Source organism: Pinus tabuliformis, chromosome 4_2 (genome assembly GCF_031772625.1).
Source record: "Pinus tabuliformis cultivar Carrire ecotype Pingquan chromosome 4_2, CPIR1, whole genome shotgun sequence".
NCBI classification, from domain to species: Eukaryota; Viridiplantae; Streptophyta; class Pinopsida; order Pinales; family Pinaceae; genus Pinus; species Pinus tabuliformis.
The window spans coordinates 630902537-630974625 of NC_142304.1; positions in this window are offsets into that span (position 1 = coordinate 630902537).

Sequence of the window (72089 nt, forward strand, 5' to 3'; positions counted from 1 at the left end):
TTTTCCTAAATCAAACCATACAAACTATCAATATGCAAATGCACATATGCATGTATTTGTTTTCACTTTCTTAATATTGATGCCTAAAAGGAAAGTTGATGTACAAATCTAAATTTGCTTTCAAGTGAAAAACACAAACAAGCTTCTTTTCGAAATCAAAAAGGTAGAGAAAATTACGACACTCTATGATTTTGAAATAAACACTCGTTTCGACACTAGAAAGTGACAAATTCAAACCAAAGGTAAAAGTAAAAGTATAATCAACTGTCAACAGCAAACAAAGTTTCTCCTAAGATCAAAATCGACACTTACGACAGATCTAAATCCAAGGACGACAATATGACTATTTTACTCTTTCAATGGAAAAACTGTAAATGATGTAACAAACACATAAAGAACATCTACATTCTTTTTGTACAAAGGAGCCGGAATTAAGGCAAAGAAAAGGGGTTTTCAGACAGGTACACACACTGATAACAGGCTGCAAAAATCAAAGATAAAACTGGACAAAATGAAACAAAGAACCTCAGCTACACAGGGCAAGGCTGATCAGCGCACCTGTTGCACAAAGAAACTGAATTGCAACACAGGTAGCCCTCTCGGGACCTGCATTGAAAAGCAGAACCTCTTCACAAAGCCTGCGCTGGGGCAAAAACGAGACTTTTATCCAGGTTCTGGGTCACGGTTTGTAGTTTAATCTATGGTTTTTGGCCGAGTAAAAGCAATCAGTAAGGTACAATCAGAGGGATGATTTAAAGGAGGACTAAGAGCTATCACAAAGGGTAATCAGATCATTTTTGAATCAGCTGTTCAAATCATAAACAAATCCAGTGAGTGGATTGAAGTAGCAGGTGTCTACTTTGCATTTGATAAATGGCAAATGCAGTTCGATTGCTACTTCTGTGTTTATGAAACAAACAACAAGAGAGACACAAACAAAACTAACTAGACACGATCCCCAACGGAGTCGCCATTTTGTTGTTGGGAAAAGTGTCCACTCAGAATGCCCCTATCCCACTAAGGTGTGATAGTGCCTTAGCAACAAACAAGGAAAACTACTTTCGTATTCTTCTTTATGAACTGTAAACGAAGAGGAATAGGATGAACCAACCTGTGTCTTTCGCTAGTCTTTTGATCCAATCTCTCTTCTCTTTGACATCCTCCCGCTACATGCTCCCTTACTTGCCCAGCTTCACCAAGTTCCTGCAAGATCACAGAAGAGGAAAACTACACAAAGACATAGATTTACAATCATAAATAGCTTAGGATCAGATTTAAGCTAAACATGCAAATATAACAAAACATCATTGATACACAAGCATGTAGGAGAAACTCAAATAGTTTTATTGATATAACAAGAAGATCCAGGAGGAGATACAACCAAGTGAGTCCCGATCCAGCATCAACCTCCCAGCAAAGGAATCCCTTCTTCACCTCCACAAAGCATAAATCACCCAATGCACTGATCTCAATCTCAAAACCAACAGCAATTCTCTGCAAAGTACAAAATTCCAGCCTCTTGGATCTCTGGGATGAGGGATCCATATACAGATGTATGCAGAGAGGATGAGTCAGCTTATGATTTGACTTGTGGCCTCTCTCTGTCAGTTCTTGCTTCCACTTGGAGACTGAGAGCCTCTTACTCATCCTTGGTTGAACTCAATGAGGCAAGTGTCATTGAGGAAGATTCTAGAAGCTTCCATTGTCTGTCCACCTCGCGGAATGACACTGCCATTTGTCATTTCCCACTCAGTGCACCCTGGTAGTGCATTTAGGTGCATTGCAACGCACCTAGCTAGTTTACTGGGGTGCTATGCAACGCAGCTGGCTAGTGGAGTAGCTGAAATGATCCTGATTTGACTGATTCTGAGCAGTTTCTGGTGGAGAACTTCTGGGAGAAGCTGTAATTGGTTGACCTTGTTCCTCTAGGGGTAGGAATAACACTTTTAGGGACTTAGGATCCCTTGGTTTATGGACATTTCATGCTTAGAGCTGTAAGGCACAAAAAAGTCTATGACAATGGTGCCAAACTGTCGAGCAATAAAAGGTGTCTTTTTCACCTCTATTTACCCTACATTAACTTGTCAACCCATGAATGATTTGTTATCTCAAAGAGTGTACTCAGTTTGAGGTTGTCATTTGTCAGATTAATGCTAGTAGTATAGTGCTCTAAATACAAGAGTAAACAGATGCTTGAAATAAGATCTACTTACAGAAAAGAAACTTAAAACTCAAATCATGCACTCAAAAAGCTATAGTAATTTATTAGTCAAGGGTACAGTAATGGTAACTCTTCCCTCTATAAACTGATGTAATAAAAAGACAATCAAGGAAAAAATCATCAATCTGGGAACTAGACAACATATGTCAATGCTCACTACAGTATTAGATCATTCTGCACACCAAAGCAATGATAATTCAAATAACAAGAAATGGAACAACAACTATTCTTATGAACGGGATTGAACAACAAAACCTCAATCTACGGAAATGAATGCAACAGTAATTATATCCTATAGGAATTAAGTAAAAATCCTTACTCTAAAGATAAATCGGATAGCAAACGGAAATGAAATATAGAACAATAACTCGAATAAAATATAAATGTACAAAAAACTAGGTTGAATATCACACACGACATGCTTAATATTGAAAGGAATAGTAATATGGCTTCGATACAACAAGTATAAATCACAGTTATAAAGAGTAGAAATTGTGATTCGTAATGGAACATCAATCCCAATTGAACAACAATCACGTTTAAGTGTAAACCATAGATAAATACAGTAATACCGATTTATGATGTACAACACGGTTACTTTGTAATCAAACAACAATGGTAATCTCTAAGGAACAACAATGTTATATCAATGGTTAAAGGAACAACAATGTGTTATAAAGTCATAATTAACAACACAACATTCCTGTTACAGAGAACAACATTACTTAGTCAAGCATAAACAAAATATAACAGAACCGTTATGTAAAACAACAAGACACATTAGATTAATGAGCATAGCTAATGAAGAAAATCAAACCACACACGAATTGGAAATAATGGTACAGGAGCAAGTGTTCTACCATGGTCGGGCCCTTAGCATCCAGGGACACACTGCTTGAGATTACTCTAGAACCAAACATGGAACAACAACCAGATTTATATATTAAAGCATCAAAATAGAGTTACAGTGAATCACTCTTCAACAAGAGTCAATGATCAAGGTTTCAAATACAAAGGACAATTTCATAAAAACAACAACAGTTCGTCCCCCGGGCTAGTAGCTCTTCCCTTCTTATAACAGCTGAGTGGAGATATCAACGATACAAAAAATCGTTAAGATAGCGATCCCTCAGGATCAAAGGATCCTGAGGGATTTGCCAAACTATTAATTCTCAGTTATCCTCTTGTTCTCTTGCACTGATTTTGTATCTCCTTTTCCCTTTCTTGGCTGATACTCTCCAATTTGGATCACCTTGTTTGCATGCAGTTCCCTGTCAAAGGGACAACAGTTAACTTTGTCTTGTCTTTTCCTTTGGGATGGCAATCTTCTGTTTTCTCCTTTTCCTACATAAGAAAAGGGTAATTATTAGTTATTTCACGTTACATACAAATCCTCTAGATTTCATCATAATTTCTTATTATCTACCAAGTTCATGATGTAAAGAGGTTATGAGTTTTAAAGAAAAGATGACAAAATAAACGATAATAACATACCTTCTCTAGTGCTCAACACCTGTTGGGCTTGGAATCCCCCCAAGGCATGTTTTGGGGGTTAAAGCCCTAGTTTTGTCTGAAGTTTGTTGTAAAGATCTGTGAATTGCCAGCGTGGGGTGCAAAATTATGATAGAGTCTTAGGGTTGCCCGCCCTAGTCTTGTAATGTAATCTCGGCCTACCCATGGTCCGCAGACGATGGGATTGTATAAATAGAGCTAGGCTCTAAGTTGTAAAGAGATCAATAAGAGAGAGATAAGATGAAGGCATAAGATTCAGTCTAAGTGTATAAGTGCGTCTTTGGGTTGTAGAATAGGAGAAGGCTCTACAACTGAGTGCACAAAGGCCTAGTATTCCGTAGCGGAGTGCGCAGGCCCCTGCATCTGAGTGCTCTAGGTGGAGTCGAGTATGCAACCAAGAAAGGAATTAATAATTAGAAATTTGGTTTTAATTTTATGTATCTGTTCTTCGGTTAATACTTGATTGATATAATCTGCAATTATACAATTTATTTACTACGCGCATCTGTATGAATGGTTTATGCTATTAAATGTAACTTGAATCACTCAACTAACTAATATTGGAAAATACAAGTAAGATCTTGGGTAATAACACAAAGCACGATGTTCAGCCCTAAGTAGGGACTGCGCGAAGGCAAAACATCAATTGGGAAGGTACGAGAAAGTGCACGAGGTGAGCTACATGCAAGGTCGAACCTCAAACTAGTTAACCTCATCAAACATTTCCAGGGTGTAGAAACCTGGCTCTAGCACCTTCCCATACTACTTTGGATGAGACCCCAGTTTGTGCTAGGCAGCATGTTACCAAAAGGGCCAGTAGTATCAGGATTTGTTTGGCTAATTAACTATGAACCTGGATCAGGCCTCAACAAGCCAACACCATCTCCGTGTTTGTACATCCAAATCACCCTTATATTATTTTGGAAAGTATACAAATAATTTTTAGAAAAAAGCTTTTGACACAAATTTTTTCATGTATTTTACCCGGAAGTAGTTTCTAGTCACTGTTGGTCAGAGTTATCACATCACCCATAGTCATGTACCATCCTAACACCAGTCAGAACACACTAACACCCACCTTGGAAATCCTATCGACTCTAGGGCCATCCCTATCAGCAAACATGTTTCTAACTATTGTCATTTGCACAAAAGCTCTGACCTCGAGTGATTTGGCCATATCCTCTCATATCGTGAGCTCTCACTATCATGCCTTATCTAACCCACACTATTGAAGTTTGTTTACAACTCATATTTTTTCCCTAACAGAGCATGTCAGGTAGTTAACACTCCTTTCCTATTGACTTCAACATTTGTATTCCAAGATGGAGGTAGTACTTTTAATAATCCCCCCTTGAAGGGATATCCTTAGGTGGCATAATGGGAATCACTATTGAAAATTGACTTCATTGGTTCCCTTGACATTCAATACCATCAAAAGTTTTCATATCAAGGAGGTGTCACGCTTAAATACCATTGCAATGATCTCACTTAGTCAAAGACTCCTGCATCACTAAGTACCTCATTCAAAATTCTTACACCATGATACGGGGGACATACCCTAAGTCAAAGACCCATGCATACCGAAACAACTCATTCAATAGTGCTTCACCTCTGTTACGCATGGTGGAATCAAATTTAGTCTATTTTACCAAAAGGTGCCCTTAAGGGCATCATCTGTTATCATCATCATCCATTTGCATGTCAACCACCATAATGTTTCTTAGACCAGACCATTCTTTGTCTGATTGTAATGATTTTAGATTAGTCATCATAAAGATCATGGGACATGCCCACCTCGTATAGACACAATTTTCACTCTTTAGGTGTTTACCATAGCATGGTTACCATTTATACTCAGTCAAGGGGTTTCTCTACTCATTCCTGTGAAAATTTATCCTCTCTCTCGAAAAGTTGATCAGACTGTCTGTCAGAAAAGAAAATATCATGTATTTTGGGTATACGTTTTTTCCTAACATCATACATCAGGGGGAAATTGTTAACACCAGAAAATCATACACATGTTTGCACAATCCATAAGATGCTAAAATCCTTCTAGTAGAATGCACAGTTGAATATTTTCCAGCTAAATACATCATGAAGTTTAAAAAAATTAACTTTCTCCTATGGTCCAAAGTGTACAAAGATAAAAAAACTGATGTTCGTGCGGATATTTCTTCGATAGCTACGTGCACACAGAAAATCCTTCAAAACTTGTGTGGTCATACAAATGGATCACTCAACGATTTAGGACCACTCCACACACTTGGAACCGATTCTTTGACATGATCTCAGTCTAGGACAACTGAATTTGAGTCACCTTAAATATATGCAACCCTCAATGGAATCATCTTGTCCTATTGATTTGTCATTATCATATATGAACCAAAAGGGGGAAGATGGATTCAAAAAATTATATATAAATAGGCCATGGGAGAGCCAAAATATGAGACATTGTCATGCTAACCAAATTGCTATCAGAGCAAGCCATCATTCCGTTTTTGAAACCAAAGAAGGGAAGAGCACTAGCATGTTGGCCATATTTCTTCTAAGAAATCCATCATCCTAGTGAGCAAAAAGGAATCCACATTTGGAGAGTCTTCATATTTCTTTCAAAGAGAGGAGAAATTTGCAAAGAGATTGAGGAAAAAAAAAACCCTTATTGAGGATTGTTTAGCACCATACCTTAGAGAATTCTCTTCAAGCATCTAAGATTCATCTATTGTATTCAACCACTACTACCAATAGTCAATAAAGGGAGGTTTTTCAATTGTTTTGTTGACTTGTTTGCTCCATTGAGGATTGTTTATTTATTTACCTCTTTGTTTAGTTTATGTTTATGTATGCAATGTTTCCACTATTTTCAAGGTTGTGTTTATTAAGTCTCTTTACTAGCAAAACCAATTCTATTCTTGATCCTCTGTAGGGAACAATCAATTATTAAAGAGGCACATTTTGGTACACCATTGCCACAAAAAGGATTACCACATCCACCAAATATGAAGCATGTGAAAATGATTGTTGAGTGGTCGATAAACTATAACATTTACTAAGTGACTCAACAAAAAAAAAATGATAATTAGAGGAATGAATTGGGTCTACTTGGTTAGTTATTTTTGGAGAGTGATTGAGTATGCCATTGTGAGGGAATTGGGAGTGAGTATAGATTCTAGTAGCTGGTCACATAGTTTTGAAAAGTTATATCAAAGCAGTGTGAGCAGAAATCAAAATAGAGTTGAGAAGAAGATTCAGAATTTGTGTGTATTTTGTGGAAGGATATTGGCACCATGTGGTGTGTTTTAGAGTGGTTTCTTGGTGTGTGAAGTAGTCAATAATTTCCCTCCTTTCGTGTTAGTTTTGATTCATATTTGATGTGCATAAAAATGGTTTTTATGGGTTGCTCGTGTCGAGTGAATTGAGAACCCACTATGAAACATTTATGAAACTTGGCTTGCATGAAGGAAGTAACGCATGGAGGCTTCATAGTAGATAGTGAATTGGTGGATTCAATAGAAGGAAGAGATTCCTCCATCCAATAGGATTTGGATATTCCAATGTTATTCGGGAGAAGATAATTCGTCATGGGCTCTTCCAGTCGATTGTAGTCTATATATTAAGGAGAGAAACATATTTCGTGTTTGATAGGTACCATCATACTATGAAGTAATTTAATTCGTTCGGATTATGGGTGTAAGCTAATCCATGTAATATTTTTCCAGAAAATTAATAAGATAATTGACCAATGTAGTAGTAAGAGGGTCGTTTCTCCCAAAAGAATTTCCACCAGAAGTACTTATGTTCTTATGTGTGCATGATTTTGTTGATATTTGTCATGGTTATTATGTTTTAAGTTTGTTTCTCCTTACATGTTTTGATGATCTAATGTTGTGAATGTGCACTAATATTTCAGGTCAAGGAAAAATATTTAAAATTTGTACAAAGACCATCACTACTTGTTAACCCCCCCTGCTTTCAACAGTGATCCAATTTCCAACACTTGGTACTTGGAGTTGTTACAGTGTCCAAAACATCATACATGATGAGGACACCATAACTGAAAGAGTTAGAAATTCATTTGAAAGAACTCTTAAGGAAAGGGTACTTACGTCAAAGTGTACGAGAGTGGAGTGCCCTATTATTTTTTCTAAAAGGAATGATGGTACACTAAGACTGTAGATTGACTTTCATAAGTTGAAAAATGTCAAAATTAAGAGTAAGTACTCATTAGATGATTTGTTTGATGATTTTAGTGGAGCTAAGATATTTCCTAAAATTGATCTAAGGTCATGATATTATCATGTAAGGATTAAGGAAGAGAACACCTGCAAAACAAAAATTTGGAATTCATATAAACATTATGAAATCATAGTGGTGTCATTCAAATTATCTATTGCACAAGTGTTTTTATGTGTCTCGTGCATGGGATCATCCGAAATTATTTGGAGAATTTTGTTATTTTTGGGATGATATTCTCATATATTCTAATTATGGGGAAGATCATGAAAATCATCTAATGATGGTGGTAAATGTACTTAGAGAGCACTAGTTATATGCTAAGCTAAGTATGTGCTCATTTCACTAGAGAAATATTCACTATTTGGGTCATATAACTTTATAAGAAGCCATAACATTAGAGTATGAGAATATTAAAATAATTAAAGACTTGAAATCACCGAAAAGTGTGACAAAGGTAGCGTATTTCATGGGATTAGAAGGTCATTATAGAAGTTGTATTAGAGAGAACTGAAGGTTTTATCCCATCCCATTACTTCCTTACAAAGGAAAGGTACAAATTTTGGATTATCTCATCAATGTGAAGGGGTATTTGATAGTTATAGTGATTGTTAACAAGTGAACCTTGCTAAAGATATTAGATCTTCAGGAATACAAGGTGAAAAAATGCATGTAAAGTAGGACTTGGACGAGTTCTCATGCAAAATGAGCATCTAATATGTTATGAATATAATAATCTCAAGAACCATGAAAATAATTATGTTGCTGATGATTTGAAGGTGCAAACCATTATTCATTCCTTGGACATGTTGAGGAATTACCTCGTGAGAAAGAGATTTGAGTTAAGAACTGATCATAATAGGTCAAAACATTTGTTTGTACAACCATATTCAAATGCTAGAAAAATCAAATGGCTAGAATTTTTGGCCAATTATGAATTTCAAATTCAAGGCAAAAAGGGAAAGGAAAATAGAGTGATTGATGCATTCAAAATAAGTGTGCATGCAAAGCATGGTAAAACCACAAAATCATGTAAATCTAACTCAAATATTGAAAAGTTAGATCCCAAGAATTCAGAACAACAATACACGGAAATAAAAGAATCCTAGAACAAGGTGAAGTGCAACCCAAATAAATGGATTATTGTGATATTCCATAACATAATGCTTTTAATTGTGAATTGTATATATGGTTAAGTGTTATTTTATTTTTACTTTGAAGACTAATTTGAAAATGGTTTATCTGTGTGGTAAACTGGTATAGGTTGAATGTAAATCTTGTATTTATAATCTTGTTAATAAAATAAATATTTTGAAATTGATGCTGTAATTAGACCCAACTAAAAGAGTTATGAGTGTAAGTTAATTATTTATATGGATTACCACTTATTAAGTCCTAGGAATTTAATCTAAATTTTTAAATTATAAACTATCATGGAAGAAATTCATCATTAACTTCCCTAAAAGATAGAAATCTATATTGGAAAGTGGGAAATTGGAGCTCATCAATGAGCTAGTAACTACCTTCCACCTATTGGGTGTGGTGGAGGTAGTTACAAAATACCAACTAAATGGTAGATAGGGTAATTTTATTTGTTAATATTTCTAAGAAAGAACAAAATGATGTAGAGCTAATCTAGTGAAAAAACACAATGAAAAGAGAAGGTGAACTGATATATTACCTAAGTGCTTGGATGGATATTGTTGAAGAAAGTATCAAATGTTGGGAAGAGAAAATGAATTATTGTATCAATTTTGGAATTAAAATTTTCAATTTTATACCCTAAACTTCACATTTGTGCATAGTTTCTTAATTATTTAAAACAATATAATCTATGTTATTTACTGACAAGTTTTATCCTATATGAAATTATGTATGTTTTGAATGTTTGTATGAAAGGAAAGTTCTGTAGTGGTTAACTTTATGAAATTTATTTTTCGTCCTGTATATTTAATGCATACTTGTACAAAGCCTTGTATATAAGAGTAGATATGAAATTACATGATATTTATCTACTTTAGAATCTAAACTGCATTTATACATGGAAAGTATGTGTGTGTGTATGTTACAGGGAAAAGTGTCTATATCGAACTGCTCTATCCCACTAAGGTGTGACAGCTGCCTTAGAAACAAACAGAGAAAAGCTACTTTCATTTTTCCTTTATGAATTATAGATAGAGAGGAACAGAGAAACCAACCTCTGTCTTTCGCTAATCTCCTGATTTGATTCCTCTCTTCTTTGATAGTCTTCAGCTACCTGCTCCCTTGCACACCCGGCTTCACAAAGTACCTGTAAGATCACAGAAGCATAGCACTATACAAAGACATGGATCTATAATCATAAACAATCTAGGATCAGATGTAAATTGACCATACAAATGTAGCAAGAATCAATGACACAAAAGCATGGAGGAAAACTTGAATAGCTTTTATTGATAAACAAGAAAAGAGCCAAGAGGAGTTACAACCAGTTGTTTTGACCCAGCATCAACCTCCCAGCAAAGAAGCCCCTCTTCACCTCAAAAAAAGCTTAGATCACCCAACAATCAGATGTTTTCCTCAAGAAACCAACAACAATTCCTTACAATATGCAAAATTCCAGCCTCTGGATCTCTGGGATGAGGGATCCATATATAGATATTTGTAAGGGGGATGAGTCAGCTTGTGATTTGATTGGTGTCCTCCCTCTGATATTTCTTGCTTCCACTTGGAGATTGATGGTCTCTTACTCATCCTTGGTCGAATTCAGTGAGGCAAGTGTCACGGGAGAAGTTTTTGGAAGCTTCCATTGCCTCTCCACCTCGCGGAATGACACTGCCATTTGTCATTTCTTGCCCATTGCACCCCATAGAAGGGATTTTTGAAATGCAACGCACCCACACAGTGTATTTAGGTGAGATGCAACGCACTTAGCCAGTGGAGCAGCTGAAATGATCCTTTTTTGACCAATTCTGAGCAGTTTTTCATGGAGAACTTCTGGGAGAAGCTGTAATCTGTTGACCTTGTTCCTTTAGGGGTTGGAACAACACTTTTAGGTACTTAGGAGTCCTTGATTTATGGAAATTTCATTCTTGGGGTTGTAGGGCCTAAAAATTTCTATAACAGTTGCCCCCTAAAGCATGAGGTCGTTAATCTTTTGGTGTCGGGTGAAATGCTTTATTATGAGGATCCGAAGTTCTTTCAATGCTGGGAGGAGACCTGTAATAAGATACAATACAATACATTATCTTCATAATATTTTCATGATCTAGCTGAGGTGGGCATTCCCATTCTCAACTTTATAAATTCATTTTCATGTACATAGGACAGACAATCGTCTGAGTGTAGACTGATGATCCTGATAGAGCCATCATCCTTTTGATTGGATGATTATATGTGCAGCAATGATGTACATTTGATGTCTTTGTTTTCCCTGAATATATATCGCAGCCCGGATGGATGAAACTAGATCCAGGGTCTTCAATCTCGTTCGATATTCACTCGAAGTACAAGTTGATCCATGTGAGAAATGTTCTGAAGTCGAACATGGAAATACCTCGCTTGATTACCAGTCAATGATGTAAACTGTTAACAAGCGCGAGAGGAATCACTGATAATGATAATGACCCTCAAGGTACTGAAGTACAATTCACGTGGTGTGAATAAAGGACTTGGCGTCAAACACCACGCAAAATATTTCGATCGAAGGCCATTGATGTAAACCTGTCGCCGAAAGTGAGAAACTTGCCATTGAGGCATGCAAGCTTCATAGTACTGAATGGGGTATTCCTAGATCAACTTCTTCGATAATGAGCTGATGTCGACAAGAAGTGATCCGTCATAGGAGGGCCTTAATGAACCCCACATCAATGACACGGAATGGAGCAAATGATTTTAATGGAGGTGAAAACGATCTGGTGATATAAGGTTCAGGGTGGCGGTCATGAAAGAATGGAGTATAAACGTATTGTAGTGGGTGAGACACAGGTGAACTCTCTGAATGACTTCTCTTGAACATATAAGCAACACTGATGTGATGGATTGGTAGCATTAACCCCAAATGTGGATGGTATGATGGGACCATGGCGATATGACCGGTGAATGAAACAACCCAACCCGACTCGGACACGGAGTGGAAGTGTCATGTTCAAGAGCGACTTGCTACCAACAAAGTTTCTTAAAGTTTTCTTCCCAATTTTCCCCAGTCATTGCTGACCAGTACCTCTTTATTTTTGTCAAGCTTGAGGAGGATAACATATGCTTGTTCTATAATTTTCCCTTCAGGCAAACCCATCGCTATGTTTTAACGAGCCTAGCGATAGTGAAACTCGTTCTCATCTATAGACAAGTTTGTCGCTATTATACTTTTAACGAGTTTAACGACAAAGATAGACCGGTCCTTTTCAATTTTTGAGAGTCTGAAAAGGAACGTAAAGGTAACTCCAAAATTCCTTTTTCGTCATCTAATCCCTTAAGTCCGAAAAATTATAAAACAATACAGAAGGGATGAATTTTCGATACTTTTAACGAGCCGAACAGAACAAGCGCTCGATCTTTTTGTGTAATAATCCCTCAGGTCCAAAAAGATTAAAATCTAGAGGAGGGATAGCACTTCCTGTCCCTTTAACGAGCTGGAGAGGCCAATGGCTCGGCAACCTTTTCATATTTTACGAGTCAGTTGAAAAGAGCTTAAAGGAGACCCGTCTTTTGAGGAACGAGTGATAAAATGGGTAGCAGCTGATTCCAAGTAAGGTTTGGAATTTTCCAATCACGGCAATGTTACAAGGATGGCTAGTGAAATCACTCTTCGCAGTTGTTCCTCAAAATGGGTAAACAATCAAATGGGGGTGAATGATCGGCCAATGCAAAAGTGGAGGTGACAGTGCAAACACGACCAAGGCTTTAATGGCTGAAGTATTACATTCACGATAGTTATTTACTGGGGAATAGTTCATTTTTTAACGAGCTTAAACGCGGGGAGAAACATTTGCTCATGGCTTATGTTTATTTTTAACGAGCTTGAACTATGTGCTAAGACTGCTCGATGCGGGTTTATTTTTTAACAATCTTGAACCTTGCGGTAACATTACTCGATTAATCCAGTCGTGTGATAAGAATGTCTCATATAAAAACGACAAATTTTAGATTTTTGCCCCACATCCTTTCTTTATGCAAGTTAGGAAACGACCAATCCGAAAAACAGATAAATGATCACTCTTTGCTTGCACTCCAAAAGGTTTGCATGCCCCCAGGTATAAAACAGAGTTTCAAGGTTACCCCTTCTTTAATTTGTTAAAACATTTGTTTTTCCAAGAGAGGCCTACCTCTTACAGGTTACCCAAATATTTTTCTATTCACAGCGCAAACAAAACACTTCTTCGGCGATGTCTACCGAAATAGACAAAGGTGAGCGGCGATGCCTGCCAACTCACACAACTTTGACAAGAGGATCTTATCCCAGTCCAACTCCCTCTTCCAGTCATGGACGGGAGTACGGAGGTCATATACTCTCGCAGAAACCTACCCTATACCCGAAGTTTTCCTGCCAAAGCAGGCCAGGGTGCATGCCCCCTGGGTTTCAGTCATGTCCCCCCGAATCACTCGCGCTCATCGGGTGGACGGACTGGAGATTGATAAATTTCTTGCGTGAAAAGACCATTCAGGGATGGTATATGACTATTTGCTATGCGTGATCCGGGAAATGAAAGCTGGTCTACGAGCTTGACCACTCTTCCTTCGTGCGGAAAACACATTACTCTAAAGAGTGAGGAGACAATTGCTCCCATGCAATAAATTTAGTCTCGTCCAAGGAGTAGATTGTAATCCAGGGGTCCTTAAACTACCATTATGTTCATGTGAACAGTTTTCCCTCTCAATGTTATGGGCACATTGGGGAGGATCCTTAACGGTCGACTGGTTCCTTTATCAAAGCCTGTTAGATTTCTCATCTCAGGCAAAAGCGATGGCGAACCAAGCGCTTTCCAAGAAGTTGAGGAAAGGATACTCACAGAAGCCCCCTCATCTATGATGGTACCAGCCATAACCATTCTATATATTTGAACAATAATTTGGAATGGTATACTAGCTGGTAAACGGGGTCCGCCTAGTTGATTCCAGTCGAAGGAGACAACTAGGTTGCTTGGAGGTGGGACCAAATAAATGGCCGGGTACGACTCTGATGAACTTCCTTCCTGAGGTAAAGGAACGGGTAAATTGCCCCCATGTTTGTTGGAGTCTGTGCTTATGAAAAGAATTTGGACGGTGTCATCCTTGTTCTCTTCAGTGACAATGTCATCTGAAGACGGAACCTCTGAAGGCAAGACCCGGTCAACTGCTACCTTGACCTTTTGACTTTCATCTGGTATGGGTTCAGATGGTTTATATTCAATGATAGATGCTTCGGCAAACCACCTGAGCGGGCCAACCGGATTTTCAACTAGTGATGGACTCGGCAAGAGTTTTTTATATCCAGGAGGAAGTCGTAACGGTGAAACCGGACGATCATCCAAAACTCTTTTAGCTTCGTCTAAGAAGCGACAACGGTGGATGCCATGATTGCCTTCGCACAGTTTACAAGGAAATCTATATTTTCCTTTTTGTCCTGGGGCTTCACTTTCACTAGTTGACAGTGTGTTTTCAACATGACCATCAGAGGTTGACAACACTGGGTTGTCCAAACGAGGAGACCAGTCCCTTAAGATCTGAGGCATGCAAGGACAATCTTTGTGATAGTGGTCTCCTTTGCAAATGACACATGGCGATTTAGGCCTGGTCGGTGCAGTGTGTGGATTTTCGCTAGACGATACTCGTTTGCCCCCATTCGTTTTTGGTTCCTTCTTCTTTTTCTCTTTCTTCTTCTTTTCCTTCTTCTCCTTAGGTACTTGACTTTTGGCTTTACCAGCCCCATCAAGCGAAGAGGAAGGAGGAGAGGAAGAATTAGAGGAAGTAGAAGGTTGGTGGGTAACTCTAGACTCGTCTAGTTGCTAATTCGATTGTTCAGGAATTGTGGTATTCTGACGACAGAGGTTGAGAAGAGCCATACAGGCAAACCAATTGTCAGTCCTAGAACCGACAATGTGGCCATATGGGGTGCACCAACATCTCCCCAAGAGGAGAAGGGACTAGGATTTCCTCCAAGGGGAATTCCTTGGTTGGTGGATTCCATTTTCTCAACCCAAGATCAACATAGGAAAGGGTAATGAATATTTCGTTTAAAATAAATTTTAGACGCCTTGACACAACTTGTTTTTTCAGTTTTTAAGAGTCGAGAAAAAAGAAAAGATGACTCTAGTCTCCTACGATTTTTAATGAGCCTGAAGTGACAAGTGCTCAGATGGACCTTTTCCGTTAAGGAGTCTGAAAAGGAACGAAAGGGACTGCTCTGGAAATCTAGGTAGAGGGATTACCAAACCAATCACAAAACTGCAGAACACTTTTTACGGTATGGCAGTCAATCTTCCCGAATGCTGTGTTCAGTGCATTGCGATTGATAGGGCGGCAGACACGGCTTCCTATGGATAAAGGATTAAGCCTATTGGGGTCTCCCAAAATATACTCGACGGTACGTGGGAGCACAAGTCCGTACTGGCACTTATCGTCTCAAAGTGGAGGAATCACCCAACCATCAGTGAGAACAACAGTTACCAGGATTTACGACGCCAGAATACGTCTCTAGCCTAGACTTCTAAATGTTGTGCGTTAAGTTCCAAAGCATTGTTAGATTCATTGAATTTATTTTAAGTTGATCTTGTTTATGAAGTTTGTCATTTAGGTTCACCACGAGATGTAGATGTAATTCCTAAAATGTAATCTAAGATGATAAACAAAATTTTTATCTTCTTTGTGCAATGAAAATCCTAGCTACTAGGGAAAAGAAAGACAGAATATTTTCACAAAGAGCAAAGAGCACACTCTAAATGCACTTTCCTAAATCAAGCCAATGAGACTGTCTATATGAAAATGCACATGCATGTATTTGTTTTCGACTTTATTAGTATATGAATGCTAAAAAGAAAGTTGATGCACAAATCTGAATTTATTTTCAAGCGGCAAATATCAACAAGTTTCTTTTCGAAATCAAAAAATGGAGACAATCACAACATTTACGATTTTGAACTGAATACTTGTTCTCGACACTAGAAAATTACAAATTCAGACCAAAAGCAATAGTAACAGGATAATCAACCATCAACAGCAATCAAATTCTTTCCTACAATTGAAATCGACACTTGCGACAGTTTCAAACCAAAGGACGATAGTATGATTATGCTACTTTTGCAAAGGAGAACTGTAAATGACTCAACAAACACACAAAAACATCTGCAGTTCTTTTGTACAAAGGAGGTAGAATAACAGCAAGGAAAAGGGGTTTCAAACAGACATATACTGATCATAGGTAGCAAAATTCAGGAATAGAACTGGAAAGAATGAATCACAGAAGCCACAATTGCACAGAGCTAGTCTGATCAGCGCACCTGTAACACAGGGAATTTGAAATGCAGCGCAGCTTGTCCACTCAGGAAGTGTACTGAAATTCAGAATCTCTGAACAGTACCTGCGCTGGGCCAGAAACGAGACTTTGTTCGGGTTTTGGGTCACAGTTTGCAGTTCAGTTCTTGGGTTTTGGCCGAGCAAAAAGTAATCAGTAATGCAACAATCAGGGGTAGATCTAAGGAGGATCTAAAAGCTATCACAAGGGCAATCAGATAGTTTATGAATCAGTTGTTTAAATCATAAACAGATCCAGTAGATGGATTGAAGTAGCAGCTATCTACTTTGCATTTGTTATGGCAAATGCAGTTCGAATGCCACTTGTAAGTTTATGAAACAAACAACAAAAAATGATAAACAAACAAACTAATTATCTCCCCAGTGGAGTCGCCGTTTTGTTACAGGGAAAAGTGTCTATATAGAACTACTCTATCCCACTAAGGTGTGACAGCTGCCTTAGAAACAAACAGAGAAAAGCTACTTTCATTTTTCCTTTATGAATTATAGATAGAGAGGAACAGAGAGACCAACCTCTGTCTTTCGCTAATTCCTGATTTGATTCCTCTCTTCTTTGATAGTCTTCAGCTACCTGCTCCCTTGCACGCCCGGCTTCACAAAGTACCTGTAAGATCACAGAAGCATAGCACTATACAAATACATGGATCTATAATCATAAACAATCTAGGATCAGATGTAAATTGACCATACAAATGTAGCAAGCATCAATGACACAAAAGCATGGAGGAAAACTTGAATAGCTTTTATTGATAAACAAGAAAAGAGCCAAGAGGAGTTACAACCAGTTGTTCTGACCCAGCATCAACCTCCCAGCAAAGAAGCCCCTCTTCATCTCAAACAAAGCTTATATCACCCAACAATCTGATGTTTGCCTCAAGAAACCAACAACAATTCCTTACAATATGCAAAATTCCAGCCTCTGGATCTCTGGGATGAGGGATCCATATATAGATATCTGTAAGGGGGATGAGTCAGCTTGTGATTTGATTAATATCCTCCCTCTGATATTTCTTGCTTCCACTTGGAGATTGATGGTCTCTTACTCATCCTTGTTCGAATTCAGTGAGGCAAGTGTCATAGGAGAAGATTCTGGAAGCTTCCATTGCCTCTCCACCTCGCAGAATGACACTGCCATTTGTCATTTCTCACCCATCGCACCCCACAGAAGGGGTTTTTGAAATGCAACACACCCACACATTGTATTTAGGTGAGATGCAACACACTTAGCCAGTGGAGCAGCTGAAGTGATCCTATTTTGACCAATTCTGAGCAGTTTTTCATGGAGAACTTCTGGGAGAAGCTGTAATCTGTTGACCTTGTTCCTTTAGGGGTTGGAACAACACTTTTAGGGACTTAGGAGCCCTTGATTTATGGACATTTCATGCTTGGGTTTGTAGGGCCCAAAAATGTCTATAACAGTGTATATATATATATATATATATAGATATATATAGATATAGATATATATATGTATGTAGATATATATACACATATATGGTTTTGTTGGTAATTGTATACACTAAGAAAAAATAAGTCGAAGTGTTGTCTAAAGACAGGTGAGAAAATGAGCTCACACGTTGATGAAGGTGGTAATCAATTAGAGTTATTAAACCCTAAAAAAAAAATCATCGTTGATCAGTCACAAAAAAACAACCATCTATTGTAGGGTTTGGTACAAATCCTTGTGCCATAACAACAAGGAATAATGTGGATCTTTATTAATCAGCCCAAGTCTCTAAACCTTCCCTAAGGTATTTATAACAATATACCACATTTACAACTAGTGTAAAATATTATCAATGAATAGTGTGGCCAACCCGGAGGGTAGTCCTATATATGGCTATGGTAATGGTCTATTAATGAATAAATGTATGTGATGGGAGTAAACTTATGCACAATGTAATTTATATAATATGTTTACAGTAGAGGTCACTGGGTTAACCAAATTAAAGGTTGAAGAGTTGATCCCAAAGGTTTACAAATATATTTTATGAGAATAAACAAATACTAACATAATGGAAAGGAAAAATCCCTAATAATGATTAGGTCGATAAACATTCTTTTGAACCAGTCCACCATCTACATTTTTAATATCTGTCTAACATCTAAGCACAAATTTTTAGGGCCACCTTTCTACTCTCCACTAACGTCTGTGCCCCTTTTCTAGATATTCATCATGATCTTCATTCGTCAGTTACTTTTCATGGCCTTCATCCTTCAGTTACCGACAAAACTCATCATGGTCTTCATTTACAGGTGGAATGGTGGAAATTTTAGCTATGGGCGACAACAACCAATGGATTCCTTCTGCTCGATGCCCTCCTCTCAATACAGAGATCTACATTTCTCCTCTCCACTAACATTTGTGCCCCTTTTCCAGATATTCATCATGATCTTCATTCGCCAGTTAGTCATAATGGTCTTCATCCTTCAGTTCTTGGCGAAACTCCTCATGGTCTTCATTTACCGGTGGAATAGTGGGAATTTCTGTTACGGGTGCCAACAGCCAATGAATGTCTTCCACTTGATGCCCTCCTCTCAATGCAAAGATCGTAAATTGCCATTTTCTCTCAAAAGCCAAGCACTTTAGCTGCAGAGATTGTCAAGCACGCACAATCTTATAGTGCTCTAGTATAACCCCTAACATAGAAGCCTAATTCGGTGTATTTGAGCAGTCAGCAGGAGTCTTATTATAGTGAGGAAGAGCCGAGCGTATACATACAACGCGTGTAGATAACAGGTATAGGTATGATTTTTTGAAAAATAAGAGAGAACTTCTTCTAATCGGGCAGAGGACACCGCCAATTTCACCAGACGAGCAATTGGAGGTGTGAAACATGTATTTCCTTCTGCCACAACAATTTTTCCATTCTAAGTCAAGGCTCATATTACTAGATTCATTAATAATGGCATTGTCCCTAAAATTCTAAAACATGAAATTACTCCCGACGCTCACATGTCATCTTCTATGTGTTGTATCAAATGCGCGTCCTCTTTGTGCCAACCATTTGAGATATAGGACAGCAATGCGGGAGGCCTTGGGATCAGAGTGTCGGAGGAGTTTATTATGAAGGTTTTGGAAGACAAGAGGCCTAGAGTTGATAAATGCATAGACACAGGGGGTAGCGATTCTGCAGATGACAAGCATAGGTTGTCCATTACTCCCCAATTGTAGAGAGATTATGAGTGGTTTCTCACACCCAGAAGCAAACGGTAGACGACGCCATGTTTGTACTCTACAACATTGGCATCAACACTCTCAGATATCTATATCCAAAAACAGAATCACAGTTGTTGTCCAGACCCCTCGATCACTGGAATTGTGTAGGCTCAACATTTTTTCCCAATTAATTGGATTGTGGGTAAAATGATCCGAAAATTGTCCCTAAAAACGCTGGAAATACTGTTATCAGTTTTTTATTATGTGTACTTCTTCTCCACATGCTTGAATAAGAAACCTATGATTAAGTACATTCTCATCTAGGGATCCCGCTACAAATAATCAAATAAGTCCTTCACAGATATGGTAGATAGAGGCCAAACTAAATTTGGTAACTCTAGATTTCTCTCTTGTAGCTTTCTTCTACTTTAGTCACTACATTTTCCAAAAATAATTCTTTAGTTTTACACATGTCTACAACATCTTTGTTGTTTCAGCTGTCACGATTTTCTTTCATGTTTGACACTTTTGATAAATTAAAGTCATCGATCATGATGTTAGATTCATTTTATGGGCTTTGGCTCATACTTTTGTCACCATCCCCTCTAATGTTGGTTGGTGCAACCACATTTTTTCTGACCACCCCGATACCAGTAGGGTATCTATTGTGTTTTATCAACCCAGTAATCATGTCAAGAAAATGTTCAACCTGGTAATCATGTTAAGCAAATGATTCTCTAAACTCCTCTAGAGATCGATATCTACACCTTCTCTCACATTTTTAATTCCTAATTTTCTCACTATAATGCTGAATGCCATGTGGGTCGATGTGTTTTTGTTTGTTTGTTGAAGTTGTGGGTATTTTGTCTTTATTATTACTTAGTAAAGTTAAGTTAGAGAAAGAAAAAACAATCTACTAATTTGTGGGATGGTGGTTAATTTTATGATAGGGAGGTTTTTATTTTTTACATGCGATTCCCATGTCGACCTCTCGTAAAATTTAAACCAATAATCTATGAAACATTGTAAATATATTTTATTATAATGCATATAGCCCAATATATTAGAATCACAGTGACCATATTCTCTCTCATAATGGCCGCAATTTTTCCCTTTATCCGGTTGATGTTCTTATTTAAATATTTTTCCCATGCTTCATGGTGGGCTCCAGTATTGCAGCAATAATGCTCCAACTCCTGGGACTCCCCTATTTACTCTTATCAACCTAGTAGTTCATAACAAACATGGAAGCGACTGTGCTATTTGCACAAGTACTAGCTCTTGCCGCGACTATCACTTGGTCAGCTGGAACAAGTCCGCTAGGAGATTAAGCCAACTTCTATGATCTCTTAGAAGAATATTTTTAACTGATGGATGAAATCGAACTCCAATAAGGCTAATCTACTTGTAGAAAGAAACTGGAAAGCTGAAAGGAAACGCAAACCCTAGCAAACCCTAATTTTACCAGCTATCCCTACTGGTGCAACAAAGAGGATGCAAGCTACTGAAAGTGATGCCATTGACTTCTAGGAAGGTAAAATACATGTGTCGAATCTACTTCTACAGCGACATCTGAAAAAAACATCTTTTTGTATTTTTGAATAAGTTGTCAGAGTTATCATGCATGCGAGTTAACTGTTTTTGACTGTGCAGAGGTGGATTGGCAAGAGGAAATACTTGGAGGAGGTCGGGAAGGTTTAGAGAGTTCCACAGAGTTTGGATATCAAGAAACCTCATTCATCAGCTTCTACAGGAAGTCTGCAGGGGTTCTACAGGATGTTATGGAATTCCTATAGGATGTCTGTACTTTTCTACAGGATGTTCAGAAATGGGATTTTGGAGGATGGATGGAGGAGGAAAGGTGAAGGAGTGAGTATGGAGGTAGGATAAGGGTGTGAGGATGTCCAGGAATTGGTGGATGGAGCTAAGTAGAGAAGAACATGACTGGATTTGTTCAAGGAGGAGTGAAGCAATGTTGCACAAAAATTAGGGTTATGTGAGAAAATGTGGCAAACGTGAGGCAAGAATCCACGTTAGGGGATGGAGCAGATGGGATTGATGGAGTATGGGCAGATAGATAAGTGGTATGGGTGCTCTGCATGTTTCTCCAACTAAACCAATGAAGACTTGGAGAATCAAAGACCAAGTTACATTAACCTAATCTGATCTAGATAACAGTAAAGAGAATGAACAGAGGTTTATTTGCAATTAAACCATGTATACTAACTATACAGTGAAGCAATCAAGAATATAAACATGTAACCAACTTCTGCAAATAAAAATCGAACACTAATGATTGAATGGCGAAGCAAAGACAGTGCTTTTGTTGGCAGCAAGGTCACCTTGATCCCAGCTCCTAATCCCACCGAGGGAGAGGTGAAATGAGAGGTGCTTGATGGCCTTTTTCTGAAGCTTTTCCCTGTTAATAACCTATCAACTTAATCTGAACATCAAAACCCTTTCTAATCATCAACAGTGACCTAGATAATTAGCAAGATTTTAATCTACTTAACAGAAATTATTTTGCAAAGACATAGAAAACAAATAACAATACATAACGAAGCCTTGGCACTTGGGTTGGGCCCAACCACAAGAGCGACAGGCTCCTATAAAGAACTCAGATCTGATGCCAAATAGAGTTTCTTTTCATTACCCAAAAATAATCATGTCACAAGAAAGTTATACAACAATAGCTACATAAAACGAGCTGAGACAATGAGAGCACTATAGTGCAAAACCCAACAGTTCCAAAAGTAAACTACGAAGGCTGGAGCCCTCCTATTTATGCACTATGAGGGTCCTAGCAGCCCTCCTCAACTCAAGGGACTCGGCTGTTCAAACTGCCAGTGAACAGTCACTCTTCACCAAGCTGCTCGACTGCCTTTAGGATTCGTTTTGGTGGCCTGCTGAGCTCCCAGTTGAGGGTGGAGATTTCGAGGAAGGGCCATTTAATGCAAGGGATAACGTACCTATGAATCCTCGCCCATGTTCCTTCATGCTTGGCTATCATCTGGCTCACAATTGCCTGGATTTGTTCCAAAATTTGTCCAAAAAACCTGAAATAACCACGTATTGGCCTCCTTGGTAAAGTGACCACCCTTATTCATTCAAATAACATAAACATTCTCAAAAAACATGGATAATCTATGAAAAATGGTGGATTGATGAAGAACAGTAGGCAAAATGAGCCCAATAAGTTACCCATTTTTGGGGTTCATCATAACCCTCCTGCTAAATGGGTTGCTCATCCTTTGAGCAACTAATCTAGCTCATCATCCTTTTTAGCTTTGACCACCTCCCTCGCGTCCCAAGCTTCCGTGGTGATATCTTCTTCCTAGTCGTGGAATCCTGCTTTCCTTTCCACTTCCTCCCACTGTCTGTTTCCCTCCTCTTCCTTAAGTCCTTCTAGCAATCCCAAAATCAACGGAAGACTGAATTTCAGGCCGATCAAATTGACTTGTAGATTTTTCATCAACTGTTTTTAGAGAGGTACCCTTGCCAAGGCCTCCCTCATCCTTGTGGGAGAGTTGTATTCTCTTATCTTCAAGCTGTGAGGCAGGGTGTTCCACCACCTTGTGCAGGCATGAAGGTAATTATCCCCCAATAGTCTCTCCATGTCCTCAAAGTGGGCAATAGCTTGAGCCTGTTGCTCAATGTATTCTGGTAAATCCTGAGGGCTGTTGGCCAAGTGCTGTTGGGCGCTTAGCACTTCTGAGGGGTCATCCGGCTTTGATTTGATCATTAGTGGCTCATTGAGTTCTCTGCTCATAATACTGCAGACCTCTGCTACTCTCTTTTCCTCATGATCCATCCAAGAGGCCATGGCCATAAGTTGGACATCTCCTACCACAGTGTTGGGATCCCATGAATTCATGTTTGGAAGGGCTAAGTTGTGCAAATAAAACTCTGCTAATTTAGCCTTTTCCTCTGAGGAGCTACTGTCACATAAAGTTGCAAATTGATGATAATTTTGAAATGGAGTGATGCCCCTTTGGGCCAAGGTGTTAATTTGAGACTACAACCACTAATCCTAAAGGTATAGGGCATATGATTTGGCAGGCTACCTACACTGCAGAGCTTCCATCACCCAGCTGGCCATGCAGGCCAATTGGGCCTCCTTTTCTTGTACCTGTTGTTTCAGAGACTGTATCTCATGGCCTGCTTACAAGTCCTTCTCCTGTAGCTGTCTAGTTAGTGTTTCGATTTTAGCCTGCATCCCTTCTCTTCTCTGTTATTCATTAAGGGTTTATTTTTCTGTTGTGGGCTCCTCCTGTTGCTGTTGTTCTTCCAAGATGTGAGGCATGTCTTCCTTCTTCTATCCTTGTAGCTGTCGCTGCTATTTAAGCAGCTCATTTTCTTCCTGTAGCTTGGCCCACTGGCTGCTCTCCACATGCCGTACCATCTCCAATTCCTTTCTCACCTCTTTGAGTTGTTCCACCAGGGGACCTATATATGCCACACCCTTGGACTTAGCAATATTCTTCCAAGTGTGGGTCCTCACTCTCTCTTCTTCTAGTGCAAGGAAAAGTGACAATGTGAATTTTTGGGGAATGATATTTCCGGCCTCTAAGAAGTTATAGTAGGAGCCCAAGCTGGGCTGGGGGCTAGGTTCCACAATGTTCTCCACCTTTTCTTCCTCCTGTGGTGATTTAGCTACCTCTCCTTCCATTTCTTTGGTCTCCTTTAGCCTAGCAAGTGTTTCCTGTAGAACAGTCTCAACGTCCTGTAGAGAGGCCTTTGTGTCCAACATTTTCATTCTTTCTCTCTAGGTGGATTTCTTCGGGCTTCCCCATTCATAGGTGATGGATTCCTTTGAGTGTGTAGCTGGGGTGTCTACAATCGTGATTGGCTCTTTTGACGGTGGCTGGGGTCTGCTAGTTTTTAGCCGCATGCTCCTTCTTGCCTTAAAATACATGGAAGGCTCCTTCTTTTGCTTCCCTTTTTGCTTTGGAGATGTGCTTAGGGTAGCCAACACAACTACTGCCTCCCTGGCTAAAATATCAAGCGATTTTTCCTTTGGTTGCCCTGTCCCCATGCTTCCTGTAGAAAGTCCTATGTCGATTGTTTTCTGGCTTACTGTAAAATCTATTTTCTGGCTTCTTGTAGAAACTGTTTCCTCGCTTCCTGTAGAAACGTTTTTCACTATTTTTGTCTGCTTCGATGGGGGTGTCTTTCCTTTTAATTTCAGTGTGGTTGCCCTAGTTGTGCCCTCACTTGTTTGGACTTTTAAGTCCTCTCTACCATGCTCTGCAATCTCTCCTCCCTGGGCGTTTGTGCCATTCTTTCTCCCACAGTTTTAGGCTTTGCAACTTGGCCTTTTCCTCGTTTCCCTTCTTGTTCTCTCTGTGGTGGTTTGTCCTGTGTTTCTTTTCCACTAGCTTTCTCTTCTGCCTCAATGTGTTCCCTTTATTCACTGCTGGATGAAGTAAGTTACTCGGACAAAATTTGAATATCATCATCCTTGGACATGTTGCGGAAAATCTCCCAGGAGAGAGGGACAGTGTAGGTATGGAGGGCATCTTCCACTAGAAGCTTGATAAGACCATGATGGGCTAGCTGATCCGGTGTCCCTTCCTTCGATTTTGTGCCACACTTAATTAATTATTGTAGGAGGAAATAGGGGATGCTTAACTTTTGTTCTGGAGGTAAATCCATCCCATGTCTGAGTTCGCTCAACAACAGGACGTGATAGCCGTAAACAATACTGAACCGCCCCTCACAGGTAATGTATTTCATGATCTGAAGACTGACCTCGCTCCAAAAAGGATGTAAGCTAGCTCTCTAGACCCCGTTCTTATCTTCTGAAAACTCTTCCTCTGGTAGGAAGAATTCTTTCTTGGCTTTTTGGCCTAATGCCCTCTCCTCTTTGCTCCAGAGTATCCCCAATGGTAGATCAATAACTCGACTAATGAGTTGTGGGGTAAGCTTTAAAGGTCAATCCTCTGAAATTCACAGTGGACAGTATCTTTGATTTAGGCTGCAGGGACATTAAGAACTCCTCTGTCATCTCATCATCATGACCTTGAATTCTGTCACAAAAGGTCATCCAATTGGCACGGGTGAAGAGTTTCACCACCTCGGGAGTTTCACGCAATTTTCTGGAATCCGAGGGTTCCTTCCTGATAAACCCTCCTGGCATGGTGAGAGTGCTCTATTTTGGCTTGTGCTCTAATCAAAAAGGGGAATTTTTTTTATGGTTTCCTCCCCTGAACTTTGAAGACAGTATCCCTAAGGTGTTTATGTTTTAACCTTGCACCAATTCCCTATTTTTTTTTTTTTAAATCGACTGTCCGTGTACAAAAGGAAGACTTGGGTTTCCCCAAACAGAGTGCAGAGATCAATTTCCACCCCTAGCATACATATAACCATGTAAAAATTCCCATTTTTCCTACACAGGCTAGCCCTGACAGTGCTTTAACTATTCTAGAGGAGGAATTTTCTTCAGGAACTGTGGAGAAAAACTTGGACGCAAAACCAACGAAGAAATTTCATGCAACCACAAGTAAACTGCTATTTTGACTCATAAGCAGACTTGTCTCTAACCCTCCAATTCAAGACAGCTCAATTCACCATGTTTTCGACATATACCATGCATTGGAAGGGTGTTTTCGAGCCTACCTCTCTTCGAAACTTCAATTTTGACGAAGGACAATCCAGACTTTTCCGCTCCGGAAGGCTACGCTGTGTTTCTTGTAGAGCTTCTTCCTATAGAACGCTTTGCTGGCTTCTGGAGGATGTTACGGTGCTTCTGAATGAGCCTGGGACGTGAGAGAATTTTGAAACAGGTCGAAAAGCTCAGGCTAACAGACTGCAGAGGAGGAGGACACGTATTTCGTTGAGAACGTTTGCAAATGTAAATGAACAGTGTTTAACGTGAGTTCTTCGGCTAAGCATTTTTGAATTACGGCGCAATTCATGGCGAGGGGGTGAGGTGACCAGGCCAATATGTTAGCCAACGTCACGGCCATCATTCCTCTGCGTGTCTCTAACTGCCATTACCTTTCCTCTGCCATTAATCGTTGCCACCACTTCCAATCCCACCGATTCTCCCCGACTGGACACTACCCACGTGTCGGCTGCACGTCTCGTTGGTGAATTCAAATGCAGCCGAGCTTGTGCGGATCCCATGAAGCCATGCGACTAATTGTGGGTGGCCAGTTGACTGACCACCGAATTCGTTCAATCCGAACCATTTCACAGACATGCAGTTTTCGGAATATAGTCTATGCAATTTGACAAATATGGTTATACACTTACCTGTGTGGCCGTGGACGTGTTCTGCAGGCTTTGGGACTTGGAACGACTACTTCGCTCGCTATTCCTTCATGCACAGGTGCTAGAACTCCTTCTTTCATTGGTTGATGTTGTATGCATGGCTTTGGAACCTGATCCTTTGGTTGTAAACACTGCATGCACAGGTTCTGTTTGGTTTCAGTTGGCGAGGATGTGTTCATATCCAAGCGGAGCTTTTCTTACATGTCCCCCGTGTCGATTTCAGCTGCCGTTGACTCCAGAGTATGTGATCCAGACGGATCAGCTGCTACAGGGTTCCTGTAGGATATCCTGTAGCTGCTTCTCCTCCTAGGATGCAGGCTAAACGAGTAAGGTGCTATTCGCTGATGAAGAGTCATGATGGATCTTTGACAAGTAGACTGTGCAAGCCTTTCTGTGCTTGATTTTTCACTGGAAAATTTTCTGTCCATCTGAAGAAAACAATATTTCTTGTATGACTACAGGAACACATAAGTAGATGGTTGCAATGGCAGTGGAAAGAGATGAAACAGGTGATGGGTGGAAGAGAGGGGTAGCTGTAGGACTAACCAACAGAATCCAAGCTTCAAATCCCCTTCCAAAATTGAATTTGGCCCGCCCAAAGGCCGTACAGGATGTTTCCTGTAGAAATACAGATCTTCCTGTAGAAACCCAAAACTTCCTATAGAAAGCCCAGAACTTCCTGTAGGAGGTGGAATCACGACCCGAATGGGATCAAATCCTGGAAAAAGAGAGTGGCCATGGAGGGAGTGTCCATAGGGATGTCCTGTAGCCTGGTATGTACCCGTGTCCTTATTTTACGTGCCCCTCTTTACCTGCAATGTATTCCCTACAACCTGCAATATTTTTACAGAGATTAGACTTGTTTCTTTTCTTTTTTCTTTCTCTTTTTCTCTTTTTTATTTTTTCTTGAGAGACAGCTGGGGCGCCTCCACGAGGTTTTCACCCCCACTATCTTCCCGGGCGCCTCAGAGAGGTTTTCAACCAGGTATATTTTTTAATCTCTTTATTTTTGAGAGATAGCTGGGGCACATCCATGAGGTTTTCACCATCACTGTCTGCCCTGGACGACTCAGAGAGGTTTTCACCCACGGATCTTTTTGTTCCTTTTTTTTTACGATCAAGGTGTGGGCGGAATAGAGGCAGAGCACTGCTCCACTACCAACACTGATTTTTCCAAAGTTTCAATGAACTCCTGCCTCAAGTGGTGTTTCCTGTATATTTTCAATCGATGCCAACTGACAAGCATGGGGATGGCCTCTTCATCAATGGTCCTGATAATGACTTAACCATTGTCATTGCATTTCTCCATTGTATATGGTCCTAACCATCTTGTCCTCAACTTCCCTTTGAAATCCTTGTATCTTGAGTCATACAACAACGCCCAATCTCCTTGCTGGAATTGCTTTTCACTAAGGTGCCGGTCATGCCATATCTTCCTATAGAGTTGAACTACCTCTGAGTGGAGGAGGGACTGCATTCTGTGTTCATCTAATCCATTCAGCTGCAGTAATATTTCACGTTGAGCATGGCTGAGATCTAAGTCCAGCTGAGCTACTACCCTCAATGTGTTGTAGTCGAACTCTATGGAGAACAAAGCTTTCTTCCCATAGACCAGCTCATAAGGTGAGAAACTTGTTGTAGTCTTCCAAGTGGTGTTGTAGGCCTAGGTGGCCTCAACTAGGCGATCTGCCCAATCCTTTCTGCTGCTGCTCACCACCTTAGTCAAAATCCCTTCTAATGCTCTATTAGTGACTTCCACCTGTCCATTTTCTTGAGGATGATATGGGGTGGAATTCATGTGCTTGATCTTGTGATAAGCAAGCAAGTCTTCAATCAGGTTGGAGGTGAACTAGATTCCTTGATCGGTGAGTAACTCTCTTGGGTAGCCAAAATTGTAGAAGATATTTTCCCTTAAAAACTCAGCCACCTTTTCTTCTGTCGCTACTTTGGTTTCCTTTGTTTCTTCCCACTTTGTGAGGTAGTCGGTGCACACAATGATGCAAGACCTTTGCCTTGAAGGAGGGTTGATAGGACCCACAAAATCCATGCCCCACTTCTCAAATGGCTTGAAGGTCACTTGAGGTTGGAGAGGCATTTCATCCCTTGGATTCGTTTCCCCATCCTCTGACATCGGTCACACTGGCTGATGTATCTTTTGACATCTTGGTGAAGAGTAGGCCAATAGTAGCCTGCTTGTAGAATTTTGAAGGCAGTCCTTTTTGCTGCAAAGTGGCCTCCACATGGCCCATCGTTATAGGTTAGGAGGATGTCAAAGACTCCGTCCTCCCTAAGACAACTCTTCAAGATCTGATCTGGGCCAATTTTGAATAGGTTGCCCCCGATCCAAGTGAATGGGGCACTCTTCCTCACAATTCTTCTCTTCTCTTTTGAGGATAGATGCAGAGGGAACTGTGCTGGGACCAAGTAATTTTCTATATCAGCAAACCATGGAGAGAGTACTGAGATAGCAAACAGATGTTCATCTGGCATCTGGTCATCCACTATCCCTTCTTCACCTACAGGCAAATCCAATCTAGACAAGAAGTCAGCAAAAACATTTTCTTTACCTGGCTTTTTGACAATAGTCAAATCAAATTGGTGCAACAAAAGTAACTGTCTAATGATACGAGCATTTACATCAGGCTTATTCATTAAATATCTAATCGCAGCATGTTCAGTGTGTAGAAATGTGTGATAACCAGTGATGTAGTGACTGAACTTGTTTAGGGAATGCACTATAGCCAGGAATTGTTTCTCGGTTACAGTATAGTTCATTTCTGCCTTGGACAAGTTTTTCCTGACAAAGTATGTGGCATATGGTAGTTTCTCCTCAACTTGTCCCAAGGCTGCCCCTATTGCTCTGTTCAAGGCATCAGTGTGGACGTGGAAAGGTAGGGCCCTATTTGGACCTCTCAAGATCGGGGCGGACACCAGCTTATCTTTCAGCTCATCCAGAGCCCCTTGACAGTCGTCAATCCATTTGAACTCAACATCTTTTCCTAAGAGGCCAAAAAATGGCGAGGCTAGCTTATTGAAATCTTTAATGAATCTTTGATAATATCCTGCTAAGCCTAGGAAACTCTGAACATCTCTTACCTTTTGAGGATGTCGGACCTTTTGGATGATAGCAATCTTGTTAGGATCCACCTGTAGTCCTTGCCGAGAAATGGTATGACCTAGCACGGTCCCTTCAGTCATCAAGAATTCACATTTTTCAGGACTGATGGACAGGTTCATATCAATGCTCTTGGTTAAAACTTTTCCCAGGTTAGTCAATGCTTCTTGGAAGTTGGACCCATAAGGAGTAAAGTCATCCATATAGATCTCTACCGAATCGTGGACCAACTCAAAAAATATGCTCAATACTGCTCTCTGGAAAGTGGCAGGAGCATTGCATAGCCCAAAGGGAAGGACTTAGTATGCAAAGGTACCCCATGGACAAGTGAAGGTGGTCTTATCTTGGTCCTCTGGGCTGATTTGGATCTGGTTATACTCGCTGAACACATCTAGGAAAGAGAAGAACTTCTTCCCTACCAATCCATCCAACACTTGCTCTATGAAAGGCAAAGGGAAATGGTCTTTCTTGGTGGCTTTGTTAAGTTCTCGGTAATCTACATAGATTCTCCACTTCCCATTCTTCTTGGGCACGAGCACTAGAGGTGAGACCCACTCACTATCGGAGATGGGGTAGATGAATCCTTCATCCAACAATTTTTGCAATTCTTCTTTGACAATGTCTTTAAGGGCTGGATTCATCCTCGTCTGAGGCTGCCTGACTAGTTTGCAATCTTCTTTAATGTAAATGTGATGGGTATAGACTAAAGGGTGGACTCCTTTCATCTGCTTATAGCTCCAAGCGAAAGCATCCAGATGATTGTTCAGTAAGCTACACAACTCCTTCTCCTGGGAGGGAGATAGGGAGGAGATGATTTTTAATGTTCTTTCTGGGCCGAACTCCACATTCTTAAATATGGGAGAGGTCGGATCAGTCACACAGAGGTCCACTAAAGTGCTCACTTGGGTACCATCCACCAGCTCTTCTAAGGATAGTGCATTGGGAGGTGGATTTTGAATCAAATTCTCAATCAAGTCATCAGCGGTTTGAGGGCCTCCCCTGGTGGTTTCTACTGTGAACAATGGTGAAAAGTAGACCTCATCCTCATCTCCCTATTCCAACCAGAGTGGTAAGTCATGTTCTAGCAGAGGTCGGGCAGGACGGTATAGGATTAGCAGTTTCGACATAGGCCCATTCTTGATGGTCATGCTTCCAGCTTGACAACTGATGTAAGCATCTGCAGTGTCTAACCATGGCCTTCCAAAAATGAGGGGGTATCTAGTGAGCTTTGCCTTTGGCTGAAGGACCAAGAAGTCCGCAGGGTACTCCCAAGAGTCAACAGAGACCAAGACATCCTCCACAATCCCTTCAGGAGTCACGGTGGAGCAATCTGCTAACTGCAGGACTGTCGAGCTCTTCCTTAAGGAACTATAAAGGTTGAGTTTGAGCATGGTGTCCCTGGTCATCACATTAATGGCAGCCCCTAGATCAATCAAGGTATGGGGGATTATGGTGCCATTGATGTGGACGGCAACTACAGGACTCCCAGGGTCTAAATACTTTGGACATATTACTTGCCCCAACATTAGATCGGACAGTTGTCCTATGACATTAATAGTCAAGGCATCTCTCTTTCACCTGCCTGGGTGCCTGAAACACTTCTCCTTAATCAATTTTTTGTAGATTGGTACATCCTTTATGGCTTGGAGAAGTGGTATTTTCACACAAAACTGTTTAAGTTCTCCCAAAAGTTCAGTCTCCTCTGGGTTTCGTTGCATGGTTACTGTTAGTCGCTCAGGAAAGGGTGGAATGTCTTTGGGTTCACTTTCCTATTTCTCTTCCTCGTCCTCCGAGGGAGGAGGTTGGCGGTCTGGAAGGGTTTTCCTAGATTGCAGGTTGATCTCTTGGATATCCACAGCATAGGTAGGGCATGTTGTCTCCCCAGTGTATACTTGTTGGGCCTGTCGGTTGTTGGGGTTTGGGTTCGGTTGAGCAGGCATCTGGGGTTTTCATGGAGCAGCAGGAGGTAATGGTTGTGGCTGAGCCGGTGGAGGAGGCAGAATGGTGGGAGGAGAGTTGTATTAGGGCCTCCACCACGGTTGATATGCATTCCACTGAGGTTGTGGCTGTACATGTGAGTGAAACTAGTGAGCAGTGGGTTGAGTATGGTATTGAGATGGATAAGACCACGGAGGAGGCACGGACCAGGAAGGATGAGTAGGGGGGCCCCAAGAAGGTATGTGAGTAGATTGGTTGGGGCTATAATAAGCTTTGGATGTCCCTTGAATCCCTTACTGGTAAGGTCTGGGCCCATGCGGCCTCCTTTGGATGAGGAAGTAGAGAGGTTCAGTTGTTGCCTTAGTCCCTTGGTACATGGCTTTAAATCTGGGCAAGGTTGGGCATTGGTTTGTGGGGTGGTTTTCCTCACAAACAAAACATACCTCTACTGAGTGCAATGGACACTCATTATTAGGGTTCTTCCTCATACATCTGGGACAAACCAAAGTCCTCTCAGCTTCCTCTTTCTTTTGTTGGATTCGGAAAGTATCAAGTTGCATGGCAATGGTCTGTCTCATCTCACTTTTGAGGTCTTCCATCTGATTAGCAAACTCATGCTCGGAGAAGGTGGTAATAGCTGAAAGTGGATTGCCCCTACCTTTTTTCTGGTCTGCCCTAGAATGGTTTCTAAACACAACCTTTATGTCTTCATAAGGTGGTTGGTAGATGTCCCCTCCATCTAGCAAATGCAGGGTATCTAGAAGGTCTTCAGGGACTCCTCGGAGCAGAACCAGCTTTAGAGATTCAGGGTCAAGTGTGCACCTAGCTCGTTTATAGATGAGTTGGAACCTTTCCTCATAGTCTTCTAAAGACTCATCATTTCCCATGGTCATCCAAAAGATTTCACCCTTTGTTTCCTTCGACCTACAATACTCTCGATATTTGTTGTTAAAGGCTTGTTGCATCTGAGCCCAAGTGGTGATACTGTTTCTAGGTAACCCCATGAACCAGTGTAATGCTGCATCCTTGAGGGTAGAGGGAAAGGGTTTCAACTTTTGCTCGTCTTCTGCATAGTCATAAGTTCGAAAAAGGACAAAAAAATAAAACAGGAAGGTATTAGGGTCTTCAGTGGTCAATCCATGGAAATGAGGTAAGGCTGAGGGACTTATGTTTTTCATTTTCATGTCCCCGTTGGTCTCTTGGATGGGGAAGGTACCTTCTATTCTCTCATCATCTTCTCTACCGTTTCTGTTTTCAGCCATGGTCTCAAAACAAATGTTTTCTTGCTCTTCTTCTCTTATAGGATCTTCATATATCTTAGGAGGTTCTCCTATAGGTTCTTCTGGGTCATTGCGACCAAAGAAGAGAGAAGGGTGACTCAGTGAAGTGGTGGGGGTGTTGGGTAGGAATTTTCCGGTATTATCTCTGTTCCTATGAGGCATGAAAGGGGTTTTGGTTGCGTTTTCTTTTTTCTGCTTGTACCTGCAAAACTGAAATAGATGGAATTGCAAATAACTAAAATCTATCTTGCGGAAATGAAAATGCAGAATTGAAATGAAAGAAGGAAAGGACTAATCTATTTTGCTGAAATCAAATTGCAAGAATGAAATGCAAGACTACACTTGCAGAATTGAAATGCTATTCTATGCTTGCAGAATTGGAATTTCGGAATTGAAAGGCTAATCTATGAAAGCAGGAAATGTCTAATTTACTTTTGCAGAAATGAATTTGCAGAATTGAACTGAAATAAACTACTTAGCAGAAGGTTGGAGTAGAAAAATAGAAGAAAAGAAGCAATCACAAATACTCTGATGCTTCCCAGGTAATGGTGCCAAAAAGATGGTGGGCTCCAGTAATGCAGCAATAATGCTGCAACTCCTAGGACTCCCCTCTTTACTCTTATCAACCCGGTAGTTCATAACAAACTTGGAAGTGACGGTGTTGTATGCACAAGTACTAGCTCTTGCCGCGACTGTCACTTGGTCAGTTGGCACAAGTCCACTAGGAGCTTAAGCCAACTTCTATGAGCTCTTAGAAGAAGCTTTTTAAGTGATGGATGAAAGCGAACTCAAAGAAGGCTAATCTACTTGCAGAAAGAAACTAGAAAGCTGAAAGGAAAAGCAAACCCTTGCAAATCCTAATTTTACCAGCTAGCCCTACTGATGCAAGAAAGAGGATGAAAGCTACTGAAAGCGATGCCATTGATTTCTAGGAAGGTAAAATGCATGTGTTTAAGCTACCTCTACAGTGACACCTGAAAAAAACATCGTTTTGTATTTTTGAATAACTTGTCAGAATTATCATGCATGCAAGTTATCTATTTTTGATTGTGCAGAGGTGGATTGGCGAGAGGAAATCATTGGAGGAGGTCGGGAAGGTTCAAAGAGGGCCTAAGGGGTCCCTAACACACTTCTAGAGAGTTCCACATAGTTTGGCTATCAAGAAACCTCATTTGTGAGTTTCTATAGGAAGTCTGCAGGGGTTCTACAAGATGTTCTGGAATTCCTACAGGATGACTCTAATTTTCTATAGGATGTTTAGAAATGGGATATTGGAGGATGGATGGAGGAGGAAAGGCGAAGGAGTGATTATGGAGGTAGGATAAGGGTGTGAGGAAGTCCAAGACTTGGTGGATGGAGCTGAGTAGAGATGAAGATGGCTGGATACGTTCAAGGAGGAGTGAAGGAATGTTGCACAAAAATTAGGGTTATGTGAGAAAATGTGGCAAACGTGAGGCAAGAATCTGCGTTAGGGGATGGAGCAGATGGGATTGATGGAGTATGGGCAGATAGAGAACTGGTATGGGTGCTTTGGAAGTTGTTTCTCCAAATAACCAACGAAGACTTGGAAAATCAGAGACCTAGTTACGTTAACCTAATCTGATCTAGCTGACAGTAAAGAGAATGAACAAAAGTTTATTTGCAATGAAACCATGTATACTAGCTATGAAGTGAAGAAATCAAGAATATGAACATGTAACCAACTTCTGCAAATAAAAATCGAACAATAATGATTGCATGGCGAAGCAAAGACAATGTTTTTATCGGCAGCAAGGTCACCTTGATCCTAGCTACTGGTCCCACTAAGGGAGAAGTGAAATCAGAGGTGCTTGGTGGCCTTTTTCTGAAGCTTTTCCCTATTAATAACCCATCAATTCAATCTAAACATCAAAAGCCTTTCTAATCATCAACAATGACCTAGATAATCAGCAATATTTTAATCTACTTAACAGAAATTATTTTGCAAAGACATAGAAAACAAATAACAATACATAAGGAAGCCTTGGCACTTGGGTTCGGCCCAACCCCAAGAGCTACAAGCTCCTATAAATAACTCAGAGATGATGCCAAATAGAGCTACTTTTCATTACCCAAAAATGATCATGTCACAAGAAAGTTATATAACAGTGGCTACAGAAAAAAAGCTGAGACAATGAGAGCACTATAGTGCAAAACCCAATAGTTCCAAAAGTAAACTACGAAGGCTAAAGCCCTCCTTAACTCAAGGGACTCAGCTGTTGAAACTGCCAGTGAACAGTGACTCTTCACAAAACTGCTCGGCTGCCTTTAGGATTCATTTTGGTGGCCTGCTGAGCTCCGAGTTTAGGGTGGAGATTTCGAGGAAGGGCCATTTAATGCAAGAGACAACCTCCCTATGAATCCTCACCCCTGTTCCTTCATGCTTGGCTGTCATCTGGCTCATAATTGCTTGGCTTTGTTCCAAAATTTGTCCAAAAAACCTGAAATAACCACGTATTAGCCTCGTTGGTAAAGTGACCACCCTTATTTGTTCAAATAACATAAACATACTAAAAAAACATGCATAATCTATGAAAAATGGTGGATTGATGAAGAACAGTAGGCAAAATGAGCCCAATAAGTTACCCATTTTTGGGGCTCATCACTTCATTTATGACTAACACAGGTTGTAACCCTAGAAGCTTCTTTATGCTAATACGAGGGATTAAGGCGGAAGTATTCTATTGGTTCTTGCATTAAGGGTGTATTAACTAATTAAAATTTATTTATCTAATATTTTTTAAGTATTTTTTATGTGTGATGTAAGTATATTTATGTGTGATGTTGCTGAGATGTAAATATGATGTGTAATGTTAACTGTAATTTTATTTATTTTTTTGAACTTATTTAACTATATGTTATATTCAAGTTTAGAGAATGTAATAATAAAAGTAAATTTAATATGAAATATAAGGAAGTTTTGATATACATAGAAGACAACATAGCTATATAATGTATACTTGGTCTAGTTAACAAACCAAACACACAATAAATGGCAAAGATAACCTGCAACAATCACAACTTCATGAGTAAAGTTGGTCATTTTACACAAGCATGAAGATAGAATCAATTATATGTAAAAGGACATGCTTCACATCAATGTGTTGAATATAATCAAGGAAATATATGCAAAAATGAAAAATATTTCACCTTTACTATTGCACTTTTCTCGAGCCTAACATTAAGAGTATAATTACTATTCATATGTTCTTTACGGTATAATTAGATGGGTAGAGTAAATCACATACAACTCCTATGATTAATGTTCAATATGTGCAAAGAATTATAGATTTATCTAAATATTAATAAGTGCATTGGTTGTACACTCTTTGGCATATTATTGGGCCATATTATTTACAAAGAGGGGTTGTTGGATCAAATATACATCTGTTGTTGAAATTATGACAATTTAATAATATTATCGGCCTCCCTTTGCAACTTTTGGGGCAATTCCTAGTAATATTTACATAATAAATCAATTTATGAGTTCTGTTCAAATCACATATACAATTAGGAATATGTATTCATGTATATGGCATGAGGCCAAATTTTTGTACCGCGTAGTATAAGAAAGAAAAATTAAGGTATTTCCTTAGAAAACATTACATGTTTAAAGTACAGTGTCTAATAATACAAAGATTAATAAATGAATTCAAGTAATTGATGGTGACAAAATTATTAGAATGAAAGGAAAAGTTGTTGACACAAATTAATATACATATTTTGGTAAATACATTTGTATACCATTATAAAAGAATTGAATATGGAGAGAGCTAAACATACATAGGAGTAGATTTTGATAGTCAAAAGAAAAGAATAGAGAAAGTTTATGTTCTCATCAATAAGAATTGTTGAGAATGATTGTGAAGTTATGTTTGTCAAGAATTGATAACTATAAAATGAAATTTATATAGATATCAATTATAGTTACCTTTTAAAAAAAGGTTATTAGTATGTTAGTGTAACAAAGAGGTTATTGAAATTATGATGTGGAATAAGATGAAGTTTTTTTGTATCAAGATAGGATCTATGTGTCAAATTATTTTAGGATGAAAAATATGTTGTTGAGTGAGATGCATAGAGTTCTTTATATTGGGCACCTAAGGTATCAAAAATATGATTTTGACATTTCAAAACCAATACCTTTTGCGAGATATAAAGAAAATAGTGGTTGATTGTGTAGGTAGATGTTTTGAATTCGAAAAGGTTAAAGTTGAGCATAGGAACCCAATGGGGTTTCTATAGCCAATACCCATTTCTGAGTGGAAATGGGAAATTGTTTTAAATGACCAAATGATTATGTACAACATAAACATAATGAATTCCAAGAATGTTAAGCTTTAATTTGGTGCAATTAATAACCCACTCTTATCACAATTAATGCATGGATTTTCCCTATATGTCAAGTTCCAAATACACACATCCAACATTATTAATGTTTATATAATATGCAATATCCAACATATTTCATTTATAATCAATCAATGCCATTAATTAAGGCATATAGGTTTTTAATGCCATAAAAAAGTGTGATCTTACTATATATTATAGTATCCATATATCACAATATAGAAAATATTGGGAATTATATCATAGGCATGATGTGTTATGCCTTTAATAACATAACCTTCCCATAATGTCTCATATGATACAATGATCTGAATTTAATAGCATAATTAAATTGGATGTTTAGAACATGCTCCATAATATTTTTACATTGAAACCTAATATGTAGATCTTCTTAACATCATACAAGTATGATCAAAATTTCTCTGACAAGGATGGTCCTATTTTTATCTATTTTCACCCCCTTTCTCATCAATAATTCCCAGTTTGAACAATCTTGCCAAGTTCTACAAGAAGAATCTTGGATGGAAAGTTTGATCTATTTTATTAGTTTTATTTGATTAGTTGGAAAATTTGATTTTATTATTTGATTGGTTCCAAAAGTTGATTTGTTTTATTTGATTAGTTTTATTTTGACCAGAAATATACTAACTAGGTTCTTTTCCTTATGGATGTCTAGGGAATAGCCCCGAGTATGTAAATTTAGGTTGTGATTATTTAATGTGGTACATTGAAAGCATATTTTTCTTTAAGAAATTGTGGATATAATATCCTAGTTATGGTACAATTTGTAAACCTTAACTACGAAACTATGAAACCTAGTCATTATTTTAATTATATTTAAATGTTATGAGGAAATATGACAACACAAATTTTGTTTTGTTTATTAAAAAAACAGTGATTTTTTTTGGATTAAAAAAATGTACGTTTTAACCATTTACATAAATTACCTGCAAATGAATTCTTAAAAAAATGAAGTAAACAAAGGTGAGACCATAAAACATAAAAAAAATATACACAGAGAGTTTCCATTGGATCCCAAAACTGGGACTACCAGATTGATTTTTCGTTATATTCCTTTCAATGTTAGAATGAATATATATATATATATATATATATATATATATATATATATATATATATATATATATATATATATATATCTATATATATATATATATATATATATATATATATATATATATATATATATATATATATATGCTAAAGTATCCATCAACCCAAATCCATTAACCCCAAAATAAAACATAACCAAAGATCCTTTGACCATATCTATAAAATTCCATGCGAAAAATCCATCATGCCCAAAACCATGTGCTAAATCCATGCAAAAACCCATAGGTAGGTCTGCTCACCTAATATGGGGTCCAAAAAAAATATTCTTGAGGTTCTACCTTGGACCCTGTGGAGGGTGGATGTCACCCTGTCACTGTACCCAGTTCAACAAAGTGGGCCCTAGGCGTAGTCATGGAAAGAATATAACACACACCCAAAATTCTCCCACTTGTTGTTTTCTCACCACAATGGGTGAGAAGAGAGCTTAATCATTGGTTCAGCCCTGCAATGCCCATTATTTTCCTACACCAAGAGAACTTCTCAGTGCTCACAGATTTGGTCAATGCATCTGCAATATTATTCAAAGTACCCACCTTTACCAATAACACATTTCTGTTCTCAGCCATATCCCTTACAAAGTGATATTTAACATAAATGTTCTTTGTATTTGAATGATAAGAAGAGTTCTTGGCCAAGAAAACTTCACTTTGGTTGTCATAGTCTATCGTTATAGCTCATTGTACTAACCACATACTTGAAAACAATCTCTGTAACCAAACGAATTCCTTACTTACATGAGTGGTTTCCATGTATTCTACCTCTGTAGTTGAAAGCACCACTACAGACTATCTCTTACTGATTCAATTGACTGCACCTACAAATAGGTTAAACACATACCCACTTGTAGATCTTCTTTGATCCGGATCTCCAACTGAGTTTGCATCAAAAATCCATGAATGTACAAAAATTTATCCATTCTTAGTATTCCTTGGTAGCACAAGCCATTATCACTAGTGCCACGCAAATACCTGAAAACACACTTTACTATTATCCAATGTCCCTTCCCTGGTTTTGACATAAACTTGCTCAATACTCCCACTACATGTGCAATGTCTAGTCTAGTACAAATCATTACATAAATCGGGATACCAACTGGACTTGCATATGGAACATGGGACATGTCCTCTTCCTCCTCTTCTGTCTTGGGACACTATTCGAAAAATATCTTTACACCTACAGGAATAGGAACCTTCACCAGTTTACTATCCTACGTATTAAAATTTTGCAATATTGTCTGAACATACCTCCTATGGTTTAATCAAAGCCTCGCCTCTTCTTGATTTTGTTTAATTTCCATGCCCAAAATATAGTTTGTAGCACCAAGATATTTCATGTCAAATTTGTAGGACAGTTGTGTCTTCAAATCCTAGATAGTTTCTTTTATATTTCCAATCAGAAACATATCATCCACATACAAGACAAAATAAATAACATGGCCACTAATTAATTTGAAATACACACAATGATCTGTATGCTTCTGGTGAAGCGACATTCCCATATAAATGTATTAAATTTTTGATACCACAACCTTAGTGAATATTTTAACCCATACAGAGAATTTTTTAACCTACATACTAGTTCTTTGTTACCCTTCACCACAAAGATTTCATGTTGATTCATCTAGATCTCTTCTTCCAAATCCCCATGAAGAATGTTTTCTTCACATCCATTTGTTATACGTCAAAATCAAAAGAAGAAGCAATAGATAAAAGTAATCTAATAGAAGCTACCATGGCAACAAGATAAAAAATATCATAAAAATCAATTCCCGACACCTGACAATAACCTTTTGCTACCAACCGATATTTGTATTTCTGCAACTTGCCTTCTGCATTCATCTTCTTCTTAAAAACCCATTTGCTTACAATGGGTTTCCTTCCAGTTGGTAACTCCATGAGATCCGAAGCCTCATTTTTCTCCAAAGATGCCATTTCATCAACCATGGAGTTTTTCCAATGCTTTCTATCCTCTGAATCTTCACAGTTATGGGATCATCATCAGTAATAGATAAAGAAAAATTTGAACAAAAATCAGATGGACTATACCTTTCTAGCAACCTTCTTTCTTGAATTTATATTCTCATAGCTGGAGCTTGTGGCACTTCGTCTTTTTATTCCTCTTCTTCAATAGAGTCTCATTATTCCTCCTTTAGCTCAAACTCTATTTTCTGAGGTTCCTTTCATAGGAATTCATGTTTAATAACATATTTCACCTCTCTAAACACCACATGTCAGTTGTACATGACCTTCTTTGTTTCTGGGTTCCAAATCTTATAACCTTTCAAACCATCCTTATACCCAACAAATATGCACCTTTCAAATTTACTATCCAACTTGGTTCTTTTATCCTTTGGAACAAGTACATATTCATCACAGCCAAATAACATCATATGTGAAAGAGAGGGTTTCTTATCATTCCATACCTCTTGTGGATACTTATCCTCCAATGTTGATGAAGGTGATCTATTGACCAGGTAACATGTGGTCTCCATCGCCTCTGCCTAGAGTTCTTGTCCTAACTTGACACCACTCAACATGCTTCTTTCCTTTTCCATCAATGTCCTGTTCATTCTTTCTACAACTCCGTTTTTCTGAGGTGTGTATGGAGTAGTCTTTTGCAGTGCTATACCACACTTTTTACATAACTCTTAAAATTCCCTCTTGCAGAACACTCCACCATTATCTATCATTAACACCTTTATCTTATTCTCTCTATCATTTTCCACAGAAGCCTTAAATTCTTTAAACCTATCAAAGACTTCAGATTTTTTCCTGAGGAAATATATCCATGTATTCCTTGAGAATTCATCTATAAATGATACATAATATGTAGACTTACCCACTGGTGGAACCAACACAGGTCCAAACACATCACTATTGACAAGCACTAATATCCCTTTCAACCTCTTAGCAATAGAGGGGGAACTGATATGATTCTGCTTCCCTGTTATGAAACCAGCTCACAAAAAGATATAAAAGATAGATCAATGCCTTAGAATTCAACCTCTTTGAAGGGGCAACCTCCTTTACATTACATAAATGAACAATTCTTGGATGATTCAAATGACAAAACCTCCTTTCTATATATAGGAGTTTAAGGAGCCACAATATAACCCAGCCAACCTAACAATAACAATATAAAGCCACAAAAATAACAATAGAGGGATTCTATCGGGCACAGTAATAATAATGTGGGGACAATAGGGCCACAATAATATTGATAAGGGATACAACTATAATAGTAATGGGGTAACCACTAGTATTATAGGGACCTAACATGCCCCTCTCCTTCAAAAAAGTGTTGTCCTCAATGCTTGAGTAGTTCTGGATGCTTCTATATAAAACTCTCATCCTCCCATGTGGAATCTTCATTGGATAAGTTCTTCCACTTGATGGGATACTCCGAAATTGATCAATTTCGTAGGTGTCGATTTCTTTTTTCTATGACTGCTTCCGGTACCAACATAATTTTTCCTTCCTCATCAAGTTCTGGAAATATTGATTGAACTGGGAGCTTGTCGGCCATAACCTTCTTTAAACATGAAACATGGAAAACTGGGTGCACTCGAGAAGCTTTAGGAAGCTCCAATTTGTATGCCATAGTACCATTCCTTTGCAACACCTTGTATGGACCATAATACTTTGGTTTAATAATTTATTATCCTTCTTAGCTTGCTTGAGGGACATTTGTTTATATGGTTGTAGCCGTAGGAATACCCAATGACCTACATCAAAACTTCTTTCCCTGCAATGTTGATTTTCCTGTTGTTTCATTCTATTGTGTGCCAACACGAGGTTATCCTTTAAGAGTTGGAGGACTTGTTGTTAATGTTCGATGTGATGTTCTACTGCTTGAACCTTAGAATTTTCTCTTAAATATGATGTGATGGATGGTTGTTGATATTCATAAAGTGCCATAAATGGGGTCATTTTTGTTGTTGTATGGAAGGAAGTGTTATACTACCATTCAACTAGAGGCAACTATTTGACCCATTGTGTCTGTTTACCAGATACAAAGCAATGAAGATATCCTTCCAAAAATTTGTTTACTATCTCAGTTTGCCCATCAAATTGAGGATTATAAGATGAGCTATGAGCTAATTGAGTACCAAGACAAGAAAATAATTCTGTCCAAAAATTTCCAGTGAAAATGGGATCTCTGTCACTTACAATAATCTTTGGGTTTCCATGTAGCTTTTGAATTGTTTCCATAAATGCAATAGAAATTATACTAGCTTTAAATGAATGTGATAATGCACAAAAGTGTGCATACTTGGTAAGTATGTCAACTACCACCATGATGACACTCTTTCCCTCGGACTTGGGTAAACTTGTGATAAAATCCATTGCAACCTCCTCCCAACATTGGCTTGGAATGGATAAAGGTTGTAATAGACCCGGGATCTTAATTGTTTCAAATTTATTTTATTGGCAAACAAAACATTCTGCCACAAAATTTTGAATATCCGATTGAAGGCCATCCCAAAAAAAATCATTCTTAACCCTATTGTAAGTTTTTAAAAATCATGACTGCCCTCCTAAGGGAGAAGTGTGCAATTCCATAAGAATATTTTGTTTGAGTTGGGAATTCTTACAAAGGTATAAGCGATCATTGTACCATAACGAATAATTTTTCCAGTTAAATGTATCAGATGTACCAGGATCTTGTTGTAACTTTCGAATAAGTGCCCACACTTCTTCATCATTCTTCCATTCCTCCCTTGCTTCATTTATCCAATCAGGTTGGATAATAGAAATGGTGCACAATAATGCTTCCACATCCTCATCCTTTCTTGAGAGTGCATCTACCACCACATTTTGTTTCCCTTTTTTTTAGATCATTTCAAAGCCATAACCCAACATCTTTGTGACCCACATTTTTTGCTCTTCAAAGGATAATCTTTGTTCTAAAAAGTATTTGAGGCTATCATGATTTTTTTTACCTTGAAGTGTCTTCCCATTAGGTAGGGTCACCATTTCTTAAGCACATGTAGTATTTCCAACATTTCCTTCTCATAAATAGCTTTTTGTAAAAAATTTCCCTTGATTGGATGAATTTCAAAAGCAATGGGTCTTTCATCTTGCATTAAAACAACACCAATTCCATTTCCCGAAGCATCACATTCCACAATAAAGGTTTTTGTGAAGTCTGGTGTAGCTAAGACCGGTGCTTGGCACATTGCATCTTTAAGATGTTCGAATGCCTTTGTTGCTTCTAGAGTCCATGAAAATGCATCTTTCTTCAATAATGTTGTTAGAGGTGCTGCTATTCTCCCATAATTCTTAACAAACTTGCGATAATACCCTGTCAATCTGAGAAATCCTCCTAGATGCTTTATGGATGTGGGAATTTTCCATTCCTTAATGGCTTTAATTTTTCTAGGGTCTACCTTAACTCCTTCACGAGATACAATATGACCCAGATATTCCGCCTCTTGTACTCCAAAGGAACATTTGGAGATTTTTACATATAATTGTTTCTCCTACAATAGTTGTAGCACCCTGTCAACATGCTCAACATCATCCTTCCAAGACTTGTTGTAAATTAGTATATCATCAAAAAATACTAACACAACTTTTCTAAGGAAGGGTTTGAAAATGGAATTCATCAAACCTTGAAATGTAGAAGGTGCATTGGTAAGGCCAAAAGGCATGACCAAAAATTCATAGTGACCCTCATGAGTTCTAAATGTTGTTCTCATAATGTCTTCAGTATTCATTCTGATTTGATGATATCTTGAAAGAAGATCCAACTTGGTGAAATAAATTGATCCATGCAATTCATCCAGTAATTCGTCAATGACCAGAATGGGAAACTTATCTTTAATAGTGAGCTTGTTGAGCTCCCTACAATCCAGACACATGCGCCATGATCCATCCTTCTTGTGCACCAATACTACTAGAGTAGAGAAAGAACTTTGATTAGGTTGAATTATACCAACCTCTAGCATTTCTACAAGCATACATTCAATTTCACTCTTTTGGGCATAGGGATATCTGTACAGCCTGATGTTTGGAGGAAAACTTCCTGGAATTAGATGAATAGCATGATCATGACGAAAAATAGGTGGGAGACCTTTGGGAGTCTCAAATACCTTGGAATGATTGTCCAAGACTTTTTGGAGATCTGGAGAAATAGATGATTTCGATGTGGAAACATCTAGCGAACATAATTGTGCAATTACACCTCTTTGTTCCTTTTTTAGAATCTTTGTCATAGAGTTAGAGCTGATTATCTTTCCCGGTTTCCCTGCAATACCCCTTAATTCAACTTCCTTTCCTTCCGTAGAAAATTTCATGAAAATTTCTTGAAAATGAAAAGCTATTGTACCCAATGATTGTAGCCATTGGACTCCTATTACAACATCAGCCCCTCCCATCGGAATGGAAAGCATTGGGCTAGTCAATACATATTCTCCCATTGATAGCTTGATATTATGGCACTTTCCAGAGAAATTTATTGTTTCTCCATTTAAAACCATCACTTGAGACTTATGTGCTGGATATAGGAAGCAATTCAATTCTTTTCCTATCTTACAATGAATAAAATTGTGGGTACATCCTGAATCAATCAACATTATTACCTTTTTCTTCTTGATTTGTCCTTCTATATTGAAGGTTTGAGGAGTGGTAATTCCAGCCAATGCATTACAAGATATGTTCAGATTCATTTCTTATTTATCTAGGATTTTTTCCTGGAGTATATCCTCTTATTTTGACCTTTCTTGCTCCTTTTCTTCTTCCTCTTCACAATCTATGTAGAATAATTTCTTCTCAACACACTTATGACCATTAGTCTATTTTCTATCACAACTGTAACAAAGCCCTTTTGCTCCTTTTTCTTCCAATTGTTGTGGTGTCAACCTTGTATATTGTGGAAGACTAGGGGCAAAAACACTTCCATCTTTATAGTTGTGAATGGTATGCTTCCTGGTTGCCATAATTTTGCTTTCCATTTTTCCTGCTAACCTGAATACATTCTCTAATGAATCAGGTTCCCAAAGGTGAACATAATGTTGGATATTATCCTTTAAAGTCCCTATGAACACATCAATCCTATGCTCCCCTAGAATATTTTTTACCCTTATGTTCAATTTTTGGAACTCCTCAATGTGCTCCATTATTGAACCCTTTTGTTTGAGACCTATCAATTGGCTAAAAAGAATGTTGTTTTTTGTATCCTCATAATGCACTGTCAATTCTTCCATAAAAATTGCCCAAGTGATAATTTGTTTACAAGAACAAAGCCATTGATACCATACAAACTGATTTGGTTCCAAATATAAAGTTGCAATACGTACCTTTTGTGTGTTTTGCACATTATTGATATCGAAAAATTGCTCCATCTGCAATATCCATGTTGCAGGATCCTTGCCATTAAACTTCCTCATATCAATTTTTGGAATATGGTGGGTCTTCGGTCCAACATTAGAGTCTATGAAATCATGATTAACATTTCGTTTGTTCTCATCATGAGTTTCCTTTACTACCCTTTCACCATTAGTAAGAATTTCTTGTAGAAACTTTGTCAAATTTGTCTTCAAATTTGTCTTCAAATCTTCCATGCCTGTCTTCAAATCTTCCATGTCTGTCTTCAAATATGTCTTCAAATTTATCTTCAAATCGTTCATCTTAGCTTCTACGCCTTTCTTTAAACAATCCACCTTAGCTTCTACGTCTTTCTTCAACCCATCCATCTTAGCTTCTACATCTTCCTTTAAACCATCCATCTTATATTCTGTTACTTTTTGTGCAAGTGACACTTGTTGCACTTGGTCTCGTAATTTTGATATATCATGTTGCATTTCTTCCTCTTCTTCATTAGTCATGCTAGAGCTTTCAGGTTGCTTACTAGGCGTTTTCATTTGCATTCCTAGGGGCATCAATTACTAGTAATAATGCTTTACTATGCCCTTTGAATTCCTTTAAACTAATTTTTTAAACCAAGCTTATGCAAAAATTTAAAAAAACTACACACCTTTTATCACTTTGTAGGAGCTTGATATTGAATTTTATGTATCTCTATAATTTTGGATCATCTAGTTCTGAAACTACGACTTGCAGTAGCCCTTCGTGTCCTCTTTCCAATGCCGCCAGTCGGATCTAAATTGGATTCTCTAGGGAAGAGTTATTCCAAATCTCCCACAGTGACCTGATTTAGACTAGCTCAGTAGAGAGAACTTGTATGACATGCCACAAGTCATTATTTCAACCTTTGGCGCTAAAAGATATATACAAGAAACTAGATTCTGTCCTCTTTCTATACCTTCCCATGAAATTTCAATCTGATACTCAGAGAGAATGTTATGATTATTTTCCGCAGGTCACCTGTTTGGAATGTAATTCAAGAGTCTGAAAAAAGACCAACTTCCTCATATCATATCTCCGCAAATATAGTGCGAAAAGCTCTAAAATTCAGACCCAAGGTTTAGTACGATTTTGTCTCAAATGGTTTTTCTTTTTAGCTTTTGAAACGTCATAGAACAAAAGTTATAGTGAAAATGCCATGATGACCTATTTGGAGAAGCAAAACCCTAGAATCCAAAGCTCTGATACCAAATGTTATGAAACTAGCTCACAAAAAGATAGAGAAGATAGATCAACACCTTAGAATTTAGCCTCTTTAAGGGGGAAACCTCCTTTACATTACATAAATGAACAATTCTTGGATGATTCAAATGACAAAACCTCCTTTCTATATATAGGAGTCTAAGGAGTCATAATATAACCCAACCGACCTAACAATAATGATATAAAGCCATAAAAATAACAATAGAGGGATTCTATTGGGCACAGTAATAACAATATGGGGACAGTAGGGGCACGACCATATTAATAAGGGATACAACTACAATAGTAATGGGGTAATCACTAGTATTATAGGGACCTAACATTCCCATATACACAATGCTGATAGAAATCAAAATCCAAAGACAAATTAGACATACCTTCTACCATACCATTACCGTGAATTATTTGAAGGCCATTGTGTCAAATATGTTTAAGCCTTTGATGCCATAACATGGTCTTTAGTCCAGACACCACTAGATTTTTTGCTCCACTTTCATGGACCAAAAAATTGTTTCACCCATCAATAACAAATCTACCTAGAAGTTTGTACAGAGTCCCAATCCAAACTCCTCGCATCAATACCAGTGCTCCACGAACCATATTGTAGGTACCTTTCTCAAACACTGTTTTTACACTTGCATCATCCATATTTATTATAGAAATCATATTTCTGACCAATGCAAGAATATGCAAAACACCTGAAAGTGTTCTATCCTTCCACCTTGCAACTTCAACTTGAATTTTCTATGTTCGACAATTCTAACCTTCCCTTCATCCCCTAAGAATACATCACCACCATCATATTTATCGTACTCACAGAACCACTTCCTGTGGGGAGTGAAGTGAAAGGATACACTTCATTCGATCAACCATGCCTCATTATCTACATTTGTATTTGATAAATAAGCCAAGTACACATCCCCACCTTCATCTGAGGTGGTTTTCACCTCTGTATAAGGAGAATCATCGGATCCATTTCCTTTCTAAGGATCTTTATATATACAGTCCCTTTTGAAGTTCCCTTCCTTCCCTCATTTCCAACACACCTTTACAAGTTTACCTCGAGATTTAGATTCCCTCTAGATTTATATCTCCCACTCAAGGAATTATTTTTGTTTCTGTTATGGGACTATCCTCGTAAAAACAAGTATCACCATTCCAAACCTCCATAATTTTCATCTCATCTCCTCTGACAACAAGGATGAGACTATTTCATCAAACTGCAAGGTAGTGCCATTGCTACTTATTGCAACAACTAGAGTATCCATAGATCTAGTAGAGAACACAACAAGCTGATGCACTTATCTTCATCTAAAATTTTAATATCAACAGACAATAACTGGCTTACCATAGTATTAAAGGCATTTAGATGCTCTGTCACTGAGTCTCAATTCGTCATCCTTACGTTATAACACTTTTTCTGTAGGAATAGTTTATTGACCCTAGACATAGATTGGTATAAAGTCTCTAACTTGTCCCATAAAGCCTTCACCGAAGCTTCCCCCAATACATTCAAGAATATTGAGTCTGAGATACACAAAAATATTGTGCTATTTGACTTCTAATCAAGCTTCCTCTTGTCTTCAGTGCGCATTGTCATTGGTTTATTGCATGTATCTATTGTGATACATTGATATTTATCACCAACGGATTCTCCATCTTGAGTTCCCACAAATCAAAACTATAACAATTAAATTTCTTGATATTTATCTTTCCACTGCTCACCATCTTATTTCACCACAAGAATAAATCTCGTAGATCTCCCACTAAACAGGGTCTACCACAGGCAAGAGAAAAACCCCTCAGCAACAATGGCGTCCCCTTGAAGATGAAATAACTCTGATACAATATGTAGGTTTAGCCCTATACATAAATTACCTGCAAATGAATTCTTAAAAACAGACAAGAAACAATGGCAAGAGAATCAAACATAAAAAATATGTACACAGATATTTTCCCCTAGATCCCAAAACCAGGTCTACCAGATTGATTTTTCATTATATTCCTTTAATGTTACAATATATATATATATATATATATATATATATATATATATATATATATATATATATATATATATATATATATATATATGCCGAAGAATCCATAAATCCCAATCCATTAACCCTGGATTAGAACATAACCATAGTTCCCTTGACCATATCTAAAAAATACCATGGGAAGAAAACCATCATGCCCAAAACCATGTGTGAAATCCATACACAAAACGATAGGTATGTCTGCACACGTAATATAGGGTCTAAAAAAAGGAATTCTCGAGGTGTTGCCCTAGACCCTGTTGAGGGGGGCTACCACCCCTGTTGTGCTCGACATAATGATGACAGGGCTAGTTGTGGAAAAAGTATAACACACATCCAAAAAAATATTATCCTTCTATTCTATTGATTCATGTTTATGGTTGTGTTTATCCTAAAATATCTTCTTATAAAATTTCATTATAAGAATATATTTCCCATAGTAGTAGTAATGATATTATTCTAGTTTTAGGGTCGCAAAAAGATAGACAACAAATTGTTGTATGATGCCCCCTTGTTTATGGGACAAAGGAACCTCCTCCATGCAATAATGTAATTGTTGAAGTCCATGTAGGTGTACGTAGTGTACGCGGTTCTAAATTTGAACCTCCATATCTTCACTGGTGTAACTCACTTTTTATTTTCTTTTCATTAAATACATGGAAAACGCACTATATAATACTCTAATAATATTTTGTATTTATTTTTTTAATATATTCTATATTGATCAAATACAAAATTCATAAAAATGATGTGACTGAAATATGAAATGGAAATCAAAATTGCAACAAATTTTCAAGTGGAAAGCATTTCAAGGCAATTACTAACTAATTTTATAACCAATCACAATTAATCAATAATTTTTTTTATAGCCCTCTTCCACTTGCATTGGAAAAAATAAATTATTAAATTAAAAACTCTTATGTTTATCAAAATATCTAACATGTATATTATTAAAATAATTTGATTCTATACATTTTAATAGCTTTTGTTACCCCTTATTAAATTAAAAGTTAACAATTTTACTCTCAACTACTTCCTCATAGTGTATATACATTACATACCATTAACATGGTACCACAAGCATTTAAAATTCTAGGTACTAAAAAATAAATTCTTGCTTATGCCCTACATTTAAAAAACAAAAAAAATACATAGCATAAATAAAATATATGAAAATATTTAAAAAAAATTAGTATAGTTTTTTTAACATTATCTATTTGATAAAAAAACAAATTAATGCTCATCATGGATTGATTCCTATCAATATTGAACATTTTTTTAATGTTTATGATGGATTAATTCCCATCAACATTTAACAATGATTTAATTTATATGGTTGTCATGCTTACCATGGATTTTTTTAATTAGCATTTGACGACTATTGAGCTTCTCACAAGCTTGAATTTGTAACTCCCAAGAACTAGAAGAGACCTGTTGTATTATTATTATTATTATTATTATTTTATATGAGGTTCTTCTTATCATGTAAATGGATTTAAAAAAATGAAATACATCTAATTCATAATATTAAAATCTAGTGTAGTTTTTGAGAGTAGCTCAAGTTCAAAGGAATGAAAACGACAAGAAAACCAATGAATATAAGGATCTGAAGATGTATGGAAGCATCTAGAGGGGGGAGTTATGTCCCCTCCTACCATAACGTTTTGATTGACAGAGGGAAAGGTGTTCGATTGGGGACTCGAATATATTTTCACAAGACATGAGTGAGTGATTCAAGTACCAATCAAGAAGCAGCAAACAATATAGAGTTAAATAACACAAATCCTAATGTACGAAAAGGAGGATACACAGAGGAAAACCCAAGGCCTACTTAGTCAGGCCAAAATGGGGGACGTAGGCCCAAGTCAAAGAAGACTCTAAACGTGTTACTAACAGATCAGAAAACCCAATCTCACAAATACTGTATGAAGACGCATGCATTAGTATGAATTTTTTTGGGGATCTGGCCAAATGAGAAATTTATGCAAAGCTGGATTAATTACATTTGGAAGCCCAAAGGGGAGGTTGATCTTAGCTTAGGGTCCAAAAGATTCTTCACAGATGTATTTTCTAACCTAGAAGACAAGGATAGGATCTTTGAGGGAGGGCGCTATTTTTTGTCGTCAACAATGCTATATATGCAACCCTCAAATGAGAAGTTTACCCCATAACAAGAAATTTTTACCTATTTTCTAGTGTGGATTAGGCTGTATTCACTACCCATAGATTATTGGCTTTTAAAAACACTTGAATCCATAAGTAATTCAATAGTGTATTTTATTAAACTCTCAAAGGCAACTCAAAAACAAAAATACACAACATATGCTAGGGATAGTGTGGAAATAGATATTTTAGGACCCCTCCGAGAGGTAGTCACACTTGAATTTCTATGAACATGGAACCTCTTCATGGAATGTGCTCCCAATGTCAAGACATAGCAGAAAAAAACCCGTCGAGAAACAAACTCAGAAGGTTTCACAAAAAATTGTACCAGGGGTAAGTATGGAAGAAACAACAACATAGAACCTTAGAAGGAAATAAGGAATCCAAGAATCACTACAATTCTCTAGCCAAGGAATCACCTCGAGAGGAAACAAAGATTCGTTTATATTGGGAGGCTCAAGAAAATAAATAATCAAATAGTGGTCTCCCCACTAATGAAGAAATCCCAAAGGCCCCCACTCAACCTCTCATAAAGGAAGGAAATATAATCCTATCTCTGGAGTAGAACAAATGTCTAGACATGACACGAAGTGAAATAGGGACTGAAGACCCAAATCTCAATGAAATACTTGAGCTTGAAGGGATGAATTTACCCAAACTATTAGAACAATGGAAATCAAAAGGGATGGATGGGATTACCCAAGACAAAATTGATCAGGTAAAATACATGTTTCTTACCATAGAATACACCTGATGGAGGTATTCCAAGCCAGTGCATCGAGAAGTGGAAAGCCTGGTAGTCAAATTAAATGGCCAAAGTAGCTAGACCCCTAAGTATATCTAGAAAAAAGAAGCAAGGAAATATAACAGTGTTGCCCTAAAGGAATTGGGATCCCTTCTCATAAAATCAAGTAAGATTAAATATTGGAACTGTATCTCCTCTCCCCCTCTTCTGATGAAAGTATTAACATGGAATATAAGAGGCTTTAATAACACCTAGAAAGCAATGAATCTTACTAGGTTTTTACATTTTATTTCTTGAGGGCATTAATTAATGCTAATAATTCTTCACTATTCCCTTTGAATTCCTTCAAACTAATCTTTCAAACCAATCTTATGCAAAAATTAAAAACACCACACATTTTTTTTTTAACTTTGTAAGAGCTCGATATTGAATCTGTTGTATCCTTGTAATTGCAAGTGTCGAATATCTAAAATATTGTCTTGCGGTAACCCTTTGAGTCCTCTTTCTAAGCCCGCAAGTCTGATCAAGATTGCATTCTCCAAGGAAGAGTTATGCCAAATCTCCCACAGTGACCTGATTATAAACTAGTTCACTAGGGCGAACTTGTACGACGTGCCATGTGTCACTGTTTTGATCTTAGTATCTAAAACTAATACACAGAAAGATATAGGCCATCCTTTTTTTGAAATGTCTAACGAAATTTCAATCTGATGCTCAAAACGAAAGTTATGACAATTTTCCCTAGGTCACATGTTTGGAATGTAATTCGGGAGTCTGTAAAAACCCTAACTTCCTTAGATCATATCTCCAAAAATATAGTGAGAAAAACTCTGAAATTTGGACCTAAAGTTCAGAATAATTGCTGCACAAATGGGTTTTTTTTTGTAGCTTCTGAAACGTCATAGAAAAAATGTTATAGCGAAAATTCCACAACGGCCTGTTTGGAGCAGCGAAACCCTATAATCCAAAGTTGTGCTACCAAATGTTAGGAAACCAGCTCACCAAAGGATTGAAAAGTTAGATCAATGCCTTAGAATTCAGCCTCTTTGAGGGGGAAACCTCCTTTACATTACAAAAATGAACAATTCTTGGATGATACAAATGGCTAAACCTCCCTTCTATATATAGGAGTCTAAGGGCTCATAATATAATCAAGACGACATAACAGTAATAACATAAGGGAACAAAAATAACGATAGTGGGTTTCTATGGGGCATACTAATAACGATATGGGGAAAATAGGGGCACAATAATAACAATAAGGGATACAATGACAATAGTAATGAGGGAATCGCTAGTATTATAGGGGCCTAACACATTCTCTTTATTCAAGAGACTGAATGTTCATCAGATCGTATGAAAGTAATTAGTGGAGAATTTTGGAATGTGTTTGAATTTGTAGACATATAATCTATAAATCAGCAAGGGGGATCCTAACCCTATGGTACCCTCAAAAGGTCCATTTAGTTTCCTTTGAAGCCACTAAATACACCTTGTTTTTGGTTTTACAATATATAGGTTTTGTGGATCCAATCCTTTGTACCAATATGTATGGCCCTCAATGAATTAATGAGAAGATTAAATTCATCTGATCCTTGGAAGCTCTTTATAAGAGGTATCCACTTTCAAAATGGATCATGGATGGGGATTTTAATTTGATTCTCTCACTCGAAGAAAATAAGGGAGGATCCAGGATATTGGAATGAGACTTTGAAAGATTCCAAAATATGATTGACAACATGAAATTGTTGGACTTAGAAACAACAAATGGTTTGTATACCTCGACAAATAAAAGAGGGGGAAAATATGTGGATGCATCAAGGCTAGATAGGTTCTTAGTTTTGGAGGAGTTAATCCTATGAGGCCTCAACTTAGATACTGACATCCTATATAGTAGTGGATCAAATAATTGACCCATAACTTTGGTTGCCTAGATTACAGGCACTCCAAAAAAGAGCCCCTTCAGAGGGTTTCTAGCTAGACCACCCTAATTTTGTAGACAAAGTGAAGAAATGGTGGCATGAGGGGGAGTAATGAGGGGCTCCAATATGTTTAGGTTACAATAGAAACTGAAACAAGTTAAAGGAGATATCAAATTGTGGAACAAACATGAGTTTGGAAATATATTCCATGACAAATTGTGGAACAAACATGAGTTTATAGGAAAAATTGAAGCACTCCAAATATCCACAACTAAGGATTCACAAAGGAGAATAAAAACCAAGGGAATTCCCTACATCAAGAATGTAAGCAAAGATGTAGACAAGAGAAGAAATTATGGAAACAAAAATCGAGGGTGTAGTGGCTTTGGAATGTAAAGAAGAATACTAAATTCTTTCACTGAACCATGATATCCCATCAAATCTTAATATAATTTTGAAACTGAACGAAAAATATGGAGACATGATCCACACCCATCAAGAGATCGAGTAGACTCTGGTCAATCACCTCCCAGACATAACAATAGAGCCCCTATGGGACAGACCAGAGGCCATTAGAAAAATCCTGAAGAATGTCCCAATCATGATTATAGAGGAGCATAATGATAACCTTAATAGGCCAATATCAATTAAGGGAGTGGAATATGCAGTGCATGACATGCCCAATGGCAAGGCACCTGGTCCTGATGGATTTACAGTCAATTCGTTCAAGACATGTTTGGAGACTACGCGCCAAGATATTGCTCAAGTTCTAGAAGAATCCTAGATATCCACAATTGTCTTAAAATCTCTAAATGTCACCTTCATAACACTGATCCAAAAATAAAAAGAAGCAAACACTCCTGATAGATTTTTTTCTATAACTTTCTGTAATGTAATATATTAGATTATCTCAGAAGTTATTCCCAATCAGTTAAAACCTCTGCTACCAATTCTCATCTCAGAATAATAAGTAGGTTTTCTAGAAGGGGGGGAGATCTTAGACAGTATAATCTAGGCCGATGAAATCATTCATTCCCTCAAAGTCAAAAAAAATGTTGGAATGTTGATATAGTTGGATATCGCCAAAGTGTATGATAATCTAAGCTGGGAATATTTGGAGAACCTATTGTAAGATTTAGGTTTTAGGCAACATTGAATTCAATGGGTAATTTCACTAGTCACCTCTACTAGCTTCTCAATCATGGTCAATGGGGCTCTAGCGCAACCCTTCCCTCCATCAAGGGTCCTGAGGTAGGGTGATCCATTATCCCCCTTTCTATTTGTTTTAGTAATGGATGGTCTCAGTAGAACGACAAAAGTAGAGACCGTCACAAGGAAAATCAAAGGATTACAATATTATTCAAAGTCTAAAATGACCATCCACTAACAATTTGTGGATGACACAATGCTTCATAGCATACCAACTGTCAAGGAGGAAATATCATACAATAAAATATTAGATGTCTTCGTTGCAACTATAGGTATGGACATTACTCATTCCAAATAAATGGTTTTCTTTTTCAATACTCACATTGTTGTGTAGAGAAACCTTACTCTAATTCTAAGTTTCCAATGGGAAACACTACTATCAAAGTATTTGGGACTACCCTTAACATATAAATCCAGAAGGAATTCAATTTTGGAAGACCTAATATCCAAATTACAACATAGGATCAATAGGTGGACTTACTGAGCCCTAAATCTAGCAGGTAGGTTGGCACTGACCAAAGCAATCCTAGAGGCTATTCCTATGTTTTGGTTATGAATTTTACCAGTCCCCAAAGGGATTCTTAAAAAAATTTGAAAAATCCAGTAGAATTTCCTATGGCGGGGTGCAAAGGTAAAAAACAAATGGTGTCTAGTTAGTTGGGACAAAATATGGAAACTGAAATCCGGAGGAGGACTAGGCCTCAAATATCTTGAAAAACAGAATGTGGTATGTGTTGCCACTTATTGCAAAATTATTTGAATGGTACCAAATGATTTTAAAAAAGTGCAAAAAGGTCAACAAGATAACAAATCTCAGAGGCTGAAATTCTGAAGAGGAGGCCACAAGCCAAAAATCCTATGTTTTAAATCCCAGCAGGAAGTTGAGTTTTATAGAGGGGTGTTGATGTTTGGGAGTCGATCATATAGCAACTTGATTTCATAAGGATGGTAAGAGAAACATATCATGTTAAGGAATATTGGAGGGAATTTTCTCGGATGGTTGAAAACCTCGTAACTTCAATTTAAATCCTTTTCCAAAACTTTTGATGAAGAGGAGCTATGAAATTAGGTGGGCCCTTTGTCATAACGACTTCATAGGACCAAAGGCGTAGGGCAAGGGACTGGGACTTGAGAGCTTGGAGCCCATCGGAAGCATAGCATATCATAACTCCCTCTTAAATCCACTTTGATAAATTTTGATGAAAGGCGGGCTTTTGATATAGTCTGAAACTTCATCATGACAGATCAACAGGACCTGGATTCAAGGGAAGATTTAACACCTGAGAGCTATGTGCTCATCAGAGGTGGAGAATATCATAACTTCCATGAAAATCCCAAATTGAAAAGTTCTTATGCGATGAGGATTCTGAGGTGGGTTGGAACTTGGTCACGAGTGTTTCAAAGGACCAAGGGGCACAGAATAAGGTGAGACCTTGAAATAGATGCCATCGTAACATCAGAGTTTTGTAACTCCTAAACAAATGACTTTGTTAAAAGTGTCAAAATCTCAAAGGAAAGAGAAATGCAAGGAAACCTTCGACAATTTAAAGACCCCATGGAAATTTATTTCTCCTTTGAAGAAGGCATGTAGCATCTAGTGATTTTTCCTGACGAGCTCATAGCGTAGATTATGTCAGCATGACGTGGCAAGACAAGGACACATGGCAGGAAATTTTGGCATTTTGAGGAGCCTAAAGGGAAAAATATGGGTGACACATGTCACCACTATGGAGACACCACATGGAGATGATGACATCAGCTTGATGCCACTTCAGATATGTACATTTTAGAGGAAGAGGCCATCATAACTATGTTTTAATTCCTATTGAAAAACCTCTGATGGAAGGAGCGTTGAAATTTGTTGGCAGTTAGTCATGCAGACTCAAAGGGAACAAGGGAGCAGAGCTAGCCTAATCACTAAGAGCTATGAGCTCATCAGAAGTTTGAAATATCATAACTTACATCCTAATTCCAAATTTCAAAACTTTCGATGAGAGGGGCTCTTAAATCTACAAGAACCTAGTCATGGAAATCTCAAGGGACCACAAGCGAAGGGTTGGGGGCCGAGTTTGAAGATTTTTGAGCCCATCAAAAGTGGGAGTCATCATAACTCCAAAGTAATTCCAAATTTGAAAACATCCGATGGAAGGGTCTCTAAAATCTACCAGCACTCGGTCATGAGTTTCCAAAGTGACCAATGGTGCAGGTCTAGCCAGAGCACGTAAGTGTTAAGATGAGATTTCAGAGGATGGTGCCATTAGAACTTTTTAAAAGATATTTTTGAAAATCTTACGATGAAGAAGGTCTTTGAAGTATGACGGCACTTGGTCAAGAGAGACCCAATAGAATGAGAGGCTTAGACCAAGGCCAACCACCCAAGTGTTATAAAGCATTTCAGAAAAGAGGCCATTAGGACATTATTTGGAAGAAGATATGATGGAAGGGGCTTTGAAGTATGTGGTGGTTGGTCATGAGAGATCCACAAAACCCATAAATTAAGGAATATTTAGTACGCGAGTGCTATGGGACCCATCAGAAGTGGCAGCTATCATAACTCCTAGTAAATTCTTATTTGAAAAAGTTCTGATGGTGAAGGGGGCTTCGATATGTGTCAACACTTGGTCCCAAGAATTTAAAAGTACCATGGGTAAAGAAAAAACTATAAAGGGAGATAAGCTCCAACAGAATCCCAAAGGCCTTAGCACCCAAGCACCAGGCCTCTGGTCACCGCCCCTTATCCCATTGAGGAAAAATATAAAGGGGCTAAACAAAAGAATCTACGAGGCATCAATACTTGGCAATTTTGGAATGATTTTGGAAATGAATTTACGGTGGAGAAAAGCTATGATATAGCAGCCCCTCTGTACTAAGCCTCTAGTTGTGGAATTTGGTCCTATGGTATTCATAGGAAGAGGGCTAAACCAAAGGTTTGTTGAATGCATCAAAATGTTACAATTTTGTAACGGTTGTTTTAAATAAAGTTACAATTCAAAGTCATCTGCAGAGACTGAAAAGAGTTAGTGTTGCACATGTGCGAAGAAAGGCCAATAAACTAGCAGATTTGCTGGCCAATCAAGGAGTGATCTGCATAGATAATAGTGCAGTGAAGAACTGGCAAGAGTTCTCTAGAAATAGACTAAAGGACAATACAGTGTTCCTTAAAAGAACCATGGAGGCAGGTACAGTTAACCAGTAGTTGTTTGATCAGAGACAGGAACACAATGGGGTCTTTTGAAAGCAGTCTAGAGAGGTTAACTGGTGATTCCCTTCCTAATTGGTTCAATGAAGTATGTAGTTGTATTGACGAGGAAGAAAGGGCTTCAGGGGATGCAGGAAGGCAGAAGCTGATTGCTTCACGCATCGGGTCAAGGAGGGTTGACAATGCAAACAATCAGGTGTAGATGACACTTCAAAACTATGAAACCAGAGATTTTCCAATTTTGCCCTTTTCTCCGCGACTTGAGTGGTTTTCAGTTGTTCGTGGCTGTCACAAGCAGGGAGCGGTTTTTCCATTTCGGGAGTGATCCCTCTCGGTGAGCTCCACGTGGAAGTGGGGTCAGGAGGCAAACCACCCTTATCACACACTAACTTCCATGAATGTTGGTGGGTGCGACATCTATCTCCACCGTTGCATCTCACAAGGTGAATCAATGGATCAGATCACTCGTGCAGGTTTGCAGGTCCTTGTGGTAAATGGTGAGCAGCTTTTCATGGTGATTTGATCTACAGCCGTTATACCAATCGGAGAGGTTCAATGGTCAATATTAAAGAGAAAGGCAAGGTTTGGCAGGAAAAGAGTTTCCCAGGGGAACAAAGACTTTCCTGTGGGCAATTGAACCAAAGTTTAAGAAATTGGGCAGAATTTCTACTTTATATGTAGACAACCATGTATTCTTTTCGAGTCCGAGTCCATGTGTATTTTTCTTCTGAGAAATGTAAAGTTTTGAAATAGGGTGTAGGCAACAGCTTTGATGGGGCTTCTCCCCGATCATGGACCATGAGAGTGTTGATGTATTCTATGTACTTTATTTTTTGATTAATGAATGGGTAGGTCAGACTCTTGCATTAGCCAAAAAAAAATATGAAATGGAAATCGAAATTTCAGCCAATTTTTAGTTGGAAAAAAGCATTTCAAGAAAATTACTACTAATTTTTCTCATCAATCACAATTGGTAAAAATAAATTATTAAAATACGACCTCTTATCTTTATTAAAAACATTACAATTTATATTATTAGAATAGTTGTATTCTACATATTTTAATAACTTTGTGTACTTCTTATTATACGAAAAAATAAAAATTTTACTCGTAACTAGTTCATCACAGCTTATATACAATTCATAATATCAACACGGTACCATAAGCCTTTAAAACTCCATGTCTTGAAAAATAAATTCTTCCTTATGCCCTAGATTTCAAAGACCAGAAAATATATATGAGAAATAAAATATATATAAATATTTAAAAGGTTTTTTTATTTTATTTGGGTTTTCAACCTTATATATTTTATAAAAATCAAATTAATGCTAATGAGGGATTGATTCCTATTAATATTTAACAACAACATTTAATTATTAGTGGACTTATCATAAGTTCTAATTGGTGACCCCCAACAAGAGAAAAAGACCTCTTGTATTATTATTATTATTATTATTTTAAGTCACCCCCAACAAGAAAAAAATGCCTTTTGTGTTATTATTATTATTTTATGTCGGGTTTTTTTTTCATCAAAATGGGTCCCCAAACAAAATAAAATACATCTAATTCATAATATTAAAATTCAGTGCAATTGTCCAAAAAAATGAAATACATCCAATCCATGATATTAAAATCAGGTGTAGTTGTGCAAACAAAATGAAATACATCCAATTTACAATTTTAAAATCCACCATGATACTAAATACATCTACTTCATGAAATACATCTAAAGTAGTTACCCAAATAAAATAAAATACATATAATTCATAATGTTAAAATCAGATACAGTTTTTCAAACAAAATGAAATACATCCATTTCATAATATTAAAATCCAATATCCTTATCCAAACAAAACAACATAAATCAAATTTATAATAATAGAATCAAACAAAATAATTATATTAAAATCTCCAACCAATACGTCTACTTCATACTAGATTCCCCTTCATATTACATTCTCCAACCAATACGTCTACTTCATGATACTAGATTCCCCTTCATGCTAGAATCTCCAACCAATATGTGGATGGTTCATACGTGTGCAAAAAAAAATGGCATGGTTCATACGTGTGAAGAAAAAATGGAATGGTTCATCCAAAATGAAAAAATTGTGTTTTTTCTGTGAGTGACACAAGGAAGAATGTGCCGCAAGGACTATAAAAAGGGGGCATCCTCGGTAGGATCACAATAACGTTTTCCATTTGAAGGGATTTCATTTGGCTTTCGTTTATTTTCAGGTCATACTTTACAATGCAAACTGTGACCAAGAGCCATGTAAAGTCTCGTCCTAGTACCATCGCACCCTATCTTCAAGGAAACTAGTATGCATCACACCTCCCATTTGCAGTAGGTGGGATGCATCCTTGTTTCCTTGTGTTACAGGTGTGATGATCAGAATGGGCTAATTTTGCCTCCAGGTCTTGGTTTTTCTTCACTCTTTTCAACTCTATTCTAGTGTTTTGCTGTCTGTAGTCAGTATACCACTGTGGAAACCCCCTTCCTTTCCATCATTCCACCTCCATTGTGCAAAGAAATGTGAATTGTTTTACGTATTTTCCGCCATTTTCAGTTCTCTTTTACAAAGTAGTTGCATAGTCGAGCTGTCGTATTTTGATTTGAAAGTGTCGCAAGTGTCATTTTCAGTCAAAGAAGAGAATTCCATTGTTATTGATGGTTGATTATACAGTTACTCTTGTATTTGATTTGAATTAGTAGTTTTTCAAGTGTCGAAAGAAGTTTTCAATTCAAAATAGTAAAGTGTCGTCATTGTCTTCCTTTCGTTTTGAAGGGAAATTTGTTAGAACTATCGCTTTAAAAGATAATTCAGATTTGTACTTAGCATTCTTCTTTTCATTCACACATTAAGAAAGCTAAAAACAAATACATGCATGTGTATTTGCATTTAGACTGCTTGTTGGTTTGATTTAGGACAGTGCATCTAGTGTGTGCTCTCTGCTCTATGTTGAAAGAATATCATCTCTCTTTCTTTAGTAGCTAGGATTTTCATTGCAAAAAGAAGATTAAATGATTGTTAATAATATTAGATTGAATTTTAGGAATTGTACATCTACATCACGCGATGAACCTGAAAGGAAAATTTCTTAAGAAATATCAACTGTAAAATAAATTTAATGAACCTAAAAATTCTTTGGAACCTAACGCACAACATCTAGAAGTCTAGGCTAGAGACGTATTCTGGTGTTGTAAAGCCTCGTAACTGTCACCTTCACTGTTGGTTGGGTGATTCCTCCTCTTTGAGACGACAAGTGCCAGTACGGACTTGTGCTCCCACGTACCTTCGAGTATATATTGAGAGACCACAATAGGCTATATCCTTTATCCATAGGAACTTGTGTCTACCACCCTATTGATCGAAATGCATTGAACACAACATTTGGGAAGATTGACTGTCGTACCGTAAAAAGTATTCTAAAGTTTTGTGATTGGTTTGGTAATCCCTCTATCTAGATTTCCAGAGTAGTCTCTTTCATTCCCTTTCAGACTCCTTAAAGGAAAAGCTCCATCTGAGCACTTGTCACTTCACGCAAATTAAAAATCAAAGGCGACTAGAGTAATCTTTTGTTTTTTCTCGACTCTTAAAATTTGAAAAAACAAGTTGTGTCAAAGCATCTCAAATTTATTTTAATCAAAATAACACCACCTTTCCCGTGTTGGTTTTAGGTTGAGAAAAATGGAGTCCACCAACCAAGGATTTCCCCTTGGAGGAAATCCTAGTCCTTTCTCCTCTTGGGGAGATGTTGGTGCAACCCATATGGCAACATTGTCACTTCCATGATTGATAATCGGCTTGCCCGTATGGCTCTTCTCGACCTCTATCATTCAAAATACTGCGATTCCTGAACAATCAAGTTAGCAACTAGATGATACTAAAGCTATCCCCCAACCTTCTACCTCATCTGATTCCCCCTCTCCTCCTTCCTCTTCACTTGATAAAGTCAATAAGGCCCAAAACCAAGTAACTAAGAAGAAGAAGGAGAAGAAGAAGAAGAAGGAGCCAAAGGCGAAAAGGGGCAACCATGCATCGTCTAGCGAAAATCAACACACTGCACCATCCAGGCCTAAATCGCCATGTGTAATTTGCAAAGGAGACCACTATCATTGAGATTGTCCTTGCATCCCTCAGATCTTAAGGGACTGGTCTCCCCGTTTGCATAATCCGGTGTCATCGAACTCTGACGATCCTATTGAGTGTACACTGTCAACTAGTGAAATGAAGTCCCTGGACAAAAAGGAAAATTTAAATTCCCTTGTAGACTATGTGAAGGCGATCATGCCTTCCACCGTCGGCCCTTCTTGGATGAAGCTAAAAGCGTTTTCGATGACCATCCGGCTTCACCATTACAGCTTCCTCCTGGATATAAGAAACTCTTACCAAGTCCATCACTAGTTGAAAATCTGACCGACACACTGTTGGGAATAATACTGAGAGGGGGGGGTGAATCAGTATTATTATTTTCTTTTCAATAAACCATCCAGACTTATGCTTTAAAGTATTCCTCTGATATTGATAATTAACTTGTATACCAGAATCATATAATAATGAATCAAGAACAGTAAAAACAGATAGTCACACAAAGGAACAACAGATATAAGGTGGAAACCCAATGTGGGTGAAAACCACATGTTGCAATATGTCTCTATCTTCTTTCAAATAGAATTTATTTTACAATGATTTTGTACTGGTGCAGTCCTTTACCAGTACGCAGGCTGCAACCTGCAGAGAGATACAACTCTCTCTCATTCTCCAGTCTCTCCTGGAAGGGAGCTACAACCCCCTACTTCATTCAAGGACCACGTTTCATTAATTTTCAGAATGGATCCAAGAAGATAAAATGGTCATCAAGTACAACCAAATCTTCAGAATTACCCAAACAACAGATCTATCATAATCACTCAAGAGCCAACCCAAGCACTAGATCCAGATACATGACAGTTATCACCCGATTTAGACAACAGAGGCTGATATCAAGACCCAAACAGAGGATTTACATACTGCTGCACAACCGAAGGCTGTGGGTGACCACTCCCACATCACCTCCTGAATAGCGATTCTCCACACCCGAAGAGACTTCTGTCTTTTGCGTGTCTGCGGCTGCACCGTTTCCTTAAGATCTTCAATTCATAATCGATACCTTGCCACGGATCCCCTTTTTCTTTATATAGTCATGCTTTTGATAATACCATGAATCAAAACCAGAGGATCCGAAACCTAAGGCGCAACTGTTTTGACCAATTCTGTTAAGAGAAGGCTTAAGCGGGAAAACTATGATAGCTGTCCAAAACCACAAAAAGGCGGGCTTTTAACTTAATGCAACCAAACTAATAATATATCGGGTCCAATCCTTATTGCTATCGACGCCTGCCCATCTCATGGTTTATTCGTGACGTCCGATCCGATGGATCGGATGCGACATGCCCCATTAACCAGCCTTTATTTATATATCGGGTCCGCTCCTCATCACTAACAATACATGCCCGGCATCCGATCTGATGGATCGGATGCGATATGCCCCATTAACCAGCCTTTATTTATATATCGGGTCCGCTCCTTTCATCGCTATCGGAGATTTGAAGTGGGAGGTTATTATAAGATGGGCGAACACCGCGGATGCGACTTAATAAATGATTTTAATTCCTTCATCGGGTCCGACCCCTCTTATCGCAATCGGCATTCAGGGCTTTTAAGCATCGAACGCGATATTATTATTCGTCAAGTTTAATTCCATCATCGGGTCCACTGAGTTACTGCAATCAGAGGATTTGAGGTGGGCGACCCTTTATGTATTGCGACACTGCGGATGCGATCTTGTTATAAACCATGATTGATGCCTTCATCGGGTCCGCTCCCAATCGGAGGTTTCAATGAAGTCACTTAGCCGGACCCCCGACGGGCATGGATGCGATATTAATATAAACCAATTTTTAATGCCACCATCAGGTCCATATGTGCCGAAACATATTTAACTTGAGTTTTTTTCCGCCAAAACGTAAAAAGGCCTTTGATTATTGTAAAAGCATATATATATGGGTTTTACGCACCCAACCAACTCCCGATAATATAAATGCATGCATAGATGGGTTTTAGGTGCCCAAATACCTCCGATAACATTAATACATGCATATATGGCCTTTCTTCTCTAATCTTGACTCTTCTTGTCCCCATCATGGTGTATATAAGAGAAATGACCGTCTAAGAGAGGTTTGCCATCAAGTTCAACATATGTTCATAATGCCATAATGCCAACAATCTCCCCCTTTGGACTTGATGGCAACAACACCATCCAAAAAGCACTCTCCCCCTTTGACATCAAGGGCAAAGGGTGGATATCTGCTTCTCCTAACTATTTCTCCCCCTGAGAGCTTGCTCCTCCTAATTTTGCCCCTCTGACTTTAGGACAGAAAGTCGAGCTATTCTGGCTATATATAAAATAGGAACCGCGCTATACTGCCTACATATAATATAATTCAGCATCTTTATTGCCATGGATAGATACAGTTCATTTACCCAACATGTTCCTCCTTCTGTAATACGATAATGCCAACAATGAATTATGCTCCCCCTGAACCTTGTACGCGTATACCCCATCAGAACCTTGCGTACAAGCATCAATCTGAGAATTAACAACAGGATGATGCGTCGACAACCCCCAGCTTTTGCCTGAGGTATTCAAAAGTCTCCCTAGGCAATGGTTTGGTAAATATATCAGCCACTTGTTCCTTAGAAGAAACATATTCCAACTTGACCTTTTGTTCAAGCACTTGTTCCCTGAGAAAATGATACTTGATCGGTATGTGCTTGATTTTTGAATGCATGACTGGGTTCTTTGAAATGCTGATTGCACTTGTATTATCACATAAGATGGAGATAGGTGGAGTACAAGTGATTTGAAAATCCTGTAAGGTCTGCATCATCCAAAGAAGTTGGGTGCAACAAGATGCAATAGCTACATATTCTGCTTCAGCTGTAGATAAGGAAATTGAACTCTGTTTCTTGCTGAACCATGATACTAATCTGGAACCCATAAAGAAAGCACCACCACTTGTGCTTTTCCTGTCATCCACACTTCCAGCCCAATCTGCATCTGTGTAAGCATGAAGTGTGAGATCTGTGTCTCTGGGATACCATAAACCATAGTTTTGAGTTCCTTGAAGATATTTGAAGATTCTCTTTACTGCCTGAAGATGAGTTTCCTTTGGATTTTCTTGAAATCTTCCAACTATTCCAACTGCATGCATGATGTCTGGTCGGGTACCTGTCAAATAAAGAAGACTTCCAATCATAGATCTGTATGTTGGTTGATGAACTGCAGCTAATTCATCATTCGCACTAAGACTGCATCCTGTAACCATGGGGGTACATACTGGCTTTGAATCTTCCATTCCATACTTCTTCAAAATCTGCTTGAGGTACTTGGTTTGTGACAAGAAGATACCGTCTTTATTTTGTTGGATTTGCAATCCAAGAAAGTATGTCAGTTCACCTAGTAGGGACATTTCGAATTCTTTCTGCATTACCGAGGCAAAGTTTTGACTCATAGCTTCTTCATTGCTGCCAAAGATAATATCATCTACATACACAACAAGTATTAGCAACTTGTCATTTTCAATTTTTATATAAAGATTGCTATCTGCTGATCCTTTTGAAAAACCTTGTTGATGAAGATATTTGTCCAAACGGTAGTACCAAACCCTTGGAGCCTGTTTAAGACCATAGAGAGCCTTTTTTAATCTGCATACAAGATTTCGATCATTCCCAAGAATGAAACCATCTGGCTGCTCAATGTATACTTCTTCTTCTAAGTCTCCATTTAGAAAAGCTAATTTCACATCCATTTGAAATACTTTGAACTTTTAAAAGCTTGAGAGAGCAAGGAACATTCGGATGGCCTCAAGTCTTGCAACAGGAGCAAATGTTTCTTCAAAATCTATTCCTTCTTGTTGGGCATACCCTTTACACACCAGTCTTGCCTTGTTTCTAACTACCTCCCCATTTTCGTTCAACTTATTTTTGAAGATCCATTTTGTTCCTATGACATTCTTATCCTTTGGTCTAGGAACCAACTCCCATGTGTTGTTCTTTTCGATCTGTTCAAGTTCTTCATCCATTGCCTTGACCCAACATTCATCCTTGCATGCCTCTCTTACATTTTGTGGTTCAGTGGAGGAGAGTAATGCCAAATAGCTTGAAGCTTCTGCAGTTGTTCTTCTAGTTTGTACGCCTACCTCTTTTTATCCCAAAATCTGAGATTCTGGATGATTCTTCTGTACATACCTGGATGGAGTCTTTTCTTCTATCCTTATTTGTTCCTCTAGTGCTTCTTGAGGTTCTTTTTCTTCATCATTCTGTCTTTGAGGGTAGTCTTCATCTTCTTCGATATTTTCATGATTTACTTGCCTAGGAATGTATCCTTTTTCATCAACCACTACATAAATGCTGTCAACAATTCTTCCAAGTCTTCTATTGTAACACTTATATGCTTTACTATAAGGCGAATAACCAAGGAGAATGCCTTCATCTGGTGTAGGCTCAAGTTTGCCAAGCTGTTCATCAGTATTCTTAATATAGCATTTGCTTCCAAAAATTTTAAAATGCTTTACCGAAGGAGTCTTACCATACCAGAGCTCATTAGGAGTTTGAGTGTTGTTCACTCGAACATTTGTTTTGATGAGAATAACAACCGCGGCATATGCAGCTTCACCCCAGAAGCTTGCGGGAGTTCCAGACTCATCAAGCATGGCACGGGCCATTTGTTGGACTGTTCTGTTCATCCTTTCCACCACTCCATTTTGCTGAGGAGTCCTTGTTGTAGAGAATTCCCTTTCTATTCCATGCTCTTCACAGAAATCGTAAAATTCATTTGAGGTAAATTCCCCACCTCTGTCAAACCTGAGACACTTAATTTTGTGATCTGATTCATTTTCGACCAAGGCTTTGAAGGGTTTGAATTTTTCAAATGCTTCGTCTTTGTGCTTCATAAGTCCTAACCAAACAAACCTGGAGAAATCGTCAATGAATAATATAAGGTATTCCTCTCCTCGAGGTGTCCTTGTCCTAAATGGACCACATCCATCTGTATGAATAAGTTCGAGAGGTTTGCTGGCTAATCCTTCCTTCTCAGGGAAGTTAGTCCTGCTTTGTTTACCAAACCGACATGATTTGCATATTGTGTTGTCTGGAATTTTGATATCTGGAAGATCACGAACTGCCTGATACTTGCATGCTTTCCTTATTTGTGAAAAACTTAGATGCCCCAACCTCTGGTGCCATAACCAGTGCTCATCATCCTTGCTCATATAGCATTGTTGTTGTCCTTCTTCAAATATGTATAGATTGTTTGGAGTTCTTTTGCCTTTGATCATTGTTTCACCTGTATCAAGATCACGAACACGACATCCATTTGATCTAAATATTACCTCGGTTCCTTGATCGCACATCTCACTGACACTTAGAAGGTTATGTTTCAATCCATCAACGTACAAAACATTTCCAGCCTTGACCTTTTCTTTGAACTGAGCAGTGCCTTGTCCTTTTATGGCCGCAGGAGTATCATTTCCAAAAGAAACCTTCTTTCCCTTTTCTAGAGTAGTATATGATTCAAGTTTTTCTTTATCACCTGTCATATGCTTCGAACATCCGCTGTGGATAAACCATAAATTTTCTTGTCCTTCTGCGTAAAAGGCTATTCCACATCTTTATGGTTGTGGTTCCTTCATTCTCCATGTTCTGGCATTCGAGCTTTGTTCCTTCTGAGTTGTCTTCCGAAACCTGCTCCTGCATTCAAATTCTTCATGACCGAAGTTATTACAAATGGAACATTCAATTTCACTTTCTAGGGCGGAAAAATTATTATAGGTCCTTTTCTTGATTCCAGAAATACTTCTTTGTTTTTGAGCTTCTCTAGTCATGATTGGCTTATAGGCAACACATTGAGCTGCTTTGTGACCAAAATTATGGCAAGAGAAACATTGCCCATTGAAGAAACTTCTGCAATTATCAAATTTGTCATCCAACTGATTGTAGTTTCTACCAATATTCATTCTTGAGGCAAATTGGGAATATTTTACCTGAGGCTGGTCGTAGCTTCTGTTTGTAGCTTGCCTCCGATTTTCTTGATAATTTTGGTTCGTTCTTGAGATAAATTGTCCCTGATTCACTTGATGATTTCTATTGGGCCTTTGATCGCTCCTTCTTGCTGCATCAAGATAACTTTTAGAGGTGGATGATTGAGATGCTTCTCCATTATATCCCAGACCTATCTTGATTAATGGAGAATGCTGCACATTGATGATCTCCCTATAATCACATGAAAACCATGAAACCTGGTTGCTGAGGGAAAGGTAGAACCATGAATACCATCCGGGACAGTGGGAGGTTCTTGATAATACTCCATTCCTTGGAACCCAGTGGATACTCAGAGTTTCAGATCCTTTAACAAATTTAAGATTGAGAGCCCTTGATTTCTCAATTTCTTTTCGAAGCCCAACAATTTCATATTCTAATTTTTCAAGAGATTGTTCCTTTTCTTCAAGTTGGATTTGCAGAGTCTCAATGATCACATTCTTTTCTTCTAAGCATGTCTTGAGTCTATACATCTCATCATAATAGTTATCTATATCTAGAGCATCCATGTAATCATCATCTTCAAAAGCCATTAAAAGTTTACAGGGATTACCTCGTTCATCTTCGTCGCTATTTGATAGACCATCACTATCTTCATGGGTGTAATAGCTCTTCTTATTTGCATTCTGTTTCTTGTTCCATCCACCAGGTTCCTTTCCCTTGTCAATCTTATCCTTATGAGGACATTTGGCAGCATAGTGACCTACTCTTCCACAATCGAAACATTTGAAGGGTAACTTACCTCTGAATCTACCAACACCTCGTTGAATATTTCTCACAAAATTTGATTCTTCTTCTTCTTCTGACACATGATTTTATTCAAAGTACTCTCCTTTGCCTGAAGCCTTGAAGGCAGCTTCTCTCCTGTCTGAAGGACCTCCTTTTCTCATTTCATAAGCAGTTAGAATTCCGTGCAGCTGTGACATGGTGAGAGTTCGTAGATTCTCCTTTTCTTCTATGGCGGACACTTTAGATTCAAACTTGGGGGACAAGGATCTTAGAACTTTTTCAACCACAATATCCTCTTTTATTTCTTCACCAAAGTTTTTCATGCAATTAACAATCTCATCCACCCTAAGGAAATAGTTAGCCACACTTTCATCATTATACATTCTGAGATTCTCATACTGAATCCCGAGGGTTTGAAGTTTAGCACGCTTTACCTGTTCATCTCCTTCGTAGCTCAAGACAATCTTGTCCCATATTTCTTTTGCGGATTTATATTGCATAACCTTCACGAATTTTGATTGAGATAAGTATCCCAATAGAGTATTGACTGCTTTAGCATTTGTTTCATATTTCTTCTTCTCGGCCGAATCTGTAGGAGTAGCTGAAGGAAAAGTGTAGCCTATCTCTATGATATTCCAAACTTCTGTACCAAGTGATTGAAGATAGGCAGTAACTCTTACCTTCCAATAATTGAAGTTTGTCCCATCAAAAATCGGTGGCCTAATTGATGCTTCCCTCTCGTAGTTGCTCATGATGAACGGTCTTCCTTCAAGCGATCAAGCTTCTCTGAAGGACCTGCTCTGATACCAATTATTGGGAATAATACTGAGAGGGGGGGGGGGAATCAGTATTATTAATTTCTTTTCAATAAACCATCCAGACTTATGCTTTAAAGTATTCCTCTGATATTGATAATTAACTTGTATATCAAAATCATATAATAATGAATCAAGAACAGTAAAAATAGATAGTCACACAAAGGAACACCAGATATAAGGTGGAAACCCAATGTGGGTGAAAACCACCTGCTGCAATATGTCTCTATCTTCTTTCAAATAGTATTTCTTTTACAATGATTTTGTACTGGTGCAGTCCTTTACCAGTACGCAGGCTGCAACCTGCAGAGAGATACAACTCTCTCTCGTTCTCCAGTCTCTCCTGGAAGGGAGCTACAACCCCCTACTTCGTTCAAGGACCACGTTTCATTAACTTTCAGACTGGATCCAAGAAGATAAAATGGTCATCAAGTACAACCAAATCTTCAGAATTACCCAAACAACAGATCTATCAGAATCACTCAAGAGCCAACCCAAGCACCAGATCCAGATACATGATAGTTATCACCCGATTTAGACAACAGAGGTTGATATCAAGACCCAAACAGAGGATTTACATACTGCTGCACACCCAAAGGATGTGGGTGACCGCTCCCACATCACCTCTTGAATAGCGATTCTCCACACCTGAAGAGACTTCTGTCTTTTGCGTGTCTGCGGCTGCACCATTTCCTTAAGATCTTCAATTCATAATCGATACCTTGCCACCGGATCCCCTTTTTCTTTATATAGTCATGCTTTTGATAATACCATGAATCGAAACCAAAGGATCCGAAACCTGAGGCGAAATTTTTTTGACCAATTCTGTTAAGAGAAGGCTTAAGCGGGAAAACTATGATAATGGTCCAAAACCACAAAAAGGCGGGCTTTTAACTTAATTCAACCAAACTAATAATATATCGGTTCCAATCCTTATTGCTATCGGTGCCTGCCCATCTCATGGTTTATTCGTGACATCTGATCTGATGGATCGGATGCGACATGCCCCATTAAGCAGCCTTTATTTATATATCGGGTCCGCTCCTCATCGCTAACAATACATGCCCGGTATCTGATCCGATGGATCGGATGCGATATGCCCCATTAACCAGCCTTTATTTATATATCGGGTCCGCTCCTTTCATCGCTATCGGCGATTTGAAGTGGGAGGCTATTATAAGATGGGCCAACACCGCAGATGCGATTTAATATGAAATGCTTTTAATTCCTTCATCGGGTCCAACCCCTCTTATCACAATCGGCATTCAGGGCTTTTAAGCATCGGACGTGATATTATTATTCGTCAAGTTTAATTCCATCATCGAGTCTGCTGAGTTACTGCAATTGGAGGATTTAAGGTGGGTGACCCTTTATGTATTGCAACACTACGGATGCGATCTTGTTATAAACCATAATTGATGCCTTCATCGGGTCCGCTCCTAATCGGAGGTTTCAACGAAGTCACTTAGCCGGACCCCCGACACGCATGGATGCGATATTAATATAAACCAATTTTTAATTCCACCATCGGGTCTGTTTCGATATGCCATCGGGTCCATATGTGCCGAAACATATTTAACTTGGGTTGTTTTCTGCCAAAAAGTAAAAAGGCCTTTGATTATTGTAAAAGCATATATATATGGGTTTTACGCACCCAACCAACTCCCGATAATATAAATGCATGCATATATGGGTTTTAGTTGCCCAAATACCTCCGATAACATTAATACATGCATATATGGCCTTTCTTCTCTAATCTTGGCTCTTCTTGTCCCCATCATGGTGTATATAAGAGAAATGACCGTCTAAGAGAGGGTTGCCATCAAGTTCAACATA